Below are 72,089 nucleotides of genomic sequence, written 5' to 3' on the forward strand. Positions count from 1 at the left end.
TCCAGCTTCTCTTCTCTCGCTTTCCTTTGGTTTTATTGAAAACACTTTGAATCAGACAGTTTCTTTCTATCTATCTATCTATCTATCTATCTATCTATCTATCTATCTATCCATCCATCCATCCATCCATCCATCCATCCATCCATCCATCCATCCATCCATCCATCTATCTATCTATCTATCTATCTATCTATCTAGCCATCCATCCCTCTATCTATCTATCTATCTATCTATCTATCTATCTATCTATCTATCTATCTATCTATCTATCTATCTATCTATCTATCTATCTATCTATCTTTCTTTCTATCTATCTATCTATCTATCTCTATTTTGTGAACTTTGAAACAAATGTAAAAAAAAATATTGTTTCCTTTTATACTTTTTTTTACTGTTTCTTTTCTTCACTGCTCCAGTCTCATTTTAACAAGAGAATAAATCATGTTTGTTTGTTTGTTGACTGTTGGTTTCTTTAGTTTTTGGTTACTTGGTTTGTTCATTTGTCTAATCGTTTGTTTGCTTGTTTGTTCACTGTCTGGTTTGTTCGTCGATTGTTGGTTTCTACAGTGTCTGCTTGTTTGGTGTTTGTTGGTTGGTTTGTCTGTTGGTTCAGTGGTTTGCTGGTTTGTTTGTTTGTGCCGTGTTTGTTGGTTTGGAGTTTGTTAGTTTGTCCTATGTTTGGTTTCTGTCGGCTTGTCAATTTGTTTGGTGTTTGTTTACCATTTGCTTATTGGTTTGTTTGTTCAGAATCAGAAAAAAATTCTAATTCTAAAGAAGTAGAATAAAAAACAAAAAAAGATTAAAAATGAGTTAAAAACATGCAAAAATGCTCTCAGAAAAAAAAGTGAAACCATTAGAATCAGTTTATTTGGTCTCAAGTGCAATTTCTCACTTGTGGGACCAACAATGGTTCATCCAATCCAATCCAATCCAATCCAATCCAATCCAATCCAATCCAATCTAATCTAATCTAATCTAATCTAATCTAATCTAATCTAATCTAATCTAATCTAATCTAATCTAATCTAATCTAATCTAATCTAATCCAATCCAATCCAATCCAATCCAATCCAATCCAATCCAATCCAATCTAATCTAATCTACTCTAATCTAACCTAATCTAATCTAATCTAACCTAACCTAACCTAACCTAATCTAATCTGAGGTTGCAGACCTCTGGGTTCTTGGATTGTGGAGCCTGTGGTGCCGCTCTCGGCCACTAGGGGAGGCACTTTTATGTTAAATGTTAAATGAAGGTTGATTTGTGTCAAGATGTTTTAATCTAAACAGATTAATATTTAGATTAATATTTAGACAACTGAGATTACAATTGGAGAAGCGTAACAAATACATAATAACAAAAACGTTTTAGCAGCAATAAAAGATATTTGTGGTTTTAAAGTGACAGAACTTTTCTGCTATGACGAGTACATGTATTGATACTTTTCACCATCATTGTTACTTTAATGATACATTTGAACTTTAACTGGTTCTTTATTGAGTCTCACTACGACAGGTACTTTAGTTACTCTTTTTAATCATATATAATATTTAGATTTGAATTTACAACCGCACCCGTCACTGTGTGGCTACATGCTAACCGCTACGCCACTGTGCCGAATCAACAAACAACCAATTTCAAAAAAACAATTTCTTTAATTCTGTCTGGCATTGAAACACGACGATCAACAGCAACAAAACACGAGCGGACAAGACAAACAATTTAACTTAAGACAGACAGGATGTAAGATTTCTTTTCTGAAGCCACGCGGCTCCTTCGTTAGCGTTTATTAATCATTTCAGTAGTGAGATTTCCTTCCCCCAGCAGGGGGCGCAGCAGGACTTTGTCTTCTATTCCCAGACGAAGTTGAGGCCAAGATGTCCCAGTTTCTCCTCAATCAGCCGATCGATTCGTCGACTCTGTTCAGGACTGAAGACGTTCTTCCAGTCGCCGATCTGACCTGGTGAAGACAAACGGCTTCGTTTCTCCACGACGGACATTTAACAAAGTTTACATCCTCGTGTGAAGAAAGAGAAAGTTCTCTTTTCTTTCTTTCTTGAGGATGATTTAAATGTGAATGCTAAAATACTAACGAGTCGACGGTGAGTCACTGCATGAAGGACGGGAGGGATGAGTTTGATCCATCCATCTGTCATCCCTCCATCCATCATCTTTCCATCATCCATCTGTCATCCACTTGTTTACTAACCATCCACTCATTTGTCCTTCATCCATCCAACCATCATCATTCCATCAGTCATCAATCCAGCCATCATCTCTTTCTTTCCACTCATCCATCCATCTATCCATTTGTCATCTATCCATCCATCTTTCTTTCTTAACATCCATCCATCCATCATCTTTCCATCTGTCATCCACCTGTTTATTAACCATCCACTCATTTGTCCTCCATCCATCCATCATCATTCCATCCATCAGTTATCCATATATCATCTCTTTCGTTCCACTCATCCATTATCCATCCATCTATCCATTTGTCATCTATCCATCCATCTTTCTTTCTTAACATCCATCCATCCATCCATCATCATTCCATCTGTCCATCCATCATCTCTTTCTTTCCATCCATCCGTCCATCTATCATCTTTCCATTTGTCATCTATCCATCCATCATCCTTCTTTCTAAACATCCATCCATCCATGATTCCATCTGTCATCTCTTTCTTTCCACTCATCCATCCATCTATCCATTTGTCATCTATCATCCATCATCCTTCTTTCTAAACATCCATCCATCCATGATTCTATCTGTCATCTCTTTCTTTCCACTCATCCATCCATCTATCCATTTGTCATCTATCATCCATCTTTTGTTCTTAACATCTATCCATCCATCCATCATCATTCCATCTGTCATCGATCCATCCATCATCTCTTTCTTGCCATCCATCCATCTGTCATCCATCCATCTATCATCTTTCAATCCATCATCTTTCTTTCTTAACATCCATCCATCCATCCATCATTCCATCTGTCATCCATCCATCCATCATCTTTCTTTCTTTCTGACCCCCCCCCCCCCCCCCCCCCCCTCCCTCCCTCACCAGTTCCTCCATGAAGCCCAGTATCGATTCAAAAGTGACCAAACTGGTTAAAACCAGTCCAAAATTAATCTTCAGTTCAAAACGAGCGTCGGTTCAACTCTGGTCCAAAACTGCGTTTAAAAAACAGCCAGAGTCCAAACCTTCGCAGGAGAACAAGGTAAAGCCGGTGTGAGAGTCGACGTGTGACATCACGAAGTCAAATCCTCGTCCTGAAGTTGCTGACCTGCATCAAAGGTGTTTTCCCTCTGCAGGTTGCGTCACGTTACCTTTGCGCATGAAGTTCCCCCGGACCTTCTCCTTCGGCAGGAACTCGTAGTTCGCCTTCGTGTCCTTCTTCATGTTCTTGAACGTCGACTTCTCCACCACCTTGTCCACGTCGGCGTCACTCAGGCTTTTCCCCAAGAAGCCGCAGATCTTCTTCACCCCCTCCCTCAAGTTCTGGAGGGACGGAGCGACGACATGGAGACATCTGAGGACGTCGGGCGGAGCTTTGACAAAAGGAGCAACTTCTCACCAACACCATGTCCTCGTAGGACAGCATGAGGACACTGTACTGGTCCTTGTTCTGGTGCCACTCCCGGATGTGGTCGAACCAAGACCCACCCAAAACTGTGGAGAGACACGTCGCATCCCGTTAGTAGTGTCCACCGTGACCTTTGACCCCCAACCGCTAAGCAGGGTAATGACGTCACTGCGTCATGTGACCTATCAGAGGAGAGGGAATTGGAAACGGAACATTTTAGTGCTGGTTTGACGTCAATCGGATTGAAACTGACCGCGTTATGACGAGAATCCCTTTGTGACCGTTTCGTGCCCTCGACCTTGACCTTTGACCCAACCGCTCTCCAAAGTTAGAGGAACCACAAAGGAGAATCCTCCTGAAAGCTTCATGCCATGCGGGTCGTTTAATGCGAAAAGTTGGTGACGTACACACATACGAAACCAATAAATAAATAAATACACGTGGACAAAAACAACTTTTGCCAGCGAATAAAGGGGCTTTAAGCATCACAGGTACAGTTCAGATATACTGTATTTAGCTTCACCGACGATAGTTGGGCAACAAGGTTGTTTTCGTCTGCGTGTATTTATATACTGGCTTGTATGTATTTGGCCAACTTTTCGCAAAAACTACTCTCCCGAATTGCATGGAATCTTCTGGGATGATCTGTCGTCTTCAACGGACCGATTTAATAGATTGTGGGACGTTGATGACGAACCCTTTCCGAATAAATCCCCTAAAAAAACTGCGAAAAAAATCTCCCATTCATCCCAAGAGCTAACGGCTAACATGCTGGTGATGCTAACTCGGTTCCACAGACAAATGTGGCGTTGGCGACTGTCTGCGGTCTACCGAGCATAGCTCTATGTTGTTATATTTTTAAAGGCTTTTTTTTTGGGGGGGGGGGGGGTTTCCCACTTTAGCCATTTTACACATCTTGATTATTTTAGCCTCTTTAGCTGTTCACAGCTGCTGGACATTTGCCCTCTGACACCAGAACTGATCTAAGCTTTTCCCCAGATCTATAAAACTCAGAGCGTTCCTCTGATGAGACAGGTTAAAGATTAGCTTTAACTAATTAAAGGTTGTCGTCTCAGAGGATGCGGACGTGAAGCGTCGCACCGTTTCCCTTCAGGTATTGCTCAAGAAAGGTCTCGAAGGTCTCGGGAGCGTCCAGGTCAGTGAACTCTCTGCTGAAGTGGTAAAAGGACGTGATGTTGTCCTTCGGGTTCCTCGTCACGTAGATGATCTGAAAATTAAAAATTAAAAAAAGAGAGAGAGAGAGCAGATGAATCCAATCCAACTTATTCATGAAGCACTTTTAAAAGACAAGATGTAAAGTTCACATGTTTACATGAAATAGATAAAAGATGCAGGCAAGGCAATAACACAAACGCAGTTAAAACAAATTATAGCTATAAAGCAGGTCACATGACGTCGAAGGCTGAAGAGAACAGGCGGGTTTGAAACGCGTTTTGAAACAAAGAAACGATTAACAAGAACAAAGGTTTATGCAAACAGAACCACAACAAAAATAGAATATAAACCCAGAACTATAAACACAAGAAAGATTCCGATTCGCAAAGTCACAATTACGACGGCTCACAAAGAGCAATATGGAGAACAAGCTAAGGTTTCATCCAACTAATCTTTTAATTTAAATCAGTGCTGTCAAATTAACTGATTAATCACACTATTTCCTGTAATTGATTACGATTAATCGAATTTGTTTTTTCTACTTACAGTGAGACTGAAGCTTGTAAAGGATTCTTATTCATGGAAAACCAACGAATTGATAGACAGACAGACAGACAGACAGACAGACAGACAGACAGACAGACAGACAGATAGATAGATAGATAGATAGCAGGCTAGCAACCATTTTCAGTGCACACACACACACACACACGCACACGCACACGCACACACACACACACACACACACACACACACACACACACACACACACACACACACACACACACACACACACACACACACACACACACACACACACCTTGGCCTTCTTCTCCTTCAGGCCCAGGGGCATGAGCGCCGGGAAGAGGTGGGAGGAGAAGAGTCGGGGTGACGGCCGGCTGGCGTAGTCCCACTCCTCGTTGTACTCCAGCCAGGGCATCTGCACGAAGTTATTGGGGAATTGGTTGAGGCCGCCGGCCAGCTCGCAGATAGAGATGACGACCTGCTGAACCCAGATGGTTCCTGCAGGAAACCCGAGAGGGGGAAAAATAAACAAAACACACCCTTCAGCCGATCCGTCTGGGAAAAGCGTCAGATTTAGGGAGTTTTCTCACCGACCTGACTTGGGATACGTGACGAGAAAGACGTCGCTGTCTCTCACTTCAAAACCCTGGAGAGAGTCGATGTACTCCGGGGTGGTGTAGCCCACCGGGAAGGTGGAGTTCTTGTACCTGCAGAGACGCTCCGTCACCTGCTCCATGTCTGCGACTCTGCCGAGCCGACGGCGACGGCAGGAGGAGAAAAGCGGCGGGTTGGACTCTGAACCCTCGGGTCCCTTGTGACTACCTGCTATCTCCAGCCAGGCTCTTCATCTGCAACATTAAAAATCGTAGTACTTCACGCTCACCGGCTATGAAATAAAACACTCCGCTGTTTGTTTGTTTTTAAAATCACAGAGTCTAATTTCTGGTCCCAAACAGACCGAGAGGAAAGTTTCCACTGTACGAGACGAGCCACCAACACACCTCTGAAGAGAAGCTCTGCTCACACCTCTTTGTCAGGTCTAAACCCCTGAATTAGGTCAATAAAGAGAAGACACAGGAATCAAGAAACAATCAAGGTACTTGCAGCAAGGGAAGACACCAAGTTCACCTCTCAGGGCTCGCTCAGAAGTCTTCACAGAATGCTCTCTACCAGCCTTCTTTATTGGCAGCTCAGTGGGCCGGAACACAAGTTGTAAACACACACGGGTTCAAACTGGTTCCTGTGGTCTGTCTTACAGGATCATAAAAACACAACTAATTCGAAGGGGGGAGAAACACAAACAATTAGCAGATAAAGATGTCACGTGAGGTGCAGGGGCTGCAGGCCACTGCACTCAAAGGTCGGCACAGCATTTGCACAAGCATGAACAAATGATAATGAACATTTCTCCTCACATTTCCCTCCTGTTTATCATTTGTGAATGCCAAAGTTTCATTTTCACACATTACAACTTCACAATTTACACACAGAAAGAAAATTGTACTGATATTTTCACAACATCATCATATTCTTCTCTCTCGTGTGGGTTACAATCTCCTCGAATGGAGTGAAACAAAGTCATCAGTCATCAGACAACATTACATTCGCGATTGAACCTGTGATCATTTTCAAAATCATAGAACAAATACACAACAATACGCATAAGGTGAATAGATAGAATAACAATGATATCATAAGAATCTGGATACATATTTTTTTAACAGCATTGTTTTCCATCTGCCTTGCCTAAACCAAGACGCAAGGTCTCAATATACCCAAGTATCCTTTCATTCTTTTATTTTCTTCTTCAAGTCACTCTATTTGTGATGAGGAAATAATTTGACTCAGAGTCTGGAATGTACGTACAGCAATGTTCTCCAATTATTTCACAAACTCCTCCTTTATCTGCCAATAGAAGGTCCAGAACCACTCTGTGTTGTAAAATCATCACGCGCATGGCTCGCTCCTCTGGATCATCTCTCAACTGTTGTGCTAACTGCAACACAAGTTCCATGAGATCCTCCAAGTCCCAGTAGATCTCATTCATTCCGTTTCCCAGAAAAGCCACACCATACTGAGGAAATAATGTCATAAATACTCCCCATACATCAGAAATTACTCACTTGTGATTTCATTTATGGACCTCTTTTTCGGCGAGAAGGTTTCAGGTGGGGAGTGTGTGTAACATTAAAGGTATAGTAGAGGATTTTCTTCTTCCGGGTGGATCATCAAAATAACTGGTCCTCCCAATTGTCAATCATTCTGGTGATATATGACGTAAGCCCGTCGTACGTGCTCGTCCCTGCGCGCAGCTCACTCCACACGGCTCTCATCATGCCGGTGGCCGACCCGACGCATTATTCTCGGACATTTTTACACAGTTTCACCCCCTCTGGTGCAAATCTTCTTGTAAAGTGAGCTTATGTGAGCGATGCCGACTTGTAAACAGAGCGTGCACGAGGAGAACTGGGCTCGTGCATGTCTCTCGCACGCGTTTTAGTAGGCGTTCCGTCTCGGGAGCAGGTACAGCGTTGCGCATGCGCATTTTTTTCAAACGGTGGAGAGGGCGGTTCTTTCCTAAAATTCCTGAAAATCCTCCTGTATACCTTTAACTCTTGGATAACAATTGCTGCTGGAGATTATTTAGCCAAATAACAAGTTTCCACACCAAAGCAAAGAAAACATCACAACAATTGCTACAAGAATACCAAATGTAACACAGTTTGTAGTTGCATCCTGGAGTGACTCCCAGGGGGAGTCGACCTCTCTTCTTTGTCGATGTCATCTCTGGCGGAGTCATAACCTATCTCGGAGGGATAGGTTACAAGCACATCACCTCCAAACCCCAACGTTTGTGTGTCATTGGGGTTCTCTAGCTAACAGTGTACTTGTCCTGCTGGGTTCCTCAGGTGTCAAGTTCTCAAATGACTTAGAGGTTCTCCCTGCTTCACTGACGGCTCTAAATTGCCCCGCACCCCTTTGTAGTCAGCCTTCCCCTCTTAGTCATCAGAACCTTCCCTGAGAAACCTTAATTTCTTGCAGTGAGACAAGTGGATCCAAGTGGATCGCTCAGCAACCTTCACAGCAGTGGGTGTGGTCGGAAGTACTTGGAACGAGCCTTCACATCGAGGGCTGGACCATGTCTTCCGTTTCCCACCTTCACCGGTTCTGCTTCCTGTTGGGAAAGTTGAGAATCTCGCATTTCGTTAGTTTATTTCACTTCCTTGGATTTCAACATCTCTCTCATCCAATCAGCAAGTGTCATTTCAGTTTCATCTTGTAGTCTCATAATCTGTAGTTGTGGTAAGTGACATGGTCTACCATGGATGATTTCAAATGGTGTGAATCCTGTTTCAGTGCTAGGCACTATTCTCATGTTTAGTTGCACTAAATCTAAACATTTAGTCACTTTGTTGCACACTGGTTTTCCATACACTTTTCTAGTCTGCTTCTAACTGTCCCATTTGTTCTATCTACTCGTCCTGCACTTTGTAGATGATAAGCAAACTGTTTTTCTAGTTTTATTCACAAATTTCCTACAACTTTTTGTCCAATCTAATTTACAAAATGGCTTCCATTGTCACTGTAAATTAATTTTGTGATACCATGTGTTGGTATGATGGTTTTAACATAGTTTTCTCCACTGTTATTGCTTCAGGGTGTTTTCTAGGATACAATTCTCTCCACTTTGAACATGCATCAAACTTTTTAGAATAGGAATTTAATCCATATGTGTTAGTGTACTAGTGCCACCATCCCTCCTGTTGAGACATGTCTTTGCCCATGACTCATAATTGCTGCCCATTTGTGTAGGGACTTCAAGAGGATGGGTTTATCTCTCACTTTGTTTCCTACATTAGCCAAATAATGCAAAAGTGCGATTGTGTCATTCATACACTGTTCTTTTGTTTTAGACGCTACAAGAAGATCATCCACATAAATTACAATTTGGTTTTCTTCTGGAGGAACAAATTTAGCTAAGCAACTTGAAATAGCTTGTGAGAATATTGTGGGACTTCCACAATATCCTTGAAGTCATCTTGTAAATGTGTACCTTTTCCCTTCAAATGTAAATTCAACCCAATATTGGCTGTCTGGATGTACAAGAATTGAGAAAAAATTCATTACTTAGATCAATTGCTGACAATATTTTTGCTCCTGGATCCAGACTATTTAACAGTGTGAAGATCTAGCACCACGATTGTACGCTGTATAACTGCAAAGTTTCCAGCTTGTAGATCTTTGCACCATTCACCATCCCATTGATGGGTCTGCCTTTTTTTACAGGAAATATTGGAATGTTGCAGGTTAAATCATAACATTCTCTGAGTACTCCCACTTGCAACAATTCTTTGATCACCAGCCTAATTCCTTCTTTAACATCTAGTTTGAGAAGATATTGTTTCACACAGGATCTACGTTCAGTTTTACGTCTCATTTTTATTGGTTCGCAATCCTTCAGCAGTCCCATATGTGTGTGCTCTTTTCTCCACAGAGATAGGGGAGACTCTTTAAGTGCTCTTCCTCTCCTGCTGTGAGCAGAATGTTTCACCATTCACTTGTGCTCTCGTCTGTCTTTTGGATAGCGGGTGTTGTGCTCGCAACCCAGCCGAGACTTTATTGCCACAATCTGATGTACTGGCCATAAAAACTCCAAATCCTCATGTGGATGTGGTTGCCCATCAGTCCTTTGAAGGTAGAGGATGTGAGGTTGATAACATTTGTGTCTGTTCATCTGCTGATCTTATCTAAACCTTGTGGTTTGATGGTTTCAGTTCTCTGGGTTTACGTCGCAAAACTATTCTGCCGGCTCCTAAGTCACTTAGGAAAACAACTGGTTGTCTGTCCACTAACAGTGTTATTTCTAGTTTCCAGCTAAATCCCTCATATGCTGCTAGAACGTCCCCCAAATCCATGTCAAATTCTTCACTTGGGTACATTGTTATGGGTCTGTCACCTATTTGCTCCATTTGTCTGTCTATTTCATCATATCTCTGAGAATAGCTTTATCTCTTTCTGATTCACTATTCTGTCCTCTGTCTCGTCATGCCTGTTACTGACCCTTTCTTTCCTTATTCCTACAGTCTCGTGCAAAATGTCCAATCTTTCCACAGTTCCAACACTCATCTCTCTCATTTGCTGACCTAACTTTTCTACCTTACCTTGTTCCTGTCACAACTTCTTCCTTGTCCTCTCCCTTGTCTTCTGCCTCTTCTTTGGCCGCCATGGCCATCAAAGTAACATACTTCTCCTTCAAAACACACTTCCTCTTCAAAATAAATCACCTTTCTGTTTCTTGTCCTTCTTCTTATCTCTGGTAATCTTCTCTGCATGTATTGACCATCTCATCAAGTGTGCTGTTTGCAGTTGGAAGGTCAACACAGTGCTCTCTCATCCAACTTTGCACTTCTGGTCTAAGTCCATTCAACAGAGCATTTTTGATACAGTTGGTTCCTCTGGGCTAAGTAATCCACCTGTTTTACTCCAATTTTGTTTAAGAGGTTTTGTAAATCTAGTGTTTGGTCTCAAACTCTCTGATTGTTCATGTAGGCAATAATAGACAGTGAATCCAGAAAGGGGTAAATTCTTGCACCACTGTTTACCGAAGGACTACTCCCCCAGCCTGTCCTTCATCCTCCTCTCCCTGTTCATTATCTCTATGTCCCTGTCTGTTTCTGCCCTGTGATGTTGTTTTATTGTCCTCTCCCTTTGCTACTAAGCCATGAACTGTTTCTGTTTTTCCTTTTATTACACCTAATTTTCTGTGGTGGGCTTCACTAAGCCATTTTTGTGTGCGTTGTCGCTCTTTGGTTTTTTTTTCCTTTTCTCTTCCTGTTTGTTGCATCTCTTCTACTTTAAGTTTGTTAACTAATTGAGTGCATGTTTCAACATGCAGTTTCCCATTGAATTCGTATTTTTTTCCCCACGATTTCAAATATTTAACTGAATCTGGGTGTTTTAGTTTCATGTTTAGTTTTGCATCTCCTTCCACTTCAGTAGTTTTACCGCAACAATTATTTCCCATTTAGTTTTTTTTTTTTTTTTCCATAAATGCCACTGTTGCAGACTCAAAGAGGAGAAATGTCTCACGGACCAGTCCCTTCCTCCTTGAAAGACAAGCTTCTAGGGCAAACCTGTTGTTCGCTCCGGTCTTTCACTGGGTGTTCTATCACAGGAGTAAGGACCGTTTTAGATCTCACTTCAAAACTGCTTAAAGATCCTCAATAAAAGGCTAAATTTACTCCACTGGAATGACCTCACTTGACACCGTAAGGTTTACCAGTCATCCAGTGTTTCGATTCAGTCACTTTTCATTCACACAGTCATTCACTGAATTTCAGAGTCTTGCTTCCCTGTTCTTAAATCAGCTCACTAAATTCATCAGTGGGTTCAACTAGTTTTTTCTTCTTATTTATTTAGCGCTGCCTGTGGACTTACCTACTGCTCCCTTTCAAGACTTATGCAGGGTTTTTGCCTCCCTGAGGACTTTTCTTGACTTATTCACTGAATTTTAGTTCTTGCCTTCGTCCATCATGTACTTTAAATATGATCACTAAATCGGCTCACCAAATACTAAGTTTAGTCCTTGCCTTCATGATTTTGCCACGCATTTTAAATACTTGCACTAAATCGGCTATACCTAATACTGTTGAGTCCTTGCCTTTATGATTTAGGTCAACAAAATACCTTCATGATCAATTCACCAAATACTCAGTTTAGTTCTTGCCTTCATGATTTAGTCCATCACGTACTTTAAATACCTTCACGATTGGCTCACCAAATATTCATTCACTCACCCGGTTATTCGTGTCTTCCTCGGATCCCGTCAATCCGGTTCTGAGAGGAAATCCCAGACGCTGGCCTTCCAATCAACTCGTGGTTGCAGGGTGTTACAGGGTATCGTGAAGCTACATCCAAGTCGAAGGGTTTTACTTTGAAAAAAACAAAACAAAATAAGAAACATGTGAATGAAAAAATACAATATGAAACTAAACTATCAAGGTTTGATATTTAACTCAAAAAACTTTTTTTAAAAATCCCAAATAGATATGAAAATCTTTGTTTCCGCTCTGGAATTCTTTTGATAAATTATTCCGATTTTTTTCACTTTTAAAAATATATCTATATTTTTTCTTCAATTTAAGGAGTTTTTAAATTTGTTTTTCAGCTGCAATTTATATGTTTTCAGATTAGGATCTTTTTCCTTGTTGTTGTTGTCACATTTAGATCCTGTTTTCAGGTTTTCAATTTTTTTTTTTCTTTTTCAAAACTTTTTTTTCCTTCCCCATGTCGTGCTCGGCCGCTCGGGCAGACAATACGATGTGACTGAGAGCCTCCCGGTGTCAGAACACTCTTTGCTCTTGCTGTCTTTATTAGGAGTTGACATGGCTGCATTCAGTGCTTTAAGCTCCGCCTCTGGCAGCCATTCGGGATTCAGAGAACCGTAGTTACATTCATAACGTTTGTGTTAAAACGCTCACGTTTGGCGGCAGAGTGCCGCCTCGCTGGACAACGGCTTTGCTAACATCTATGTTGCTGCATTGCGTTGCTAACATTGCATGTTACTGTGCTGCTTTGCTAGCATCTATGTTGCTGCGTTGCTTTGCTAACATTGCATGTTACTGTGTTGCTTTGAAGTGTTTTTAAGTGTAAAATACGTCCAAATAGCGACACGACTCACGGACTTGGGATCACTCGAAAATTATTTGCATCCCAAAGTCACCAGCCTTGGTGTCACCATAGACAGTGATTTTAGATTTGATAAACAGATCAATGGCGTTTTAAAATCGGGCTTTTATCATCTTCGACTTTTATCCAAGGTTAAGCCGTTTTTATCTTTTAATCTTTTTGAGCAAGTCGTGCACGCTTTTATTTCTTCTCGTCTGGACTACTGCAACGCACTTTATTCTGGCATTAGCCACAAAGCACTTTCCCGCTTACAGTGAGTCCAGAACGCTGCGGCACGACTTTTAACAGGGACCAAAAAACGAGAACACATTACCGCAATTTGCATCTTTGCACTGGCTCCCTGTTCATTTTAGAATTGATTTTAAAATGTTGTTGTTTGTTTTTAAAGCTTTGAATGGACTGGCCCCTCAGTACATTACTGATTTCATCAAAATTTACCAACCCCCGCGCGCTCTGAGGTCCGAGGGCTCCAGCTCGTGGGTCCAAAGGCCAAGTGTAAAACCAGAGGGGACAGAGCGTTCTCTGTTGTCGGCCCTAAGCTGTGGAACGCTCTGCCCCTTGAAGGAATATACAAGTTAAAAATTTGATTTCTGTGGGACAACTGAAGACATTGTATTGTTATCTTCCTACAAAGCTGGGATTTCTCCCTGCTAAAGTTGGGAAAAACAAAGCTATAAAATTCATGTTTAGGGCCACTCCAAGTTGGCTGGCAGACATCTCTTAAGTGCCCCACTCTGTACATTTTATGGTCAAGGTAAGATTGGAACAGATAAGAGGTCAGAGGTCACTTTGGTCCCACGGAACGTCAAGCTCTGAGAAGAACCAGGTTAAAGCAGTTTTAGAGACAAAGGAATGGCAACTTCACCATAGCAACGCATACATTACAAGGAACTGACCAATGTGAGGTTGAGGTGTCATATGCAAATGTATAAATAGGGACCACGCGTTGCAACGGGGCCCTTCTTCATTGTAAACCTGGCCTATATACTTGGGTCTGCAAGGAAGAACGGTCCGAGCTCGTATAATGTAATCTCTGATACATGGAATTTTGTAGCATTGTGTAATCTGATATGCATTTTTGTAATCTCTTGTTTGTGTGATTATTAAATGCATTATTGAAGAAATTAACGCTCTCTTTCTGCCTCTCCCAGATCAAACGAACACGCAGGAATTCAGGGGAACACAGGTACGAATTCCAACACCCTCCACGTCCGAACAGCCCCCACTTTGCACTGTTTTAAATCACGTCTTAAAACCCACTTTTATTCTCAGGCTTTTAACACCGCGTGAGTCATGTGGTCCCCTGTGTCTTTTATTTATTTTATTGTTCTTATTTATTTTAAGAACAGCAAATCATTAAACACAACAAATTGAAAAACACACCAACAAATTGAAAAACACAACAACAAATTAAAAACCACAACAGCAAATTGAAAAACACAACAGCAAATTATTAGACACAACAACAAATTAAAAAACACAACAGCAAATCATTAAACACAACAACAAATTAAAAACACAACAACAAATTATTAAACACAACAACAAATTGAAAAACCCAACAACAAATCATTAAACACAACAGCAAATCATTAAACACAGCAACAAATTGAAAAACACAACAACAAATTAACAAACAAAACAGAAAATTGAAAAACACAACAGCAAATCATTAAACACAACAACATGATTTGCTGTTGTGTTTTTCAATTTTCTGTTATGTTTGTTAATTTGTTGTTGTGTTTTTTCATTTGTAGTTGTGTCTTTCTATTTGTTGTTGTGTTTTTCAATTTATTGTTGTGTTTAATGATTTGCTGTTGTGTTTTTTAATTTGTTGTTGTGTCTAATAATTTGCTGTTGTGTTTTTCAATTTGCTGTTGTGGTTTTTAATTTGTTGTTGTGTTTTTCAATTTGTTGGTGTGTTTTTCAATTTGTTGTGTTTAATGATTTGCTGTTCTTAAAATAAATAAGAACATGTTGTGTTTAATGTTGTGCAAAAGCTTTCCTTTTGCTGATGTGCTCGATTTGAAATGTCCAACAATTTTACGAGCCCTGGTGCGAATGTCATCCAGTTCCGGTGTCTGCGCCAGCGATTTCTTTACCACCAGATTTTAACATGTGGGCAAAACAGTTCACATGACGCACATTAATTAAATTGGCAGAAGCGATCGTGTTCGGTGCTGCGTCTGTGACTAGACACCTCACCTTGTTTCTAATTCCCCACTCTGCCATTGGAGTAACTTTGGCCTCTGCAATATGTGCTGCAGTGTGGGAGCGTGGGAAGTGCTTGACGCCAAGTAGGACAGTTTGGAGCTGGAGCTCTTCAGTGATGAAGTGTCCAGTCACTGCTAAGTAGGCATCCATGTTAATGGATGTCCACATATCTGCAGTGAAACAGATAGTGGATGCCTTTGAAACTTCTGCCACAGCCTGGTTGTGGGTGGACTTGTATTTAGACTCCAACATCTGTGTCAGGGCCTTCGTCCCTGGGATGGTGTATGTTGGATCCAGGAGGTGAACAAAGGCCCTAAAGCCTTCATTCTCCACCACAGACAAAGGCTGTGTATCCATAACAATGAGGTTCAGCAAGGCCTCATCCAGCTGTTGCTTCCTGGACACCGATGAAAGAAAAATATTTAGGTTACATGTGTGCAACTATTAAGTCTTATTTTGATTCAACGGTAGACTAGGTTGTATTGACCATTTACATACCAGAAGGGTCAGCCGGGTTCGCTTCAGCTGAGGTGCTCGGCTCAGAAGTTGCTGCATGCTCATGCTTGGCACGAAGATGCCGCAACATAGAGGAGGTGTTGTTTCCATACACCAGCTCTCGTGAGCATATGAGGCACTGAACCTAAATACATTTTTAAAAAAAATATTAAGAAATATTGAAACAGTCAAGATAATATGAAGTTGAAAATATTACAATATCATAACATTCATTCATTTTCTCTGAGCATTATATTCTTAGAAGTGTCACGGGCAGATATTATGCAATGCCATATAAAGTAAATTACATGACACTATATTTATTATTATTAATATTATTATAATATAATATAAAACACCTACCTTGGTGGGTGACACCAGGTCAAAGTGTTCCCATACACGGGATCGCTTTCTTCCACTCGGATTCTCCATCACTCAAGTAGGCAAGTCGTCGCTGCCAAAGGTCTCTCAGAACGCAATGAAGCAGGGGGGAACATTGGGAATCTCGCGTCTCGTTATAACGAGTGAAGTCCCGCCAAAGTTTAGAATCAGTCGTATCACTTCCGGTGGTTCGTTGTGACGTATGACGCTTCGAACGTCATCGGTCACGTGATCGCGGAGATTTGATACAAGCCTCGTCGCAGCGTTTCGGAGCGCCCTGCTTCATGAGAGTGAAGCAGGCTTCGGAGCCTCGGTGTCAATCGTCCCATCTCTAGTGTTGGGGTTTGTGTGGGGATATGTTGATACCCACGGAAAGTATCACGTGTGATACTTGCTCGGATTTCTCTGTTGTTGTTGAGTAAGTATTTGATGTGGGAGATTTTTGCCCCCGGGAAGCAGTCCACTTGGACCCTCTTATCCACAATATCCGGTAGTGTCACCATATTTGAATCCCCTATCGGTAAGATTCGTCTCTCCGGTATGAGAGTCCAGTCTCCACGTTTGTTTCCCTCAAGGTCGTGGGTGGTGAATAGGGAGACCGGATCTTCTCCTTCCTGCTCTATTGGTATTGGGGAGTCCTCCGGGGTGAACACCAGTGGTTCCTGGGAAAAGTGTCTTCCAGGTCCCTCGTTTGTGCCCCTTGTTGTTCTTGAGGCGTTGGTGACCTATGTTCTCTCTCCCGGTTGGGGGTCGCTAGGGGTAAGGCCGACTGCTCGGCTGACTCTATTTGATGTTTTCGTTTTTGAGCCTCCTTTCTTTGTCTTCTAGTTTGTGAGGATGTGCTGGTTGGTGCTGGCGTTTTGGATTTTTTGGGGGCCGGGTCCCTGTCTGGTGTTTCGTTCGGTCTCTTTTGGGGACTTTTTGGTGCTGTACCTGACTCCCCTTTAAGTTGGTTGGCAAATTTCCCGCGTTGCCTCTTCAATTGCTGTTTTATTGGGGTGGCTAAGGTCTCGAGTTACCCATCTGGAGGCTACTTCCAGATGGCGGTCCAAACAGGAGATCTCCATGGTTCGGAGTTTGGTGAGGGAGTCTTTTTTGTCCCCCGCCGTGGCTGATAGGCCCCGAAGGGGGATCTTGAAACAGTCTCCGTACGTACGTTTCTACCTATATCTCGGCAACCCCTGGGCCCACAGGGACCAAACTTCACATGTGGATACATCTCAGAGGGGGAAGGGATACTATGGTGACCTTGACCTAATTTGCATATTAAGTAGGTCACAGGGTCACGAAGTGCTTAAAAACACATTTGGGCCTCTGGAGGCCTAGGTTTTTGAGCTAGGGCTCTGAAATTTTATACACACATGATACACACTCCAGGGATAACCTCCAGTACACCAAGTGACTTGACCTTGAAGATTGGTAGGGTCTGAAGTTTGCTCATCATGGTTGCACAATACATGTATTTTCATATAAACATTTCTCCTCATTTCTCAGCAGTTCCTGGGCCCACAGTCACCAAACTTCACACATGGACACTCCACCTGGGGAGAAGGGGCACCATGGTGACCATGACCTAATTTGCATATCAGGTCACAGGGTCACTAAGTGCATAAAAACACCTTTTGGGCTCTGGAGACGTATTTTGACATAGCTTATGAAGAAGACCTTTCAGATTCTACATAATTATCTACTAGGACCCATGGAACACCCTCTAGTGTACCAAGTGTGCTGCCTTAGAGCTGGCTTTGTGAGAAAATATAAAGCCCTCCGGCGGGGGATTAGCCGAGCAACGGCCTTGCTTCATCTACTGATAATGCTCCTCCAGGTATTGGATAGTTGTGAATGCCCAATTTTCCGCATTACTGTTTCTCATTAGGTCGGTGTATGTAGTCGGAATCGCCGGTCCACAAAAAAGCATTGCTGTCAGTTTCACAAGAAACGGGGGTACCCAGAGCAGCAGGACATGCAAGTGAATTGATCATGTCACTTTAGGATTTTTCTTAGATTTGGCCTTATCAACCATCATGTTGTAGAACAACACAAGAAAAAACCTTTCATACGCTTATTTTTTTTATTTTGTATGGTGTTTTTTTTCATTTCTTATTAAATTCAAAATCAAACCTTGAACATTCAGTTTCAAATATTTTTTTATTTCTCAAATTAACATACTTTCTGTAAACAGATCTAGAGATGGTACAGCAGATCTGAGGAACTTTATTTCTCTGTGAAACTGATGATAAACGTCATAAAGCTGCAGTTTACTCCCAGATGAACTCCAGAGACAAATCTCCCAGTTTCTCCTGAAGGAGTCCATCCACTCGTCGACTCTGTTCAGCAGAGAAATGGTTCCTCCAGTCGCCGATCTGACCTGAAATCAAAGCCAAAGGATTTTTCTCAGAAAGAAAATTCAGTGAAAACTCTGTGAGACACGACGTCCTGAAACCTGACGTCAGGCCTCGTTTACCTGAGGCCCACGTTTTTGACTTTACATTACAGAAAAGCTTTACTTTTAAATGGAAACATTTTGAAAACAAAAGAATTGGGAAAAAATATGTAGTTTTCATGTCTCGCCACTAGTCGGTGCTGCTGTTCTCTTTTTCTTTTTAATTAATAAAACCACATCCACTGTTTTTAAGTTATGCTTTCAAGTTTTGAATTTTACCTTTGCGCATGAAGTTTGATCGAATCTTCTCTTGTGGTAGAAACTCATAGTTTGCCTTCGGGTCTTTCTTCATGTTCTTGAACGTAGACTTCTCTACGACTTGCTCGACGGCGGCATCGCTCAGATTCTTCCCCAAGAAGCTGCAGATCTTTTGCACGGCTCCTTTTAGGTCCTGCAGAGGAAAACATGTCATCGTCTGGAAGAAAGGTGGTGAAATGAAGAATGGAGGAAGGAAACAATCTCTCACCAGGATCATCTCCTCGTAGGTCAGGATGAGGATGTTGTACTGGTCTCTGTTTAGGTGCCAGGCTCTGACGTGGTCAAACCAGGACGATCCCCCGACTGTCAAACAGAGAGAGAATCCATACTTTACCTTCTTTATTTCAACTGAAGAGATTCATATATTCACACCCAATGAGACCAAAAGAACCACAAGAACTCGTCCTGCAACAGACGATCTTAACCCAATCTCATCAAGTCCTTTGGGATTTTCAGATTAATTCGATAATCCTGTCCTACTCAAGCTTGGATTACCTTCTGGTGAGTAACTCAGGAATGCCGCCATACCTGGAACGACGCACAAGATGTGAAGAAAGTGTGTCCTCTCTCTCCCCGGCTTGTTCCAGGTTTTAAAACGTGTGTTACTCCAACCAGCCAATCAGAAATCAAATCCTATATAGTGTCATCAGGCGTTTAGCCAATCACAATCAAGGTAGGCTCCTCCCCTTTGACCCCTCCCACAATTAGGCAGTCAAAACTAAGGAAGAGAAACTACCAACAAAAGTTTACAATAAACTCCAGTGTCCTGAAGTATGTTCCTTCTGTCTTTGGGGCTCGTTAAACTAAAGATTCAGCAGGTACAAGCTTCTGGCGATGACTGCGTCTGTGACTACAGGCAAGTCAATGGAGTGACGCGGTCGGACTATTATCCGCTGCCGAGGATGGGGGGGGTTGTGTGGATCATGTGGGGGCCGCCAAGTATGTCACTAAGCTTGACTTGCTTGAAGGTGACTGGAAGGTCCTATTCCAAAGAAATATCCGCTTTCGTTACTCCCAACGACTTCCTTCCGTATGAGGGTATGGCTTTCGGCACGTTCAATGTGCCGGCTAGTTTTCAGAGGCTGATGAATGTGGTGCTGTCTGGTTTGCCTTGCTGTCAAGCCTCCCAGGATGACGAACGTATAACTAAGTGATCCGGAGCATTGGGACCATTTGGATAGGGTCTTTGCTCGTTTGTCGGAGGGAGCTCTTACAGAGAAATTGTCTAAACGTGAGTTTGGCAAGGCCATGGTGCTCTACTTGAGGAAACGGGTGGTGTTGTCCTGCCTCCTTCTACCCATACTGAGCTTCGTCGTTATTTCACCATAGTTGGATATTACAGGTGTTTCTGTAAGAATTTTTCAGCGGTGGCAGCGCCTTTGACTGATCTCCTCAGTCCAAAAGTTCTTTTCTGTTGGACTGATTCGTGCCAGACTGCTTTTGAAAACACAAAGTGGCTTCTGGTCAGGGCTGTCGTGCACGCTACGCCCGGTTTTGAGAGGCCCTTTCAGGTGGCCATGGATGCGTGTGATTCCAGAGTGACTCTGTTGATGGCCTTGTAGCACTTGTAGGCTTATGACTTGGTCTCCACGCTTGCAGTAAAGTTTATTCCAACTTCTTCAGTGACTCTGGGTGGGGGTGTCAGTACTGATGTACCTTTACATTGTACTTTTCCCATTTCCCTGTTTGTTTGTTTTCAGGACAGGTGGACAAGGCCGTTGTGGGTACCCTGCCTGTGGACCCCTTCTTCGTAAAAACTGAGGAAGAGAATCTACCAACCAAAGTTGAAGATAAACTGTAAAAATTATTGCTTTGTCTCCAGTGTCCTGAAATACGTTCCCTCCCTCTTTGGGGTCGTAACACATGTGTGGGCGGAGCCAGTCCAGCTCACACAGACACAGCAGATTCTGAATGCAGCTCCTATGGTCCAATATTCAAATGGCCATCAAGGAATAGCTATAAACTTTGAACACAAGGTTTTTTGGACCAATGAGACCAAGTGGAAGAGTTGACAATCTGGATAATAGGACTCCTGTAATCGTCGCCATGGCGACGGTGCAGAAGAGGTTTCTCACCGTTTCCCGTCAGGTACTGGTCCAGAAACTGCTGGAAGCTCTCAGGAGTGTCCATCACAATGCATTCCCTGCTGAAGTGAAAATACGAGACGATGTTGTCTTTGGGATTCCGCATCACGTAGATGATCTGAAACACAGAAAGACAAAAAAAACATAATTACATGGTTTTACAAACTCGGTGTGTCCAGTGAATCAGATTGATTATTTCAAGCCTTTTTAACAACACAAGATCTACTAATGGAGTCGTATTTCGGCAATATTCTCTTTGTAGAAAACTTCTGACGCTCTAATTAATAAAAGTGACCGATAGGATTGGAATGTTGTTTGCAAATATTTGAATGTGTGTTTAATAAGGAGATCATGCAAAATACAGCAGCGTCGCTACAGTTTAAGGCTTTTTGTTTGACAGAACGTGACCTTTGCTTTCTTCTCCTTCAGTCCCGGAGGCATGAGAGCCGGGACGAGGTGGGAGGAGAAGAGTCGAGGCGACGGCCTGTTGGTGTAATCCCGACCAAACGGGTGCTCCAGCCAGGGCATCTGCTCATAGTTGTTTGGATATTTATTCAGACCTCCGTCCAGCTCACAGATGGAGATGATGATCTGCTGGGTCCAGATGGTTCCTGTCCAGGACAGAAACGTAACTTAACGAGCACGGCATTACCCATAAAACACTGATATTAGAGTTTCCCACCAACCTGACTTTAAATAGGTGACGAGGAAGATGTCACTGTCTCTGATTTCAAAACTCTGGAGCGAGTCGATGTATTCTGCGCTGGTCAGACCGGTGAGGAAGTTGAAGTTTTTGTATCGGACGATGTGTTCAGTGAGCTTCTCCATGTTCCCTCTTCGTCTCTCAGATTAAGAGACACACCGAGGCAACGCTCGAAGCTCCCAGTCGGAATCTGAACTTTGTTTTCTCTTCATGACACATTAACTTCATTTTTTAAAAAACAGGTGGATTGAAAACATGAACATGTGTTCTATTCTGCAGCGGTTCACACATTGATTGTTCTACACGTGCAGGGCCTTGACCATCCTATGGGGCGCGCTGCAGCATCCATAGGTCCAACAGCCTGAAACATTCCCCCAATGTTTACTAAACATGTCTCCCCTGAAAAGTTGATTTTAAATATTTTCTTATCTTTATTATTTTCTTATTTATTATATTTCTTTCTGAAAACACTTTGACTCAGTTTCAAAGGATGGAGGAAATTATCTGGTTCCCTCCTATTATTAACTTCAGGGAACGACTGATTACATTGTTCCAATGCTTTATTTACATTTTTTTTCTCTACAACCAGTCCGGGGCTCCGTGTTTGTTTTAGTTCTCAGAAAGTCGGTTCAGCGTCTCTTCGACCTTGCAAGTAGTGAGAACACCAGAGGTACCTCCAGAGATAACTCCGCCCCCAGCTGATGACACGTCTGACCCCGGCCTGGTTCCTCTCTGGACCAGCAAAGAAGTGGAACCAGTGTAGCACCAGTTCAGCTCCTGTTCAGAACCAGCTTTGGCAGTGGAAAGACAAAGAACTGGTACTACTCTGGACCTGGACCAGAACTAGAACCTGGTTCTTTCTGGTGGAAAATCCTCCACAGTGGTCATGTTTAGAGCTGTCTGTCTGTCTGTCTGTCTGTCTGTCTGTCTGTCTGTCTGTCTGTGTGTGTGTGTCTGTCTGTCTGTCTGTCTGTCTGTGTGTGTGTGTGTGTGTCTGTCTGTCTGTCTGTCTGTCTGTCTGTCTGTCTGTGTGTCTGTGTGTCTGTGTGTCTGTGTGTCTGTGTGTCTGTGTGTGTGTGTGTGTGTGTGTGTGTGTCTGTCTGTCTGTCTGTCTGTCTGTCTGTCTGTCTGTCTGTCTGTCTGTCTGTCTGTGTGTGTGTGTGTGTGTGTGTGTGTGTGTGTGTGGTGCTCTTTCAGTACTAAAACAAAAACAACAACAACATCACCATTACCTGAATTATGATGAAACAGTAAGTCCGTGATCTCCGTTTGCACAATCCCATAAAATCTGGATTTACATTGAGTTTTTTGGTCATCAATGTAAAGTTCTTTTATTACAAGTCCTGTTTTAAGTTAAATTAAACATACACAAAAGAGACAATGACAGACATGAGCAGAAACGACATTGCCTTGTCCTTGGATGCTGGGAACCCCGCTGTGTTGGTGCTGCTGGACCTCACAGCAACCTTTGATACAGTCGACCATGCAGTCCTTCTATCTCGCCTCGAGCAGTATGCTGGCATCCGTGGCACCACCCTCCAATGGTTTAGGTCATACTTGGCAAACAGGAGCTTCTCTGTAATGATTGGTGACCTCTGCTCTTCACGTGCATCTCTCCCTTGTGGGGTGCCACAGGGATCTGTTCTCGGCCCCTTTCTATTTTCCTTGTATCTGCTACCTCTGGGATCAATTATAAGAAAACACAATCTGTCCTTCCACCTCTATGCTGATCACCTGCAGATATATTTACCCATAAGACCCAACGAAAGCACTGCTCTTACAAGGCTAATGGATTGTTTTACTGATGTAAAGCAGTGGTTGGCACAGAACTTTCTGCATTTAAATGACACAAAAACAGAATGCATCTTGTTTGGCACGTCACCTATGGCGAATGTTTTTAAAACACACTCTGGTGTTCTGGCCCCCTATTTTAAACCAGTTGTTACAAATCTTGGGGTAACGTTCGACAACGGTCTGAAATTTGATAAACAAATTAGTTCTGTGGTCAAAGCCAGTTTTTATCAGCTCCGTCTCCTGGCCAAAGTGAAGCCGTTCCTGAATCAACAGGATCTTGAGAAGGCGATACATGCTTTTATTATCTCAAGACTGGACTACTGTAATGCCCTCTATGTCGGCCTCAGCCAGTCTTCCATCTCACGTCTTCAACTAGTGCAGAACGCCGCTGCCAGATCTTTAACAAATTCATCCAGACGTGAACACATTCCCCCTGTGCTGTCGTCTCTCCACTGGCTTCCAGTTCATTTTAGAATCGATTTTAAACTTCTGTTGTTTGTTTTTAATGCCATCAATGGCCAGGGTCCCTCTTACCTGTCTGACATTTTAACCCTACGTGACCCTGGCAGGGTCCTGGTTCTTCAGGTCAGCGTCTTTTAGACATCCCAAGGTGGAGATACAAACAGTGGGGCGATCGCTCCTTTGCAGTTGCTGCTCCCAGACTGTGGAACAAACTGCCCCCCGACATTCGCGCCATCACTGATCTCCGCCTTTTTAAATCAAAGCTGAAGACTCACCTTTTTAAGTCGGCTTTTAACTCTGCCTAGGGCAGTGTATTTTATTTTACTCTGTATGCTCTGTTTTATGATTTTCTGGATGGCTTCAACAAACTGCAGCACCGCCACACCTCCCACAGACAGCACCTGTGTTCTATTTAATTTTTTGTTTTTATTATCCCCCGCCGTGGCTAATAGGCCCCGAAGGGGGATCTTGAAACAGTCTCCGTACGTCCGTCTGTTCGAACGTTTCTACCTATATCTCGGCAACCCCTGGGCCCACAGTAACCAAACTTCACATGTGGATACATCTCAGAGGGGGAAGGGATACTATGGTGACCTTGACCTAATTTGCATATTAAGTAGGTCACAGGGACACATTTTGGGCTCTGGAGGCCTAGGTTTTTGAGCTAGGGCTCTGAAATTTTATACACACATGATACACACTCCAGGGATAACCTCAGTACACCAACTTACCATTTTTTAGCAAAATTTTAGAAAAAATATTTTTTAATCAATTAAATACATTTTTACTTACAAATAACATTTTAGAGAAGCATCAATCTGGTTTTAGGAAGAACCACAGCACAGAGACGGCCCTTTTAAAGATTTTAAATGACCTCAGGTACAATCAAGACTCCCAACAACTCACAGTCTTGATTTTATTGGATCTTAGCGCTGCTTTCGACACTATTGATCATTGTGTTTTACTTGACAGACTTGGAAATCTGGTCGGCATCTCTGGTAATGTTTTTAATTGGTTCAGTTCTTATCTCACAGATCGACGCTTCTTTGTAAGTTTGGATACACGTTCCTCAGGTACCCATGAAATCCACTATGGGGTTCCCCAGGGGTCGGTCTTAGGCCCGATCCTTTTTAATTTATACATGCTGCCACTAGGGGATGTCATCAGGAGACACAATGTCAGCTTCCACAGCTATGCTGACGACACACAGCTGTATGTGGCCGTGTCTCCTGATGACACAAGGCCGATTGATGACCTTCTTAACTGTATTTTAGATATCAAGTCATGGATGGCAGCAAATTTCTTCCAGCTCAACCAGGACAAAACAGAGATTTTAGTTATAGGTCCTGAACACCAGAGAGAGAAACTTTTACCAAAACTGCTAGATTTCAACTCATCTTCATCTGTAAAGAACCTGGGCGTAACTTTTGACTCTGAGCTTAATTTTATCTCACACATCAAAAATGTCACAAAGACTGGTTTTTATCATCTGAAGAATATAGCCAGAGTCCGCCCATTTCTCTCTCAGGCAAACGCGGAGGTGCTAATGCGTGCTTTTATCTCTTGTCGAATTGACTATTGTAACGCTCTGCTCTCTGGTCTCCCCAAGAAAACTTTAGCACCATCACAACTCTTACAAAACTCTGCCGCACGAGTGCTGACGAGGACCAGAGGGCGGGCCCACATCACGCCTATTTTAAAATCGCTGCATTGGCTCCCCGTTCGCTTCAGGATCGATTTTAAGGTTCTTTTACTAGTTTTTAAGTGTCTTAATGGTTTTGCACCCTCTTATTTATCCGAACTACTTTTATCATATCAACCCTCGCGGGCCCTGAGGTCCTCCGGCACCGGCCTTTTAATTGTCCTTCAAGCGAGGACCAAGACTCACGGGGAGGCTGCGTTCAGCTCCTACGGCCCCCGTTTGTGGAACAGCCTGCCGGGGAACCTCAGGGCTGCAGAGTCCATTGAGGTTTTTAAAAAAGGGTTAAAAACTCACCTTTTTAATCAGGCTTTTAACTGATTTTATATATGTATGTGTGTATATAGTTATGTATTTTATCAATGTATTTAGCTACTTCTATTTATTTCTTTATTTATTTTAGATAATAATCAAATTTTTTACCTTTTTTTTAATCTCCAGTGGTTCCTCTAGGGGGCGCTACACTGGTGGTGGCCAGTTTTGCCGCTGGTGGAGCCGTCCCATGGGTTTCCCTGCCCGGGCACCTGGCAGGTCCCCCGCGTATGCGGTGGGATTGGCTTGTCTGCCCGGTTGGGGGGGATCTGTGGGGCGGCGCCCCCTGTGGTCGGAAGTTGTGCCGCCCCCAGTGTGGACGGCCCAAATGTGTCCCTTTCCTCACCTTAGTCCTCGGTGTCCTGCCATGTCTCCATATCACTAGGCATGTCTTCACTTATGGTGTGTGTCTGCATGTGTGCGTGTGTGTTCACCTGCTTTTTATTCATCTATTTTATCTTTGCACTGTTTTTATCCCCCGCCGTAGCCGATAGGCCCCGAAGGGGGATCTTGAAACAGTCTCCGTCCGTCCGTACGTCCATCCGTTCGAACGTTTCTACCTATATCTCGGCAACCCCTGGGCCCACAGTGACCAAACTTCACATGTGGATACATCTCAGAGGGGGAAGGGATACTATGGTGACCTTGACCTAATTTGCATATTAAGTAGGTCACAGGGTCACGAAGTGCTTAAAAACACATTTTGGGCTCTGGAGGCCTAGGTTTTTGAGCTAGGGCTCTGAAATTTTATACACACCTACTAGTACTCTGGGGACACCCTCCAGCATACCAAGTGACCTGACCTTGACCTTGAAGATTGGTAGGGTCTGAAGTTTGCTCGTCATGGTTGCAAAATTACGGAGCCCCTCTGGTGACATTGGTGGAAAAAAAATTATTAAGGCGTGGGAACGAGATAAATAAGTCGTGGCCACGCGTTATTAAACTGCCGTCAAGTGAGCCGGCACTCAATTTTAACTGCGCCAAAACAGAATCCTTCATAGGTTTACACCCAATTTCACTTCAGTGCAATACTAGGCATACTCCTTTGCTACTACAAGAAATATGAAAGAATATTACTGTAGGAATTTGGAGAAAAGTACTCTTAAACTTGAATCTGTTGGTTGAAAATAATGATCTCTCGCCTGTTTTCAAAATGCAATAAAAAGGAATCCTTCATAGGTTTATGCCTGATTCCACTTCAAGGCAATGCTAGACATACTCCTTTGTTACTGCAAGCAATATCGAAGAATATTACTGTAGGGATTTGGAGTAGAGTACTCTTAAACTTGGAGCAAATTAACGAAAATAATGATTTCTCACACCTGTTTTCAAATTCCAATTAAAAAAGATTCTTCATAGGTTTATGCCTGATTTCACTTCAGTGCAATACTAGATATAGTCCTTTACCAGTACCAGTCATATCAAAGAATATTACTGTAGAAATTTGGAGAAAAGTAAAAAAACTTGGATCTGTTGGTCGAAAATAATGGTCTTGTCTTCATTAATTTGCTCCAAGTTTAAAAGTACTTTTCTCCAAATTCCTACAGTGATTTTCTTTGATGCTGCTTGTAGTAGTAAAGGAGTATGTCTAGTACTGCCTGAAGTGGAATCAGGCATAAACCTATTAAGGATTCCATTTTATTGCAGTTTGAAATTAGATGAGACCATCATTTTCGATCAACACATCCAAGTTTAAGAGTACTTTTCTCCAAATTTCTACAGTAATGTTCTTTCATATTTCTTGTAGTAACAAAGGAGTATGCCTAGTATTGCGCTGAAGTGAAATTGGGTGTAAACCTATGAAGGATTCCGTTTTATTGCATTTTGAAATCAGACCACCTGTCTTTCTGTCAGCATTGCGGCCGTACGTTGACCTGTGTTTTACCGTAAAGGTGTTAATAAAAGCGCAGTTAAAATTCACTTGACGGCAGTTTAATAACGCGTGGCCACGACTTATTTATCTCGTTCCCACGCCTTAATAACGCGTGGCCACGCGATTAAGCAATCATTTTTTTTTCACCAATGTCACCAGAGGGGCTCCGTAAAAAATACATGTATTTTCATATAAACATTTCTCCTCATTTCTCAGCAGTTCCTGGGCCCACAGTCACCAAACTTCACACATGGACACTCCACCTGGGGAGAAGGGGCACCATGGTGACCATGACCTAATTTGCATATCAGGTCACAGGTGTGCATAAAAACACCTTTTGGGCTCTGGAGACGTATTTTGACATAGCTTATGAAGAAGACCTTTCAGATTCTACATAATTATCTACTAGGACCCATGGAACACCCTCTAGTGTACCAAGTGTGCTGCCTTAGAGCTGGCTTTGTGAGAAAATATAAAGCCCTCCGGCGGGGGATTAGCCGAGCAACGGCCTTCTTGTTATGTATTTATTCTCGTATTTACTTCTTAATGTATTGTTTTAGCTTGTAAAGCACTTTGGATGTCACCGGGTGATTATAAAAGGGCTATAGAAATAAAGTTGATTTGATTTGATTTGTGGCGAAAACTTCGATATGACACATGAAACACAATGCGAACTGATAATTGCAGAGTAAACTTATGCTCTTTAAAACAGACAAATTTACAGATGTATGTTTTAATGTCCCATTAATGGTCCAGTGTTCCTCCCTCCAGACTGTCAATAAAATATACACATCCATCCATCCATTGTCTACCGCTTTATCCGGGGCCGGCTCGCGGAGGCAGCAGTCCGAGCAGAGTGGCCCAGACTTCCCTCACCCCAGACACTTCCTCCAGCTCCTCTGGTGGCACCCCAAGGCGTTCCCAGGCCAGCCGAGAGACATGGTCTCTCCAGCGTGTCCTGGGTCTGCCCCGAGGCCTCCTACCGGAGGGACATGCCCGGAATACCTCCCCAGGGAGGCGTCCGGGGGCATCCGAAATAGATGCCCGAGCCACCTCAGCTGGCTCCTCTCGATGTGGAGGAGCAGCGGCTCTACTCCGAGCTCCTCCCTGGTGACTGAGCTCCTCACCCTATCTCTAAGGGTACGCCCAGCCACCCTACGGAGGAAGCTCATTTCAGCCGCTTGTATCCGGGATCTCGTTCTTTCAGTCATGACCCATAGCTCATGACCATAGGTGAGGGTAGGAACGAAGATCGACCGGTAAATCGAGAGCTTCGCTTTTTGGCTCAGCTCCTTCTTCACCACGACGGACCGATACAACGTCCGCATAACTGCAGACGCTGCACCGATCCGCCTGTCGATCTCACGCTCCATCTTTCCCCCCCTCGTGAACAAGACCCCAAGATACTTGAACTCCTCCACTTGGGACAAGGGCACTCCACCGACCTGGAGGGGGCAAGCCACCTTTTTCCAGTCGAGAACCATGGCCTCGGATTTAGAGGTGCTGATCTTCATCCCAGCTGCTTCACACTCGGCTGCGAACCGTGTCAGTGCACGCTGAAGGTCCAGGCTTGATGGGGCCAACAGAACCACATCATCCGCAAATAGCAGAGATGAGATCCTGTGGTCCCCAAACTGGACCCCCTCCGGCCCCCGGCTGTGCCTAGAAATTCTGTCCATATAAGTGATGAACAGAACCGGTGATAAAGGACACCCCTGCCGGAGGCCAACGTGCACTGGGAACAGGTCCGACTTACTGCCGGCAATGCGAACCAGACTCCTACTCCGGGAATACAAAGACCGAACAGCCCTCAACAAGGGACCCCGGACTCCATACTCCCGGAGCACCCCCCACAGGACATCTCGGGGGACATGGTCGAACGCCTTCTCCAGATCCACAAAACACATGTGGACTGGTTGGGCGAACTCCCACGAACCCTCAAGCACCTGGTGGAGGGTATAGAGCTGGTCCAGTGTTCCACGACCAGGACGAAAACCGCATTGTTCCTCTTGGATCCGAGGTTCAACTAACGGCCGGGACCCTCCTCTCCAGTACCCTGTAGTAGACTTTCCCGGGGAGGCTGAGGAGTGTGATCCCTCTGTAGTTGGAACACACCCTCTGATCCCCCTTCTTGAAGAGAAGGACCACCACCCCGGTCTGCCAGTCCAGAGGTACTGTCCCCGCCCGCCACGCGATGTTGCAGAGACGAGTCAGCCACGACAGTCCCTGCACATCCAGAGACTTAAGGAACTCTGGGCGAATCTCATCCACTCCCGGTGCCTTGCCACCGAGGAGCTTCACAACAACCTCGGTGACTTCAGCTTGGGAAATGGACGAGTCCACCTCCGAGAACCCAGCCTCTGCTTCCTCAATGGAAGACGTGGTGGTGGGATTGAGGAGGTCCTCGAAGTATTCCTTCCACTGCCCAACAATGTCCCCAGTTGAGGTCAACAGCTCCCCACTTCCACTGTAAACGGTGTTGGTGGAGAACTGCTTCCCCCGCCTGAGGCGCCAGACGGTTTGCCAGAATTTCCTCGAGGCCGACCGAAAGTCCTCCTGCATGGCCTCTCCGAACTCCTCCCAGACCTGAGTTTTTGCCTCCACCACAGCCCGGGCTGCAGCTCGCTTGGCCTGCCGGTACCTGTCGATTGCCTCGGGAGTCCTATGAGCTAACAGTGCTCGGTAGGACTCCTTCTTCAGCTTGACGGCATCCCTTACTTCCGGTTGCCACCACCGGGTTCGGGGATTGCCGCCACGACAGGCGCCAGAGACCCTGCGGCCACAGCTCCGAGCAGCAGCTTCAACAATGGAAGTGGAGAACATGGTCCACTCGGACTCAATGTCTCCAACCTCCCTCGGCATCTGTGAGAAGCTCTCCCGGAGGTGGGAGTTGAAAACTGCGCGGACGGAGGGCTCGGCCAGGTGTTCCCAGCAGACCTTCATAACACGTTTGGGCCTGCCGAGTCTATCCAGCCTCCTCCCAGTCCAGCGCATCCAACTCACCACCAGGTGGTGATCAGTTGACAGCTCTGCCCCTCTCTTTACCCGAGTGTCCAAGACACGTGACCGGAGATCAGATGACACGACCACAAAGTCTATCATTGACCTCCGGCCTTCCAAGTCTCGCTGTCATTGCCCTCGTGGGCGTTGAATTCCCCCAGGAGAACAATGGAGTCCCCAGTTGGGGCACTATCCAGCACCCCTCCCAGGGACTCCAAGAAGGTTGGGTACTCTGACTGTTGTCTTGGCCTATGCACCGAACAGCAGTTCAGAGACCTGTCCCCTACTTGAAGGCGTAGGGACGCAACCCTCTCGTTCACCGGGGTGAACTCCAACACATGGCGGCTGAGCTGTGGGGCAATAAGCAAGCCCACTCCAGCCCGCCGCCTTACACCGCGGGCAACTCCAGAGAAGTGGAGTATCCAGCCCCTGTCGAGGAGCTGGGTTCCAGAGTCCAAGCTGTGATTGGAGGTGAGCCCGACTATATCTAGACGGTATCTCTCAGCCTCCCTCACAAGCTCGGGCTCCTTCCCCCCCAGCGAGGTCACATTCCATGTCCCAAAAGCCATGGTCTGTGTCCGGGGCTCGGGTCGTCGAGGCCCCTGCCGTCGACTGCCACCCAATCCACAATGCACCCGACCCCTACGGCAGCCTCTGTAGGTGGTGGGCCAACAGGAGGATGAGGAGGAGGGGCCCGTGTCGTCCCTTCGGGCTGAGCCCGGCCGAGTCCCGCGGGCAAGAACCCGGCCACCAGGCGCTCGCGTGTGAGCCTCCACCCCGGGCCTGGCTCCAGGGTGTGGCCCCGGCTGCGCCAAACCAGGCGATGTCTCCATGCTCCTCGTGTGTGTATCCATGGGGGTCTTGTGAACTGCTTTTAGTCTGACCCGTCGCCTCGGACCTGTTTGCCTTGGGAGACCCTACTGGGGGGTCAAGCCCCCCGGCAACATAGCTCCAAGGGTCATTCGGGTGCTCAAACTCAAACTCAAACTCCCCCACCACGATAAGGTTGCAGTTCAAGGGGGAGAAATATACACAAGGCTGACATTTGTTCTAAAGATATTTAATAATTGGTTTTTTTCCCCCCTTCCTGTACATAAATATAAAAGGGATTAGACGTTTAAAATACATATTTGTATGAAAACCAACAATTTCTATATTTTGAATTCAGAGAAACGGAAACAACAAGCGTGCATTTGTCAATATGATCTCAAATTATTTACTTGAGTAACACTTTTCCGCTGCTTTGGCACCAATATAAACAGAGGGCTGTGGCTCATCTCTCCATCAGAAGACATAAACTGTTTGGGACTCTTCCTTTTAGTGATCCTACTCTCCTTATGGTGAGGCACCGTTTCCACGACAACATTAAGTGAAAACACTGTCTGTTTCCACCGCAATGGCAGAAACACAGAAAATTATGTAGTTCAATTCTTTCCGTTACATCCGTCTATGACTCACGCTTGTGTCGGTCACGTGACACATTAACGCTGATATTAAACCCACAAGCAGCAAAATCAGTGAAAAACATTCTTCTGTCTCCTCACTGGAAAGTTTCTTTGCAAAGGGGAAAAGGTCCAAAGACGACTAACATTCAAGTAAGTAGAAAGACATACAAGTACACAGTGGATACACCTTGATTATTATATTTCCAAATGTCTTATTGTTGTTCGCGTCATTTTATTTTGTTTTTGTCCATCACACCTGAAGTCCGGTCCATGAAAATATTGTCAGACATTAAACCTTCCGTGGCACAAAAAAGGTTGGGGACCGCTGGTCTAGTGGACAGACCATCAAGTTGGATTGTTATTAGTGACTGTCAAAATAAAAGTACCAAGTCCACTATAATAAGGACTGGGAGTCATGACACCACGGAGTTTGTTCCGATTGCCTCTACTGAGCATGTGCAGAATTACTAGCTACTACCAGGAGCAGAAAAGTTGCATTTCCCCCGTTGCCATGGAGACAGAGTTTGGAGCGCATGTGATCACACGACAACGGCCAAAGTGCGGCGACTCGGTTTACTCCCAGATGAACTTCAGTGACAAGTGGCCAAGTTTCTCCTGAAGGAGCCGGTCCACTTCCCGGCTCTGTTCGGCAGTCAGAACGTTCTTCCAGTCACCGATCCGGCCTGCCGTGAAAGAGAACGCCAGACCCAATCATTGGCCACATCCGGCCCACTATGAGAAGTTGCTCTTCAGGATCGGCCATGAAAGATGGACGTCACGTTACCTTTGCGCATGAAGTTCGCTTGAATCTGGTCTTGTGGTATAAACTCGTAGTTTGCCTTCGGGTCTTTCTTCATGTTCTTGAATGTAGACTTCTCTACGACTTGCTCGACGGCGGCGTCGCTCAGGTTCTTCCCCAAGAAGCTGCAGATCTTTTGCACGGCTCCTTTTAGGTCCTAAAAGAAGCAAAGAAAACATTGAAAACATGAGATATTTTACTTTATGGACTCCATTTTGGAGCTGATTGTTCTCCAACACATGCTGGACACCGAAGACAATTGTCCTCCATTTGGAATGTAGTTTCTTGTGATCCACCATCTTGTTTTGTAGTTCCATCACACACCCTCCTCTTTCTCACTCTCTATCTCGCTCTCACTCTCACTCTCTATCTACACATACCAAGCTGTATAGGTAGTTAGAATCTGTGTGTGTATTTGTTTTCATTGTAAATAAATATAATAACTGTCTTTGATCATAATTAATCATTAATAGCCAAATGCAACACAGACGATACCTCGTGATCCTTATGAGGTAAGAAATCCCTGCAAAATTGAGGACAGACGAAAGACTGACCAGGATCATGTCCTCGTAGGTGAGGAAGAGGATGTTGTACTGGTCTCTGGTGGAATGCCAGTCTCTGATGTGGTCAAACCACGACGATCCTCTAACTGGGGAAGAGTTGATGAACAGGTTAACGCTTTGATGAAACCATCGTATCCGTTTTCACACAAAGTCCAAAACCAAACATCAGGAAGTCTGAATGAATGAATGACGACAGGAAGTCAAACTGAACGATACTTCAGGGGTATCGTCTGAATGAAAGTCCAGGATCAATCTAAATGGATATGGAAACCCAAGACGGGCCTCCGTTTTTACTGATCTTAAAGTGATGGTTGTAAAAGTTCAGACCAAGTTATGTCTAAAAACTATCGCAATGCAAAACAATTTGATCTGGTTTTGTTTTGGACGACCGTCGTATTGGGAACAAAATGAAAGACTTTGTCTTGGTCTTAAGATGCTCTGGTCTTGGTCTTGACCTGGTCCAAGCCTCCCAAAGTCCTGGTCTTAGTCTCGGTCTTGATTCTGTTTCAGCCGATCAAAGTCTTGGTCTTGACTTGATCTCAGTCCCTCAATCTTCTGGTCCTGGCCCTTCAAAGTCCTGGTCCTAAGGTTTCTCACCGTCCCCCTTCAGGTACTGCTGGACAAACTGCTGGAAGCTGGCTGGCGTCTCCAGGTCTGAACATTCTTTGTTGAAGTGATAATTGGAGGCAATGTTGTCTTTTGGATTCCGCGTCACGTAGATGATCTGAGGAGAAAGTTTAACACAATACATGGTGTTTAGACCAGGATTACCAAGGACTTCGAAACAGATTAGTAGGAAATACTGTACTCCTGGTCTAAAGTAAGTCCACTTAAAAAACAAAACTAAGTTGCAAATCTTATCAGTACTTGTTTTACTTGCACACAGTTGAGTCACCCAAGATCTGCCATACATGAATTTAAAGCTAAATTTAACGGACCTTGGCCTCCTTGTTCTTCAGTCCTGGAGGCATGAGAGCCGGAGTGAGGTGGGAGGTGAAGAGTCGAGGCGACGGCCTCTTGGAGTAATCGTCCCGACCCTCTATGTACTCCAGCCAGGGCATCTGCTCCAAGTTGTTTGGATATTCGTTCAGGCCTCCGGCCAGCTCACAGATGGAGATGATGATCTGCTGGGTCCAGATGGTTCCTGGTGCCGGCGGGAACAACTGATCAGTCCAGAGAACTGGGAGCAAAAGACCGAGGTGATGAAGGCCTCGCTTTCCTCAACAAACCTGACTTTGGGTAGGTGACCAGGAAGATGTCGCTGTCTCGAACTTCGAAGCTTTGCAGAGAATCGAGGTGCTCCACGGTCGTCATACCGACGGCGAAGTTGTAGTGTTTGTAGCGGTAGATGTAGTCGGTGAGCTTCTCCATGTTGCTTCTCAACAGCAAAAGGCAGAAACGAAATGACTGGGTGGAAGGGGAAGCTGTAAAGGAGTCAGGTGGACCCTGAGCTCTGGCCAGTGCATGCAGCTCAGCTGCCTGAGCTGATGTACCTGACGGCAAAGAACCCGCTTCCAACACCGTCCAATCATTAACCACGGCGTAACCTGCACGATAATCATCATCACCAGGCCTACACGCAGAGCCATCTGGATACAGGATCATATCTGCATTCTCGAACGGGGTCTGTTTCAACCCTGGCCTCGGTGATGTACATGTGTCAATGGCCGCTACAGTCATGGTCGTCATCAACCTCAGTCAGTGGAAGAAGTGTGGCTGGACTCAACGGGGGGGAAACACTTCAATGACATGTGGGAACTTGAGAGAATGATTGCTTCATAACCTGAGCGTCGTGCTGCTGTCATGTGTTGAGTAGCGGAAGTGTTCAAAATATGCAAGACTGCATGAGGCACGTGGACTACACAATCATGTGCAAGTACAATAGGTGATGTTTTATCAATCATGGTGTCCACTGCGGCCACCGATCTTAACCAACCCCATGCCGAGGACAACTGGGGAGAGACGTGAGGAGTAATACGCCACAGGACAGTTATGCGCACCATGCTTCTGCACCAAAATTCCAGTAGCATCACCCTCCTTTTCATGCACATGTAGATGAAACGGCTGATGGTCGTCGGGCAAGCCAAACGCTGGAGCTGAACTCAACGCCTGCTTGAGTCTCTGAAAAGCATCTTGCATCTCGGCGGTCCACTCCACCTCTTTCGGAGCAGCACTCAGAGTAGCAGCTCTCAACACACAATCCATAGCTGCATACTCAAAAATCCAGTGACGACAGTAGTTTGCCATTCCGAGGAACGATAACATGTCCTTCTTGGTTGCCAGTGGTGACACGTTGGCGAGAAGTTTCACTCTCTCGGGGGACGGAAGCCTCTGTCCATCCCTCAACACACGGTCCAAATATGGAACTTGAGGCAAACAAAACGGAAGTTTGGCCAACGACACACGATGACCACACTGCGCCAGTCTTTTCAGAAGCAAGATGGAAGCAGTTCTACAGTCCTCAGGTGTTGGTGAGGCGATGAGAAGGTCGTTGGCATATTGAATGAGCGTGCTTCCTCCCGGGAGGTGCAGGTCCTCCAGGTCACGCTTAACCGCTGCTGCACACACCCCTGGACTCTCCACAAAGCCCTGGACTGACCTAGTCCAAGTATACTGTTTACCTCTGTAGGTAAAAGCAAACAGATACTGACTGAACGCTGAGAAAAGAACCCTAAGAAAAAGTTCATGACTGTGTAGCACGTGCTATTAGAAGGCCAAGAAGCCAAAATGGTGTTGGTATCTGGAACAGCAGGTGTTGCTGGTACAACAATGTTGTTAATTGCTTGCAAATCTTGAACAAATCTCCATTCATTAGGTCTGCCTCGTTTTGGAAGAGGCAGAACAGGTGTATTACAAGGACTGGAAGTTTCAATCAACACCCCTTGGTCAATTAGGGATGAAATCACATCAGCTATTCCATCAATAGCTTTTGGGACAAATTATATTGTGTGATCCTTGGAAATTTAACATTGACTCTGTGTATTTATCTTTTGTTGCCGTCATTGTTTCATAGCTACCATATATTCCTCACCATCTCACCAGCCGCCACTGCTTATCAACAAAACTCTGTTTTCTTTCCTTCATAATTTCTTTTTCTATCTCACTTCCTACAACTTTGTAGTTACTTCCTGTTTCTTTCCTTTCTCTCTCTCTCTCTCTCTCTCTCTCTCTCTCTCTCTCTCTCTCTCTCTCGCTTCAGCCTCAGACCCTGCAACTCACACATTCTCATACATTCAGACATGCAGATGATACCACAAAACAGACAGGCATCAAGCAATGGGGAAAAAACAACGAGCTTCAGTTAGCTCTAACTTGTAATTATTAAATGGACCGTTGTTACAATCGCACAACATGCAAGAAGAATTAAGCACACACTCTGCATTCTCCCAACATCACCAGCAGGAACTAAAACCTAAAATACACTCATGTCTCTCTGTTACAGAACGAGTGGACTGTTGACTACCCATTTTAATCTTCCTCCTTGCATACCAACATAAAATATTACATTAGACACAAAACTTTAAACACACATAAACCACTCCATCTACATAAAAGGAATTATGTTGATGAATACATTAACATGCATGTTCCTTCAGCAGCTCTCTTATCAAACTGCTGAGAAGCCAAGGTCAACTAGAGACACACACAGAACACAGCGGACAGTTTGCTTCAATAAACTCCAAAAGTGTAGTTAATATTTAAAAGATGAAAAATCAATGTTTAATATTAATTTATATTGGCGACCAGAAAGTCGCCAATATCTCCAGAAAAAGTGATTGGATCTGTCACAAGTTGCTTTTCACAAAAAAAGTCCCCAACAGGACCTGAAAAGTAGCCAGATTTAGCGAGAAAGTCAGCAATTTGGCCACAGTGATTAAATGACAACATCACACAGTAACTGAACACCGTCTGACGACTCCTGACGTTTTACAAACCAAGTCTCACTTACATCAACTCATTCTAGAAATGGTCCTTTAGCAGTGACACACAGGAAGCAGACGCTAAAGACTAGCTTCCATGTTCCATTGTTCTCCAGCACATGGAGGTTATCAGAGAGCAGGAAGTCTGTCCTGGGTCTCGACCATGTGAATGTACTTTCTTGTTGTCTGCCATCTTGTTTTGTAGTTCCATCACACATCTCACACACACTCCCTCTCTCTCTCTCTCCACACACACACACACACACACACACACACACACACACACACCAAGCTGTATATAGGTACTTAGAATCTGTGTTTATTTGTTTTCATTGTAAATTAATATAATTTTTGGAATCATACTTGCTGTTTTATTAATGAGCACAAAGGTGAATGAAATGTCGACCTCTTCTGTGTCAAGAACTCCCAAATCCTTCAAGCTTCACTGTTAATTCTGGTCAATGCAATTAATTTAACTATTAATTTCAAATTCCAATTGTTTGATTATTAATTGTTTGATATAAGTGAATTTTCATTTCCTGTTAGTCTCTTAAGATATACTAAATAGGTGGAGCTCCGAGGTTTCTGATACAGATCAGATTAAATTTTCAATAACATAAATAACTATTTTTGATCATTATTAATCATTCTCGACAGCCAAACAACATAAATGGTACCTAGTGATCCTTATGAGGTAAGAAATCCCTACATTATGATTATTATCCTTGGTTCTAAAAAAAAAAACCATTTATATCATAAAAAAGTTCATTTTTTTTAAGTCAAGCTGCCGTTTATTTATTATATCTTTCATTATTATAAAGGATCAAAATTTCAGGGAAGGGCTGTGGGAGATGGCAAACCATAAAAAAATGTCAAACAAACTTTGCCCCGTCACCAAAACAATAACCCCCCCCCCCCAACTAACTAAGTAAAGGTTCTGGAAGGCCACCCAAAATAACAACCAAACAAAGCTGCCCGTCTTCTCTCTTTAATGAGTAAATGTCCAATTCTGGGTGGCGGTTGAAGTCTTGTTTTTGGCAGGTAAGACAAACTCGGAATGAGTTATCAAGCTAAAACCTAATGTTCCCACACTCACGAATATCAGACAACAAGGAAGCAGGTGAAAACCCAGACAAAGCGAAGCGAACTGCTCAGATTAAATCCCAGCCGCCTCGTGCTCCTGACTCTTGGCTGGTCAGCTGGAGACTCCCTCCAGGAGAGCAGACGATGAGACACACACATAACTGATTGACAAGTGCTGGTTGAAAAACTTCTACACTGACACAGCACAGAACATTAAACACAGAAAATGTATGTACTACGGTCCGGAGACCGTAACAATGCCTTAAAGATATCAAAAGCCTAAAATTCAGTGTCTCAGAAAATTAGAACATCACATAAGACCAATTTCAAAAATGACATTTAAAGCACAAATATCAGAAAAAAGTATGTTCATTTCTATGCATTCAACACTTGATTTGGCTCCTTTTTGCATGTATGTGTGGCCTTACAAATACAATACCATGACTATTCTATACTATACTTATATTTATTGAAGGCGTAGAGTTCTTGTGGTACAGAGTACTACTGGTATTACAAAATAATAGCTAGTGAGCTTTGTAAGATTTCTTTTACAACATGCTGAGTATATGTGTAATTGTTAAATGGTTATTAGTACAAACATCACACATTGTTCCATTCATTGATCAAGGGAATTGAAGAACAGACATTGAACATGTCTGGTGTGATCCTGTAAACAGATCTAGAGATGGTCCAGCAGATCTGAGGAACCTTTATTTCTTTGTGAAACTGATGATAAACGTCATAAAGCTGCAGTTTACTCCCAGATGAACTCCAGAGACAAATCTCCCAGTTTCTCCTGAAGGAGTCCATCCACTCGTCGACTCTGGTCAGCAGAGAAATGGTTCCTCCAGTCGCCGATCTGACCTGAAATCAAAGCCAAAGGATTTTTCTCAGAAAGAAAATTCAGTGAAAACTCTGTGAGACACGACGTCCTGAAACCTGACGTCAGGCCTCGTTTACCTGACCTTTACCTGACCTGCCTTTATGCCCACTGCTCGGTACACAGAGACCATTGTGTTTTCCCCGATCTGCCCAGATGATGCCGTCTCCTACTTCCACTCCTCCTGTGCTGATGGTCTGGACAGTACTGCACCATTTAGGTGTAAATCTGCTCAAATCAAACCAGACCTCTGGATCAATGAGGGAACCGAGTCCTGAGGCAGCGATGCAGACAGGTTGAGTGCAGGTCCAGGATGGACAAGCTTCAGGTGTCTGTGGACACCCTGAGAGGCTTAACGCGACCAAAAGGCTGTCAAATATTGTCTCCTCCAGCTCGAGCAATCCCAGGATATTATGTAACCAGATACATCATTTTGTTGACAAAGTGGCGTCAGCAGGGGGCAGTAGAGGAGTATAAGAGTTTGCGCCTGTGACACTGCCTCTCCTCTCTGAGGTGGTCTAGGAGATGAGACCCACAAATTGTTCTTTAGATATCATCCCGTCTGAAGTTCTTAAACAGGTTTTCAACACTGTGGGCTCCTGCCTTCTTGCTCTGTTTAACAGACGCCTCAGTACTGGATCTGTCCCCGCAGGCTTTAAACATAAAAAATACCCTAATCTGAACCCTGATGTTCGAGCCGTCTCCCACTTTTGCCATTTTTGTCAAAGGTTTTAGTGAAACTCGTTTTTATTCAATTGCAGTTATTTTTGGGGGAAATAAATCGATTCTGGAAATTTCAATCAGTCTTCAGATCACTCACAGTACGGAGTCACTTCTTCTGAAAGTGCACAATGACTTCCTGTTGTGTTTGGATGCAAAGAAGCCAGTGCTTCTGATGTCACTTGACCTGCCTGCAGCATTTGACAGCGTGGACCATGGGGTTCTCCTCTCAGCTGGCTGAGCATGTTGATGTTCGGGACACAGTCCTGCGGTGGTTCAGGTGCTACCTGACTGACTGGAGCTTTATCGTGATGGTCGATGACTCCTCCTCCTCTGCCACACTGTCTGCTGGGGTGCCACAAGGATCCCGTCTTGATCCGCTCAATTTTTCAGTTTACCATAATTTGTCGTTTCACCTTTAAGCTGATGACGTCCAGGTCTATATACCGGTGCTCCCAAACACTGACTCTGCCCTTGACTCACTCCAGAGCTGCCTTTCTGACATTAAACAGTGGCTGAATTTATGGTTTTTAGCTCTGAACCCATGACCCTGGATTGAATTGCAGGACAACCACAGTCTGCGAGGCAGTCAGGAACCTGGGAGTTCTCTTGGACCAAGAACTGAATAAATGTGGTTGTCGAAGCCAGCTTATTAATCAGCTGTGGCTTTTGACCAAGACAAAGACCTCGAGAAGGCGACTCATGCTTTCATTAGTTCTAGGTTGGATTATTGTAACGCGCTCTATTCTGGCCTCCCAGAGTCGTCACTCCACCAGTTACAATTAGTGCAGAATGCAGCTGGATTGATTGACTGATTGACTGATTGTTGTGGTGTGAACGGGGCTGCAGTCTGGTTCTGATTCAAGTCTGGTTCTGATTCAAGTTTTTTTTTAGAGGATTTTTCTTTACTGGATTGTTTTATATTATATTTTTATTCTTACATATTCTATTTTTTGTGCTCTTTTTTGCTCTTACATATGTTTACATATTTTAATTCCATAGTTTTATAAGTTCTGCACCTTTTACCTTGAGCTGTTGTAAGTTTGTGTTTCCCCCCGGGGAGGAATAAAGCTCTCTACTCTACTCTACTCTACTCTACTCTAAGTTTTGGATTTTACCTTTGCGCATGAAGTTTGATCGAATCTTCTCTTGTGGTAGAAACTCATAATTTGCCTTCGGGTCTTTCTTCATGTTCTTGAACGTAGACTTCTCTACGACTTGCTCGACGGCGGCATTGCTCAGATTCTTCCCCAAGAAGCTGCAGATCTTTTGCACGGCTCCTTTTAGGTCCTGCAGAGGAAAACATGTCATCGTCTGGAAGAAAGGTGGTGAAATGAAGAATGGAGGAAGGAAACAATCTCGCACCAGGATCATCTCCTCGTAGGTCAGGATGAGGATGTTGTACTGGTCTCTGTTTAGGTGCCAGGCTCTGACGGGGTCAAACCAGGACGATCCCCCGACTGTCAAACAGAGAGAGAATCCATACTTTACCTTCTTTATTTGAACTGAAGAGATTCATATATTCACACCCAATGAGACCAAAAGAACCACAAGAACTCGTCCTGCAACAGACGATCTTAACCCAATCTCATCAAGTCCTTTGGGATGTACAGATTTCGTCCATCATTTTTGTTGGCTTTGTTGATGGCCTTGTAGCACTTGTAGGTGTACGTCAGAGGTTCTGGGGGGCTGGTGGTGGTCTACACTGATCATGGTACTCTGGTTTTTCTGGACTGCATGCACAATACAAACCACAGGCTTATGAGTTGGTCTCCACGATTGCAGGAATTAAATGTTATCGTGGACATCGGGGCCAAAGACAATGTGGTTGAAGACGCACCGTCTCGCTGTCAGTGGAGTGTGACATGCCTTGTGTGGGTTAGTCTATTCCAACTTCTTCAGTGACTCAGGGTGGGGGTGTCGGTACTGGTGTACCTTTACGTTGTACTTTTCCCTGTTTGTTTGTTTCCAGGACAGGTGGACAAGGCCGTTGTGGACCCCGTCTTCGTAAAAACTGAGGAAGAGAATCTACCAACGAAAGTTGAAGATAAACTGTAAAAATGATTCCTTTGTCTCCAGTGTCCTGAAGTACGTTCCGCTTTATTCCAGAAGCTTTATTGTCATTGTACAGGTACAACGAAATTGCATAGAAAGTTTTGGGGAAAGAAGGACAACATGAGGTGAGGAGGGAAAAAGAGGAGAGGAGACTTCATTCCACACTCACATCCAGGAGAGTTGAAGACAAAACACCAGCCTTGGTGACCGGGTGTCTGGGAGTCCGAATTGTAGATTAGGTTTGTTTTCGTTCAGGCGCTTATGCTCTATCTGTCGACCTTGAGTGTCTCTGGTCTCCAATGCTGCTCCAATTGTGGCAAGATTTTAGCTTCCCAACCGAGTACGAATATCCTCAAGATCGATCCAATTTCGCGTAAACGTTCAAGAGTCGTACTCTTGAGTTCGTTTATCACATGAGTCTGAGCGTTCAAAGCTTGGCACAGTCCTTCAGTGACGATAGGCAGCCTTCCCAATGCGGCTGCCCGTGTCTTCTCAACTTTGCGATAGATCAGAAAGCCGCCAGCTCCAATCAGCAGCATACCTGCTATCATTAATCCCAATATGTAGAGGTCCTCCACATCCTCGATGGAAAGAATGGCCAAACACAGTGACCTCCAGAACCCCAGGAATCCAACATGTATCCGGCTGCAAACATCCCATCGGGACATGCGGGCTCTCCTTTGCCCGATCTTTGTGTTGTAAAAATTTGGTCAATCGCATTGAGAGACCAGCTGATCAATTCCATGGTTCTGGTTAAATTCGGAGGCGGGTCTGAAGAGAGTCTCTTGATAGATCAGACACGAGACAGTACAGGACGGGAGCAGCAAGTGGGGAGGGCGAGGGGGAGAGAAGAGAGAAGCGTCCGCCTTCGCTGAGAGCCGGAAGAAGAGAGAATAGCTATAAACTTTGAATACAAGGTTTTTTGGACCAATGAGAACAAGTGGAAGAGTTGAAAATCTGGATCATGACTCCTGTAATCGTCGCCATGGCGACGGTGCAGAAGAGGTTTCTCACCGTTTCCCGTCAGGTACTGGTCCAGAAACTGCTGGAAGCTCTCAGGAGTGTCCATCACAATGCATTCCCTGCTGAAGTGAAAATACGAGACGATGTTGTCTTTGGGATTCCGCATCACGTAGATAATCTGAAACACAGAAAAACAAAAAAAACATAATTACATGGTTTTACAAACTCGGTGTGTCCAGTGAATCAGATTGATTATTTCAAGCCTTTTTAACAACACAAGATCTACTAATGGAGTCGTATTTCAGCAATATTCTCTTTTCAGAAAATGTTTGAAGCTCTAATTAATAAAAGTGACCTATAGGATTGGAATGTTGTTTGCAAATATTTGAATGTGTGTTTTATAAGGAGATCATGCAAAATGCAGCAGCGTCGTTATAGTTTAAGGCTTTTTGTTTGACAGAACGTGACCTTTGCTTTCTTCTCCTTCAGTCCCGGAGGCATGAGAGCCGGGACGAGGTGGGAGGAGAAGAGTCGAGGCGACGGCCTGTTGGTGTAATCCCGACCAAACGGGTGCTCCAGCCAGGGCATCTGCTCATAGTTGTTTGGATATTTATTCAGACCTCCGTCCAGCTCACAGATGGAGATGATGATCTGCTGGGTCCAGATGGTTCCTGTCCAGGGCAGAAACGTAACTTAACGAGCACGACATTACCCATAAAACACTGATATTAGAGTTTCCCACCAAGTCGATGTATTCTGCACTGGTCAGACCGGTGAGGAAATTTAAGTTTTTGTATTGTAAGTTATCGTTGATTCATGCATGTCTATTATAACCACTGTTCACTGTTTCACACCTGCAAGGGCACGAGTCTTTGTATTATTGACACTGTACCACTCTGAGACTCTTCAAGGTCTCTGGCCTCTGGGCCGGGGGACGTCTTATCTGAGACTCCTGCTTCAACTGTGTGAACCATATAGAAGTGTAACCACACACACACACACACACACACACACACACACACACACACACACACACACACACACACACACACACACACACACACACACACACACACACACACACACACACACACACACACACACACACACACACACACACAGGCCTGGAAACCAGTGTTAACCTGCTTTGTCTGTGTATGAAAATGTAACCGCCTACTCTAGCTTTGAATAAAACGGGGCAGAGAAATGAAGTTCTGGGCAGATCGGTGAACTTCAGCTCCTGAGGTGAATTCATTTCTCTGTCCTTGTACAAGCTGACTTATTGTTTTGACTCTTTATTGCTCTCGATACTGGGGTTGTCTCTCTTTTCTCATTCTTGCAGGTTTTTTACCAAACAGATGATATGTTCAGTGAGCTTCTCCATGTTCCCTCTTCGTCTCTCAAATAAGAGACACACCGAGGCAACGCTCGAAGCTCCCAGTCGGAATCTGAACTTTGCTTTGAGCAGAAGTTAATGTGTCATGAAGAGAAAACAAAGAGGGGCTGAGAGATTAACCTGAGGGGATTTGTTCACAAAAGGTGGCTTGAAAACATGAACATGTGTTTTATTCTGCAGCCGTTCACACATTGATTGTTCTACACATGCAGAGCCTCAACCATCCTATGGGGGGCGCTGCAGCATCCATAGGTCCAACAGCCTGAAACATTCCCCCAATGTTTACTAATTTGTCTCCCCTGAAAAGTTGATTTTAAATATTTTATCTGAGTTTATGCTGTTTAAGCTCGCGTTTTTTGTGTCCGTCTATGACGGCGGCGCTCGGAGTCACTGAGAAACACAACTTTCTGAAAACAGTTCGCAAAGTTTAACTGTTGAAAAACACTCCGTCTCCATGGAAACAGGGGAAAACACAACTTTCTGAAAACACTTTGACTCAGTTTCCGTGGAGATGGAACTTTTTGAAAATGCACCGTCTCCGTGGAAACAGAGACAGCGTAACAGACTTCCAGTCCATCATCTCATGGGACTTGGTAGTATTATTTTGACAGTCACCATAATAACAATCCATCTTTTTGGTCTGTCCATGTTCTCTCATAAAGCTTTAGCACCAGAAAGAACCAGGTTCTAATTCACGATCAGTTCTTCAATGAGCGCCACCAAAGAACTGGTTCTTTTTCCACCGTTAACAGAGTCAAATGAGAGCCACGTCATTGAGTCACTCTAAAACGTGATACGTCACTGATCTCACTGATCAGCGCTCATAGAAGAACCAGGAGGACTGAATTCATGGTTTGGTCCTGGTCGCTGCATCTAGTCTGTCCTGAACCTCGGATTCAGACCAAAGAGACAGAAAACATCGAGTCTCCTCGTCACTCTATTGATGTTTTTTTCACGTCCGTCTTGTTTCAGTCTGGAGTCCCTAGTGGCCAGAGAGAACATGATAATAATAACAATAATAATAGTAATAATAAGTCTGATGGACAGACAGAGTGTCTCAACCAGGTCCTGGAGACTGGCCTTCGTCTCCGTGTCCCACCAAAAACCCTCCTCCTGGTCCAAAAAACATCATCTGGGTGGAGTATGCATACATCTCTCTTCCCTCTGCATCTATTAGGCTCTAATCTTTTCATTGTGTTTATGGTTTTCAGCCCCCACTCTTCCCAGCCCCGGAGAAGGAGGTTCATGTTCCCTCGGCGGCTGCCCCAGGTTCGGAGGTGCCGCAGGGTCTGGATCCAGGCCCGCCAGCATCTTCTCCGAGTGGTGGCGTCTCATAAGATCTACACTGACAGGTTGTCGCTCACAGTTCCCTCCTATTATTAACTCCAGAGTTAACTCCGCCCCCACCTGATGACACATCTGACCCCGACCTGGTTCCTCTCTGGACCAGCAAAGAAGTGGAGCCAGTGTAGCATCAGTTCCGTTCCTGCTAAGAACCGACTTTGGCAGTGGAAAGACAAAGAACTGGTACTAACTCTGGTCCTGGACCAGAACTAGAACCTGGTTCTTTCTGGTGGAAAATCCTCCACAGTGGTCATGTTTAGAGCTCATTGTTCTCTACTGTGTGTGTGTGTGTGTGTGTGTGTGTGTGTGTGTGTGTGTGTGTGTGTGTGTGTGTGTGTGTGTGTGTGTGTGTGTGTGTGTGTGTATTAAACTAATACAAGGACGACTCCCAAAGGGCTGAAAAAAAGAAAGTGACGGAGTTATTTTTCAGGCTATTGAAGAACACAAATACTGGAAATAGGAAAAGATACGATCTTTTGAGGATCTTTAAATAAGGTTTATTGTTTGGTTAATTATTTGCAAGTCATCTTGCCCACAGGCCCTTCATTCTGCAGATAGCTGCTGTTTGCATTGTTCCACCTCCTGCCCTCTGAGAGATCAAATGTTCTCCTTTTGTTTGAAGGACACACAATTAACTAGAATTCCCACCATCCCGGCCCTTGGAGACAATTCCAGTGACTTTTCACAGTGTTGTTCTTTGCATTCTGGCTCGGGCTGTGATCCAAATCCACTGAGAGTCTCCAACAGATCACATGATCACCATTACCTGAATTATGATGAAACAGTAAGTCCGTGATCTCCGTTTACACAATCCCATTAAAATCTGGATATACATGGAGTTTTATGGTCATCAATGTAAAGTTCTTTTATTACAAGTCCTGTTTTAAGTTAATGACCCACTCAAACCAAGTAAGTGAATAAATGTCGACTCCATTCAAAGAAAAGCAGGGACCTGTGTGCTCATCATCGCCCCCTACAGCATGGCAGCGGTACTGACACTCAGACCTGGGGCCTCATTTATAAACGTTGCGTATGCACAAAAGAATGCGTACGCCACTCTACGCAAACCGTGGGATTTATAAAAAGAGAACTTGACGGGAAAATGTGCGGTCCTCCACGCCAACTCTGACCCAGGCGTACGCACATAACTGGGGCAAGGAGAAACTGCGCCACCGATGGCGGAAGAAAGAAATGGGAGAAACTGTGTGAAACCGATCGGGTAAAATAAATAGTTATATGACCTCTCATATATGGACAGTTTATTTGCAAGAAGTGGATAGTAAAAAATAAAATTTCTACAATGAATAAACAAACATACTCCCCGGAGTGCACACGGGAAACATATGATTAAGACAATAGTAAGACAACAGTAGGGCAAATTATGTTTACACTGATATGAATGCAGTGTAATATCCTATATCATATAGCCCATATAGCAGTGTTGGGCGCAGACTGGAGCCGGCGCTGTACGTGATGGGTGGCTTCTAGGTACGGATAATTAATGTGGAAATCCTGAGACTTGCAATTTTGTAGGAGTGTTCAACCCGTTCAGCGACCTTGCAGGCGACAGTGGAGACCCCCTCAAGCGGTGGCTGCTCACCCCTTTTCCTCACCCACAAGGCGCAGAGGAGAGGACCTAGAATCTGCGCCACAGCCAGGCGCGCAGTATTGTGGAGCGCACCATCGGGCTCCTGAAGGGCAGGCGGCGGTGTCCCCAGGGCCGCCCCTGGCCAAGTGGGGGCCCTAAGCAGGATTTTATTTTGGGGCCCCCCTTCCAATAACATAATAATACTAATACTACTACTACTACTACTACTACTATTAATAATAATAATGATAATAATAATAAGAAAATGTAATTACTAACGAATCAAATGAACAGCCTCTATCAACAGTGGAACAAGAACTTTATAGATCAAAAGTGGAACAATCTTTTTTATTTCAACAACATCCCACCTTCAAGTGAAGCACGAGCCTCTTCTTGTTTGGACTTTTTCTTTCTTTTGCTAGCTCCTGAATCGTATTGACGTTTGGAAGCTCTCTCTCTCTCTCTCTCTCTCTCTCTCTCTCTCTCTCTCTCTCTCTCTCTCTCTCTCTCTCCCTCTCCCTCTCCCTCTCCCTCTCCCTCTCCCTCTCCCTCTCCCTCTCCCCCTCCCCCTCCCCCTCTCCTGCCTCGGGCTGACTCGGTGGCGGTGTTCTACGCGCCTCTCGGCAAAATGCAGCGCATCCTTTGCGCATTTGCAGAGAATGATGATACTTTATTGATCCCGAGGGAAATTCAATTCACTTGCGCAAAATGGGGCCCCCATGGATCGCGGGGCCCTACGCACAGCACGTGTTCTGCGTGTAGGGAGGGGCGGGCCTGGGTGTCCCCCTCCACCTCCGTCACCACTCCACTCAGGAGGGATTCCCCGATGATCCCCGCCAGTGTTTCCTCCAGCGGGGTGAGCTCCGGATGGCCTGTTCCCCCGCCGTGGCACAGACGCTCTGCCTGTGTGACGCCAGGCGCTTTTTTGTGTCTACTTTGATGTCTGACCACTTTTTTTCACCTCAGCCACACTCCGACCTTCTGAGGCAACAGCATTGACACCATCCGCCACATGCTGCCACTCTAGAGCCTTTTTGGCATTGGTGACCCCAACACTGTGCCCACCAAATAATATCGCCTTCCTCTTCTCCACCTCCCCGACGAGAACTTCCACCTCACACTGGGTGAAATTGCGCTTCTTGGCTTTCCTTGCTGCTTTCGGCATGCTTTCAGTCATGAATCAATATTCATGAGAGGCGTTTCTCTGAATATTTATAGGCCAATATGGCCGTGGTATGACCCGCACACAGGTGCGCCACATTTAGAGTGGATTGTGATTTATAAAAGGAAATCGGCGTAGGACGTGCGTGCGCACTGTTTTATAAATCAGGATGTTTTTGTGCGTACGCCAATTTTGACGTCAATCCTACGCACAGTTTTATAAATGAGGCCCCTGAGCAGAAAGTGAGGGAATGTTTTAATTTGTCTCTTTTATGTAGAATCAGTCTGTCATCTATTCACTTGAAAAAACTGGGTGGACTCCATTTTCACATTTTTACTTGTGTTTGTGGAGAAAACTTCGATATGTCACATGAAACACAATGCAAACTGATAATTGCAGAGTTCATTTGTGCTCTTTGACTGAGACAAATTTACAAATGTATGTTTTAATGTCCCATTAACACTGCAAAGTCCAGCCTTTTGGTACACCTACTATGCTGTCCAGAGTTTGCCAAATGGCTTAGCTGGGCTAATTTGCAATTTACTGGGGACATTTCTTATGTAAATGCCACCATTAGCACTCGCAAGTCCAGCCTTGTGTTACACCTACAATGCTGAACAAATGGCTTAGCTAGGCTAATTTGCACACGAGGTGCACAAGGAAATCGTCCAGCAACAACCACCTACACCTGAAACAGGGAAAAGGGCAATGTGCCAGGTGAAGTGTTGCTGCAAGCTCAACCATGCCACTAAGCGTTGTGTTTACTGTAACAAGTTCACATATGGCAAATGCAGAAAGGAGATGTTGTGGCTGTGCCAAGTATGTTCAGACGATTCCTAAGCAATAAAGATCACCAAGAATGCAAACATAAACTGTGTTGACTTCTTACCACTACCACTTTCTGGTGTGATCACAAAAGTGGAAATATCATAAAACACATAACAAACCTTTTATCGTCAGCTGTAACATAGTCGAGCACACACTAGAACTGTTTCCACCTTTATTTTTGATTGTAGCTTTGAAGCAGCAGCTCAGCAACAACACAAGTTGCTCCGCGGAGATCAGATAAATAAGATGTGAATCATCTTACAATATATTACAGTACAGAACAAATCCAGTAAATGTGAACATATATCAAATGGGCTGGAGTCAAATGATTTATACCTTGTCATATTTAAACTTTTAATAAGATATACTCCAGTACAAGTACTATCTAAATGTAAACTTTAGTCTAAGTATACATATTAGTATAACAGTATAGCCTATTTTTAAATATACTTGAAATTGACTTGGTGAAGTATACTTCTGAGAAGTACAGTAAACGTATAGTCTAAATGTAAGTGAACTTTAGTATAAGTATATATATAAATATTGAATGATATTTAGACACATTTGGTCAAATTCCTTAGGACTTTGAACTAATGCCTCTAATGATACAGCAACTCTGAGACTTGACATCACATGAAAAACCCGTAACTTTGTGTTTTGTGTGGCTGGGGAGAGGGGGGGGGGACTGATTTGCATAATAGAGAAGAAGAGACTGTTGCCTGCCAGTGTCTGGCTCATGTTCTGCTTCACTTAAATAACAATTGGTGACAAGCTGAGCTGTTCACGCCTGCCATTTAGCTGCACCTTGGACCTGGAAGAAATACCTGCCAAAAGGCAAGGCGCTGGACTTGCTAGTGGTCCAGTGTTCCTCTCTCCAGACTGTCAATAAAATATACACAAGGCTGACATTTGTTCTAAAGATATTTATTAATAAGGCCGGTCCATGAAAATATTGTCTGACATTAAACCTTCCGTGGCACAAAAAAGATTGGCGACCGCTGAGTGGACAGACAAATCAAGTTGGATTGTTATTCTCCTGGACTTGGTACTTTTATTTTGACAGCCACTATAAAAAGGACTGGGAGTCATGACACCACGGAGTTTGTTCCGATTGCCTCTACTGAGCATGTGCAGAACTACTAGCTACTACCAGGAACAGAAAAGTTGCATTTCCCACATTGCCATGGAGACAGAGTTTGGAGCGCATCTGATCACACGACAACGGCCAAAGTGCGGCGACTCGGTTTACTCCCAGATGAACTTCAGTGACAAGTGGCCAAGTTTCTCCTGAAGGAGCCGGTCCACTTCCCGGCTCTGTTCGGCAGTCAGAACGTTCTTCCAGTCACCGATCCGGCCTGCCGTGAAAGAGAACGCCAGACCCAATCATTGGCCACATCCGGCCCACTATGAGAAGTTGCTCTTCAGGATCGGCCATGAAAGATGGACGTCACGTTACCTTTGCGCATGAAGTTCGCTTGAATCTTGTCTTGTGGTACAAACTCGTAGTTTGCCTTCTGGTCTTTCTTCATGTTCTTGAACGTAGACTTCTCTACGACTTGCTCGACGGCGGCGTCGCTCAGGTTCTTCCCCAAGAAGCTGCAGATCTTTTGCACGGCTCCTTTTAGGTCCTAAAAGAAGTAAAGAAAACATTGAAAACATGAGATATTTTACTTTATGGACTCCATTTTGGAGCTGATTGTTCTCCAACACATGGTGGAGACCGAAGACAATCGTCCTCTCTGATGACCTCCATTTGGAATGTAGTTTCTTGTGGTCCGCCATCTTGTTTTGTAGTTTCATCTCACTCTCACACACACACGCACACGCACACACACACACACACACACACACACACAAAGCTATATATCGGTAGTTATTTATTAATTATATTTACAATGGAAAAAAATACATACACAGATTCTGTCTTTGATCATTATTAATCATTATCGGTGCCTCATAAGGATCACCAGGTCCCATCAATGTTGCATTTGGTTAAGAAATCCCTGCAAAAGTGAGAAGAACAGACGAAAGACTGACCAGGATCATGTCCTCGTAGGTGAGGAAGAGGATGTTGTACTGGTCTCTGGTGGAATGCCAGTTCCTGATGTGGTCAAACCATGACGATCCTCCAACTGGGGAAGAGTTGATAAACTGGTTTTGGACTTTGTCAGGTTAAAGCTTTGATTAGACCATCAGTTCCGTTTTCACACAAACATCAGGAAGTCTGAATGAATGAATGACGACAGGAAGTCAAACTGAACGATACTTCAGAGGTATCGTCTGAATGAAAGTCCAGGATCAATCCAAAAGGATATGGAAACCAAAGACTGGCCTCCGTTTTACAACCATCACTTTTACTGATCTTAAACTATCGCAATGCAAAACAATTTGATCTGGTTTTGTTTTGGATGACCGTCGTATTGGGAACAAATTGAAAGACGTTGTCTTGGTCTTAAGATGCTCTGGGGGCTCAGACCAAGTCAAGACCAAGACCAAAGTCCTGGTCTTAATCTCGGTCTCAGTCCATCAAAGTCCTGATCCTGCTCTTGGCCCTCAAAAGTCCTGGTCCTGGTCTCAGCCCCTCAAAGTCCTGGTCATAAGGTTTCTCACCGTCCCCCTTCAGGTACTTCTGGACAAACTGCTGGAAGCTGGTTGGCGTTTCCAGGTCTGAACATTCTTTGCTGAAGTGATAATAGGAGGCAATGTTGTCTTTTGGATTCCGCATCACGTAGACAATCTGAGGAGAAAGTTTAAGTCAATACATGGTGTTTAGACCAGGATTACCAGGGACTTCGAAACAGATAGGTAGTAAATAGTAGGAGGAATACTGTAAAGTAAGTCCAGTTAAAAAGCAAAACAAAGTTGCAAATCGTATCAGTAATTGTTTTACTTGCACACAGTTGAGTCACCCAAGATCTGCCATACATTAATTTAAAGCTCAATTTAACAGACCTTGGCCTCCTTGTTCTTTAGTCCTGGAGGCATGAGAGCCGGAGTGAGGTGGGAGGTGAAGAGTCGAGGCGACGGCCTCTTGGAGTAATCGTCCCGACCCCCTATGTACTCCAGCCAGGGCATCTGCTCCAAGTTGTTTGGATATTCGTTCAGGCCTCCGGCCAGCTCACAGATGGAGATGATGATCTGCTGGGTCCAGATGGTTCCTGGTGCCGGCGGGAACAACTGATCAGTCCAGAGAACTGGGAGCAAAAGACCGAGGTAATGAAGGCCTCGCTTTCCTCAACAAACCTGACTTTGGGTAGGTGACCAGGAAGATGTCGCTGTCTCGAACTTCGAAGCTTTGCAGAGAATCGAGGTGGTCAGCGGTCGTCATACCGACGGCGAAGTTGTAGTTTTTGTAGCGGTTGATGTAGTCGGTGAGCTTCTCCATGTTGCTTCTTAACAGCAAAAGGCAGAAACCAAATGACTGGGTGGAAGGGGAAGCTGTAAAGGGGTCAAATAGACCCTGGACTTTGTGGGTCGGAGCAGTGTTTACTACCACTGTCGCTCCGACCCACAGTCATCCACGTTGCGTTCAAGATCCCTGAAATTCAGCAAATCTCCTGTTGGTACTTTAAAAAATGATTGTTTAATCTAATCTAACTGTTGAAGGCTCCTGCTTTAGTTTGTCTGCCACGAGGCTCCATTAAGATGTTGAGAATTGTGTAGTTTAAAACATGAATATTGGTGTTGGACCTCAGTTAAAACCTGGAGTTTGTCAGTGGCCCAATTTTTTTTTCATTCGGGCTCTTTGATCAAACCAGAACCGCCCACAAAGGGGCGCATTGTTGTGAAAACAGAAGGCTAATATCATAAACCACCTCTAAAATGTAGCCGCCAACTGTGACGGGAATCGTATAAACTTTGAACCATGTGATTTACAGGTGAACCTGCTTTTCATTTTTATTCTCCGGGGTATTTTGCTCTGCGGTGTGGATGTTTGCTTATACAAAAAATGTTAATAAAAAAACGACGGTGGAGCGACAAAATGACTGCTACGCTATCGCTAAGCAATCCATGATTAACAGTTCCTGCGGCCAATCAAAGTGTGCCGAACATCCGAACCAGTCAAAATGTCATGTTCTCTCCAGAGGAAGTTGCAGTATGAAGGTGTCGGAACGATCTTCATGTTTGATTTCAGAACATTTAAGAGAAACTGAATACGTTAGAAAACTTAATAGGAATGACGGGATATATCTACCAACAGCACCAGCAGGAGTTAAACCCTAAAACACACTCATATCTCTCTGTTGCAGAACGAGTGGACTGTTGACTACCCATTTTAAGTTTCCTCCTTACATACTAACATAAAATATGACATTAGACACAAAAACTTAAACGCGCATAAACCGCTCCATCTACACAAAAGGAATTGTTACTTAAATGAGAATATTAACATACATGAGAAACAGAGTTCTTTCAGCAGCTCTCTTATCAAACTGCTGAGGAGCCGAGGTCACTAGAGACACCCTAAACACAAACACTGCAGAACACAGCGGACAGTTTGCTGTTTAAAGTGTCTTTAAACATACATTTTTCATCTTTTAAATATACATTTTCCTTTCCTTTGGTGAGTTTGTTTTTTATTTTATGTTTTATTTTATCTTTTACCTTTAGTTTTATCTACTTCTGTTGTGGACTGATTTGACTGTATGTCACCCTTATTTATGATTATTTGTATAATGTTAGTAGAACAATTTAGTGACACACAAAAACACACATAGCAACACAGAACAAGACGCGCTTCACATTTCAATAATTCCCAGAGCATCTTTTTAAACAATACATTTTAAACAATAATGAAATTTAGTGCTTTGGTGATGAATTATTGTCAGTTTTAATGGAGAATGGTCTGCAGCCCTATTTCTCCTCCTGTGGAGTCCTCGCATAAATCCTCCACAGTCCTGGTCCCGGCTTGGGCTGTTCTCATAACAGACTTTGTTACTGCACGCCGGCAGTGAAATGACCCCAAGACTTTCTGATCACCCGTAACTTGCCACTTGAAAAAATGACAAGACCAACAGGCTCACAGAAAGTGGTCTCCTATCAGAGATCAGGTATAAAAGTCATCGATCCTGCACCAGCCCACCACAGTGTTGAGTGACGTGCTGAGCAGATCGGACATAAAATTCACACAAACAAGACAGACAATTGAACACGAGGCTTCCACAAGCCCTCCAGCTAGCCGCACGCTCACAACTGTTGTTCACACAAAACCTCCCAGCTAGCAACGCTCACAACTGTTGTTCACACAAAACCTCCCAGCTAGCAACACTCACAACTGTTGTTCACACAAAACCTCCCAGCTAGCAACGCTCACAACTGGGGCATCTCTCAGGAGTCCTTGCCCGAACTGCGCGAGGAGACTTCAGTCCGTGTCCTGAGAGGAACTTTCAATAATCAATCACCAACAAAATCCCAACAGAGTGCGACTGTTGTTCATTAACCAATTATTCAACTTCCATGCTCACGGCCTCACTTAATTTTAACACTTTAAATCAATGTACAATTATCCATAACATTTATTCAATCTGTTCTTTTGATTTCGTCAAACAACAACATGGCAAGGCAGAATAAAACATTTTGCTCTTACCATGCTTGTTGTTCTCTTGAAATCCTGCCGACAACGCCAATTAGTAGTGGATAATTTCTGCTCCTCAGTGACGGCCGGAGGTTTGGAAAGATGAAGTGAGACACTGTTAGGTAAAAAACCTGCAAGAATGAGAAAAGAGAGACAACCCCAGTATCGAGAGCAATAAAGAGTCAAAACAATAAGTCAGCTTGTACAAGGACAGAGAAATGAATTCCCCTCAGGAGCTGAAGTTCACTGATCTGCCCAGAACTTCATTTCTCTGCCCCATTTAATTCATTCAAAGCTAGAGTAGGCGGTTACATTTTCATACACAGACAAAGCAGGTTAACACTGGTTTCCAGGCCTGTGTGTGTGTGTGTGTGTGTGTGTGTGTGTGTGTGTGTGTGTGTGTGTGTGTGTGTGTGTGTGTGTGTGTGTGTGTGTGTGTGTGTGTGTGTGTGTGTGTGTGTGTGTGTGTGGTTCACACAGTTGAAGCAGGAGTCTCAGATAAGACGTCCCCCGGCCCAGAGGCCAGAGACCTTGAAGAGTCTCAGACTGGTACAGTTTCAATAATACAAAGACTCGTGCCCTTGCAGGTGTGAAACAGTGAACAGTGGTTATAATAGACATGCATGAATCAACGATAACTTACAAAATGTTAATTCCCATTATATCAAGTACTTATAATAAACATAAAGTACAAATTTACCTAACAGACACAGGGTGAGATGCTTAGAGTGGAATTTATTCAGACATAAAGCCGGAGCGCTCCCACACCTGACAGACAAAGACACATTCCACAAAACGTCTTCACACACACACAGACATGCACATTCTGACCAACCCCTCGACAAACTCTTCCCCGTTGTATATAAAGTTGTTTCCCTGTAATCTCATCCTCCGAGGCCAGTTGCTGGCGCCACCAGTAAAAACAACATTGATTAATGGGCTCAAATCTAACAACAACGTAACCGGCCTGGGGTGGCAGTGACCTGGCAGATGGCGCAATCATCAGTGAATACGTAGGCCCAAGAATCAAAGAGATCCTAGATATTCTACAACAGGAGTCATGACACCACGGAGTTTATTCCGATTGCCTCTACTGAGCATGTGCAGAACCACTAGTTACTACCAGGAGCAGAAAAGTTGCATTTCCTCCGTTGCCATGGAGACAGAGTTTGGAGCGCATGTGATCACACGACAACGACCAAAGTGCGGCGACTCGGTTTACTCCCAGATGAACTTCAGTGACAAGTGGCCAAGTTTCTCCTGAAGGAGCCGGTCCACTTCCCGGCTCTGTTCGGCAGTCAGAACGTTCTTCCAGTCACCGATCCGGCCTGCCGTGAAAGAGAATGCCAGACCCAATCATTGGCCACATCCGGCCCACTATGAGAAGTTGCTCTTCAGGATCGGCCATGAAAGATGGACGTCACGTTACCTTTGTACCACAAGACAAGATTCAAGCGAACTTCATGCGCAAACTCACAATTTGCCTTCGGGTCTTTCTTCATGTTCTTGAACGTAGACTTCTCTACGACTTGCTCGACGGCGGCGTCGCTCAGGTTCTTCCCCAAGAAGCTGCAGATCTTTTGCACAGCTCCTTTTAGGTCCTAAAAGAAGTAAAGAAAACATTGAAAACATGAGATATTTTACTTTATGGACTCCATTTTGGAGCTGATTGTTCTCCAACACATGGTGGAGACCGAAGACAATCGTCCTCTCTGATGACCTCTGTTGGGATCTCACGGGACCACAGAAAGTTGGTTCATTTCTAGGAAAAGACAATTGTCATATGTCATGATACACAGTCATGACATTTGAATTCTGACCCAGGAATGTGATTGTCTTTCACACGGAGTGAGGGGGGGACCTTCTGCAGGACCTTCCTCCCCCCCTTGCTGCTCAAGACTCTCCCCCATGCATTTAGCCAGTCACTGATTGGTTGAAGCTCTCAGGCTTTGACACCTCTGAATTCACACGTGGCACAAAAGGCTTTCAGCCAGCCTCCATCTCCTTCTTGCAAGACTGGACCCTGAGTTGGTGGGTTGCTGAAGAGCTGCTCCCAGCAGCTCAACTCACCCAGCGTTAGCACACAGCTAACACCAGACGCTCTTGCAACCAGAGGCCTTCACTCCTCAACTCTTCTGCTGACCCGACCACGAGGGTCAGACCTTCCCCTGATCCAGAGACCAGCACCCAGAGTCTGCTCTCCAGGGAAACCAACCGGTTCCTCCAGGACGGGACCAGGGAAACAACACCTCACAGAACTTCTTTGTGTTTTCCTCAACCAGCAGGAAAACCATCACAGACCTGAGCGACCAGCTCCTCAGTCTGAACAAAGGGACAACCAGGAGCTGTAAAGAAGGACAGCTCCTGAAACATCAACTCCATCTTCTTCTCTTCAGCCTGCAGAACCAGCAACCACAGTTAGCTAACTAGGTGCTAGCTACAGGAGAAGACACCAGCTTCCCTCCAGCCCCGTGTAGCAAACAGTTATTGAATCAACATTGAAATTTCGTCAGGCTGAAGAGTGAGATCAACGTTGATATCAGAACATTGAAGTAACATTGAGTTTGCTCGCTGTGATCAACATTGAAAGAATGTTGAATTTTCAATGAATTTCAACACTTTTAACATTCCTCTATTTTTTAAAGTGTCAAATAAAGCCAAAATAATCACTTTAATCTCTATTTAGCGAAGTTCCACAGGGATCATGCCAAAGTCATCCAGTAGTGACATCACTGCACTGATTGGAAGCGATGTCACTGCTGGAAAACCAAGTTTGGAGCAACTGCAGAACTTTAAAACCAAATAGAATCACGTGATTATTTCTTACAATCATAAAATACAGGGGAAGGGTGAAACATTCTGAAGTGGTTCATTAAGTATGCATACAGCAGTGGTTCTCAAACCGTTTATACAGACTTCCATTTATATACTCCAAAATTGATTAGAATTATGGCATTAAAAGGTAAATATTCGAAAATAAGTAGAGCGCTTGCAGATGGCATTTTTTTTTTTTTTAAGGAAACCAGGTTGAGAACAGTTGCTTTACCTGCTGCCAGGCTGGGACTGGAAGCAGGACTCAGGTGCAGTGGATATCAGTAAAATTAGAGTTTTATTAAAACCAAAAATCCACAGAGTTATGAAAAAAAGGACAACTCAACATGGGGTAGGGGTGGGGTGACAAGGGGGCGAACATCAGCTTTTAGTCCACATGGAACGCGTCAGCTCTGTGGCCTCTCATTCCTTGGCACGCCACCACTCCTCTCAGGTGCAGAGCGCAGCCACTTCTGCATTGCATCCTCGTACCGCTGTTCAGTGAGCCTCCGGTCAAACTGACGAGCAGCCGCTGTGAAAAAGAAAGAAGGAAACACGGTACTTGTTATAAAAGCAGCAGTGGTCACGCTCCATTCAAAAGGGACAAATGTCCAGTGACCTTTTATGTGTGCTACTGATTTTCAGGCAACCTTAAAGGACCACCTCACCAATTTTGGACCTCATCTTCATATAATATATCCACACTAATGCTCGTACAAAAAATGCCACCATTTCTGTCTAATCTGTCTCAAGAGCATTGGACAGTTCAGAAACCTGGCTACCGATTAAATCACATCAAATACAGAACGACTAGACTTACTGAGCATGACAGAGGAACACTTGACATATTTAGACCGAACTTATCTGTGTCACCATCATTTTAACCATGTCGAACACTTTGCATTGCTCAAGATGGAGGATCGCATGCGCAGCCGGCAGCTCAGGCCATGCGGTCAAACATTTGGCTGCACGTGCACGAACAAAGTAGGGCCGCACTTTAGGCCGTGCAAAGTGTGGCCCTACACCCTTCCTCCCACGTGCTCCAACAAAGTGGGGCCGCACTTTAGGCCATGCAAAGTGCGCTCCCTACTTTGGTAGCGCACGTGCAGCCAACAATGTTTTCCGGGGGGGGGGGGGGGGCGGAGCTTGGAGAAGGCGCTGTTATCACCTGGTTTCAACCAGGTCTCTGTCAGCAGAAGGAAATCCAGGTCATGTGTTGTAAAAAAGTTGTTTAAGATAAATGACTTATTTGTGAGAGATCTGGAATTAATCAGCGCCATATGAGTTGAGCATCGGTCAGCCTGGAGAGAGAAGCGGGTGAGCGAGCGGAGATTCCCCGGCACAAAGCCCCGCTGGGAGGTCCGTACAGGCCGACAACACGGGAGCAGCTCCCGGCGTCCCCGAGAACCGGCCGGAGCCACCGGCGTCTGTACTCCGCGGAACTCCGCAGATCGTAGCCCCGATAATCCGTGGAGGATCCAGCTCGTAGGCAAAAGGGCTCGGAACGGGAAGAAGCCAGGTAGGATTTCAGCCTGTTGAGAATTCCTCCTCGTTTTCCACGTCTTCTGCGGCGACTGTTGCGGGGTATCCAGCATGAGAGACGCCGTAGATGTGGTGGTATGGACGCCAGGAAAGGCGGGGGCGTTTTTGGATAATCACCAGAGCCGCGGATTGTCAGTTTTTCCAGAGACTCGCGAATATTAAGAAGTGTCAGGCGATCATACACCTGCAGCGATGACACACTCCATAAGGCAGACAGCAGACATAACAGCAACACACTTAGCAGAGGGAGACGGCCAGCCCAACACAGAGGCGCCATCTTGGATCACGTCCAAACAATGCCTTTTAACGACAAATATTGTCATGGTAGTGGAGTATTAGAATTAAACTAATACAAGGACAACTAATTAACACTTTGGGAGTCGAGTTATTTTTCAAACTCAGTAAAGGGCTAAAAAAGGACAGTGACAGGCTATTGAAGAACACAAATACTGGAAATGGGAAAAGATACGATCTTTTATAGATACAGAAACTGCAGCATCACTGATGCGTGAATCAAACTCTCGGTGGGGTGACTGACGTGGCGTAAAGGTTTATTGTTTGGTCGACTCCTTCTATATACGGTATATATTCCTTTGTTGCTCTCCTGCAGACACACGATCATTCAAATAGGAAGTTTGTTTCTCATGAGACGCTGTGGTCACATTGGGCTGGTGATCAAAATATCCATCAGTGAAAAGACCTCATCCAGATTGTTCTCCACAAACAGGTGGAGTCAATTCACTGCACCAACACAAGGTTTGACTTAATTCTTGCTGTAAATGAGACGAAACATTCATACTGGGTTTTTTGCTTTGTCAAGCTATTCTGACCTGAGCGTTCTCCATGTGCTGCTCTGACGTTTCGCTTCAGGTTTTAAACATGGACCCAGTGAGTGACGTCCACCTAAAGGATGAGAACCGAGAGGAAGAGCCAACTGAGCCCACCCTTGAAGAGAGGATGACTGCGGTCAGGAATCCTCCACTGGGATTGGCCCAGAGAAGACAGGAAGTGGGTCACAGGAAGTGCTCTGAAGGAGGGACCGTCTCTTAAGAATGAAATTCACTGCACACGTTTCCATCACCATCAGTGTTGGAGGAGCGCCAGCCAGAGCCCGTACCAATCATCTGGTGACTCTGTTCTTGTCAATGAATACTTGCGTAAACTATAACCAGCTCAGATCGGTCCTCTCAGTCTGCCACAGACTGAGACACACAGAAGACCTGATCATTTCTAACTTTTTTATGAATTCATTTCAGGCAGAAATGTTAAAAATACATTTGCATAAAAATGTCTGGAAAAATACAATTATAGTATATGAAAACATGTATTTACACAAAACAAATAATCTATACATACTTATGTACAAGTCATTTATTAATCTAATCTAAATTCAAATCAAGAGCTGCTCAAAGCTGTCAAAGTGTTCAAAGCAGCTGGTTGGTGGCGACTGGTCTGGAGAGTCCAGCGTCTCTGCTGGAGAGTCTGAACGGTCCGACGTCTCTGCTGACTGGCCGAGTGACGGGACGGTGACGGATGGGGCGACGACTGTCCCTGCTGCCAAGTCTGTGAGGTTATGAATTCATAAATATATTAATTAGCATAATCAATCATTTGGTTTAAAGGCATTTGAGAACCGTAAAGGAGTTCTTCACTCACCACTTTCAAAAGTCAACACCAGCATGTCGACGTCGTCAGAGCTGTAGTTCTGCAGCTCCAGCTCAGTGGACGGTGACCATGGCTGGAGGCTGGGAGGCACAACTTCAGGCTCCACAATGCTGGGCGTCACGATGATGGCGTCTGGGAGGCAGGGAGTCTCCAGAGCAGGGTCTGGGGTCCTGGGCTTCTCGACCGCCGCCGCGATGACTTTAGGAATTAATCAATATAGTAATTAGTACAGTTAATTATCATTTGGTTTCATGTCATTTAAGAACCATAAAGGAGTTCTTCACTCACCACTTTCAAAAGCCGACAACAGTTGGTCGATGTCATCATAGCTGTCGTTCTGCAGCTCCACCTCAGTGGACGGTGACCACGACTGGAGGCAGGGAGTCTCCAGAGCAGAGTCTGGGACGCTGGGCTCTTCGACCGCCACCTCTGTGAATTTAGGAATTAATCAATATAGTAATTAGTACAGCTAATTATCATTTGGTTTCAAGTCATTTGAGAACCATAAAGGAGTTCTTCACTCACCACTTTCAAAAGTCGACAACAGCAGTTCAATGTCATCATAGCTGTCGTTCTGCAGCTCCACCTCAGTGGACAGTGACCACGACTGGAGGCAGGGAGTCTCCAGAGCAGAGTCTGGGACGCTGGGCTCTTCGACCGCCACTTCTGTGAATTTAGGAATTAGTACAGCTAATTATCATTTGGTTTCAAGTCATTTTAGAACCATAAAGGAGTTCTTCACTCACCACTTTCATAAGTCGACAACAGTTGGTCGATGTCAAAGCTGTCGTTCTGCAGCTCCACCTCAGTGGACGGTGACCACGACTGGAGGCTGGGAGGCAGAACTTCAGGCTCCACAATGCCGGGTGTCACCATTACAGGGACTGGGATGCAGTATTCCTTCATAGCCTCCAGAGCAGAGTCTGAGATGATGGGCACGTCGTCCTCTATCTCTATGACTTCAGGAATTAATCAATAGTGTAATTAGTACAGTTAATTATCATTTGGCTTCAAGTCATTTAACAATCATATGGATTCTTAAATTACCATCATTGAAATGAGACTCCTGCTGGTTGACAGTGTAGGTCTGCCTATCAAAATTAGTATATTTTGGCCAATCTGGGAGGCTCGGGGGCTTTGATGGTGGAGGCATCGAATGGTTTTCTTGATCTTGGAGCGTGGCCTCTATTTTTGCCTGCTCATAATATTGAGCCTGCTCTTCATCGGTCATTTGGTTCCACTGTGGAATAACGACAACACACTGTCAAGACACACACTGCTGCACAACTACAAGCCAGCTGAACACAAACATGAAATTAATCCCAAAACAAACCAATTGTGATGAACTTGTGACTTCTCTGAAGCGCAGAGGAGAAAAAAACACTCACCATCTCTGCCAGGGCCTTGGTCAACCTCATGCCCCTCCATGTGATGACTTTCCTCTGCTCCCTCTGGAAGACCATGAAGGCGTTGAGGGGCCTTTTAGCACGCGGCCGGTCATCATCCTGCTGGTTCTGATGCTTTCTCTTCCTACTAACACACATCAGAAAAACACAGTGAGTTCCTATGTTTTCTTGTATTTAAATGCTGTTCACACAAACAGATTCTGATCATCAGCCACTTGAGTAAGAAAGCAGACACCTGATCCACTTCCCTTCAGACCAAGCACAAGTCAACGTGGCGGAAAGAACATTTAGGCCAAAACTTACTTTGGTTTGGAGACGGCGTGAACTTGTGGGACCATCGTGTAGACGGGCTTTCCATTCCTACACACACAAGAAAACCCACACCTTTAGCTCATGGCAGTGTTTGATACAGAAGCTGTGTTCACGTGGGTGTGATGGACTCACGCTATTCTGACAGGTGTCGGGTTTGGCACCATGTTTGGAGCGAAGTGGCTCACTGGTCCGTAGTTCCACGAGCCGGCCTGGCCGTACCGCTGAGCTGGCCGTGAGCTGTTGAGACCAGCCCTCAGGGGCTTCTGCTGCTGCAGCGCAGGAGCCACTGCTGCGTTAGTCCAACCACCGTATCCTCTACCCAACACACCCTCAACACTGCTGAAGGTCTGAGGGAAGATGGCCGCTCCAGGACCAGGTGGAGGGCTGGTACTGGACCCGGTGGAGGTCGAACCAGGAGACAAGGGCCAGGAGCAGATGGAGCTGGAGGTGGAGGGAGGAGGGGAGTCGCTCAGGAGGGCCTCAATCCAATCCATCATCACTTGGTTCAGAAAACTGACGTCTGGGATCCTGTTGATAAAGAACCAACAGTGAGCCTGACTGACACTGAGACACAAACATCTTATATATATATATATATAATTCCTTCACATCAAGAGACCAGAGATCAGATTCTATCAGAAGTTTGAGCTGAAACAGAAATTAGCAACACAAAACAAACAAAAAAGATAATTTATGTGATATGACATAATATCACAGAGATGAGAGCAAAATTAACTATAAATTAAAGGAACATTTTAGTAAACACACTTTGGTGGCTACAATAAATTCTAATTTCTAACAGCTTGATGTTTTAACATAGGGTTTAGGTCTCTGTGAATCATATTGGATGACAATTTGACACGGAAATCACATTATCCTGATACCTTCTCAATACTAACTCCATCAATGGATAATGCAACTTTGTCTTTACCTATTTGAGCAAAAAACAATAAATATATACTCACTTCTCTCGTTCAACGACTGGTTTTAAAGAAGTTAAGAGGCTGGCAGCTCAAAAATAGTTGAAGTTGTTGTGAAAAAGATTTGTGGACTGGTCAGCTCTGAGAACAAGAGACACTGTATGCGAAAAGCCCATCAGTCTTGTCAGCTGTTTGATCATGTCAAAGGCTCAGTGCAACATCAAAGAAATGAAAGGACTTAAGCCCCGCCCAATTGGGCCTTTGATGTCTGCCAGCATCTGTAATGATTAATTTGTAGTTCTACCATCTCTAAGTTTGATTGACACTGATTTAGGAAATTATGTCTAAATTGAACTCTGTAGATGATTCAATTAGCTCTTTTCTGCATTAAGAACAAAGGCAATAAATGCTTCATATATGTTTAACCCCACACAGGGGACATGAGTGAACACTACAGGATTCTACAACATATTTACCTTTGTTCAGACTAAAAATATTCTTTAACAGCTTTTTGTTTTAACATAAGATAATGTGATTTCCATGTCAAATTGTCATCCAATATGATTCTCAGAAACCTAAACTCAGATATTGGTTCTTGAGACAAAGTTGCATTACCCATTGATAGAGTTAATATTAAGAATGTGTCAATCGGTATACTTGCTTCTCCAGTGAAAGAATTCGTGGGACTAAATTAATAGACAAGCAGTTTAATAGTTGAAGTTGTTGTAGAAAAGGTCCCGAGACTGGTCGCTCATCCAATTAAGTGTGAATATATGAAAAGTCACACGGTATTGTAAACTGTGCTTGGTGATGTTACAAAGGCTCAGTGCAACCTCACAGGGATGAAAAGACTTAAGCCCCACCCACTTGGGCCTTTCATATCTGCCATCAACTGCAACAATTGCTTTGCAGGCCTGTGACTGTTTAAGCATAACTTTAACACCCATTTTATCTTCAATGTGGGCAAAAAATTGTAGCAATTCAATGACGAATGAATAACACAGTATTGCACCCAGTCAGTGCAAAAATATCTCCAACAGTTAAATTGTTTAATTTACTCTTGATATAATACATAAAAAAGTATCATTGATATCTCTACGATATTATAGGAAGTTCATTTTAATAGACATTCTTTGAAGGTGGGTATAAAGACACCAGTACAAGTCCTGCTGGAAAACTAATTTCAATTGGCCACATTTTATACTTACAATCAAAAGTCAAGTTATGTTGACTATTTAGCCCATACTTTATTTCCCAACGTTTCTGAGTTTAATCCTGCAGTCCTAAATGGACACGTAAATACAGTGATAATTTGATGAAACGTTTGGTTGAAAAAGTTGAATTTGCTCTGCGGTAATGAAGTTCACCAGACCGCATTGTGCATGTTATTAAAGTTATCTGCACACATGGCCTTAGCTACAGGGGGGATAGGAAGAGTGTGTCTTTTGACAGCAGTGTGACAAAAGCTTGTCAACGTTGTGGATGTCATCGGCCAACTGATAAAGGTGATTGTTGCTGAAGAAGTAAGACAAGCTGGCATGTTTTCAATTCAAATTGACACCACACAAGACGTCAGCAGCAAAGACCAGTGCTCCATCGTCCTAAAATATGTAACTGACATTATTCATGAAAGACTGATTGCGATGGTGGACTGTGAGTTGTTTTTTCATGAGCTCTGCAAAATGCTAACCTGTAGACATCTGCTGGAGCTTGATATTGATATTGGCCCATGTGTGGGCTAAGGATCAGGTACTAAGTAAAGTGTTTGGATGCTTTGGCAATCCTAAGGGAGCCTTGTTCATTGAAGTGCTTCTGACTTTACAGGGGACCGAGGGTCTCGGGGAATGTGCTCAGGACTTTGAAGGAGTCAAGTGTGCAGCTAATGAGTTTGACCTTGAAGTCAGTATCGACTGATGTCAGCTGCTCATCTTCTGCCAGCTCTCCTGGCATTCTTTTCTTTTTTGCAACTTTTCATGAGCCTTCTTCACAAAGTTCATAATGTCATTGTGGATACAGTGACAGACAGTGTCCAGACAAGGTCTTCTGCCAATGCAAAACGTTGCTACGGTTTGACCAAAGTTTTGAGGATCTTGACCGGCAAAACCTGAGCTAAGCAGACATTTGATTATTTCTTCTAGCGCTGAGCTGGTTGAGTCCGTTTTCCCTCACAAGACCAGAGAGCTACAGTGAAAGAGGCAGTAATGTCTGTGAGTGTGTGTTTTGAGTTTTAGTTATGTTTTAATTTAATGCATTATGGTTGACTACAACTCTAACTTCGTGCCTCTGTGGATGAACCCGGTGGTGGCGTACACAACTGGCACAATGGACTCTTTGGACACTTTTTCTTTTTGTCACATTTCTGATTCCCAGCAAGAAAAGACCATTAAGATGCAGTTCATTAAAGAAAAACTACAATGATACTCAGCCTTTGGACGATCTGTGGCGTGAACGGGGTAGGCAGTGGATGCTTCTTCGTGTTTTGGAGAAGAGGATCCTCGTTGACGGCACGCCTGAACCAAACTGCTTCAGCAGAGTGTTCTCCAGCTTGGCCATCTTTCTGAGTTTAATGCTGCAGTCCTAAATGGACACGTAAATACAGTGATAATTTGACTGCCTGACTTTGTTTATTATCAAAAAACACGGCAGAAGCACTTTTGCACTCAGCTTCTTGTCTGCCGTGCAATTGAGTTCCACGAACCCTGACAATTTCTGGATTGTCTGAATCAAAAGCTTCAGCATCAGGAGGAATGGAGGTGGAGAATGATAGTGTGTTTACGTAGGTTTCCATTATAAACGACTGTAGAGCTGCGTTCTGATTAAAGTTCTCTTTGGATGTTTTTAACCATGAAATGAGGCTTTTAATGGCTTCATGTCAGCTTTCATTTACAGTAGTGTGTCGTATTTTTTAGTTGCTAATGAACCAAAAGTGTCGCTTCATTCTAAAGTTCTGTGGTAAAACATATTAATGAAGCGTCTCGTAGCGGAGCTCAGCAGCCACACACAGTCTGCAGGCTGAAAGGCCGAATGCAAAAGGCAAACTTCACTTCCAGGTCTTGTTTCACGTTACGTCAGCTGCAGGAGATCTAGAATTTAGAAGCAGTTTTCCATTGTTTTCACAGTTTTCATGGTAACTTCACTGTAACTGACAGTGGAGGAGCTCTGCACCTGGAGAGCCGCGGCGCCGCCGTCAAGGAGGAAATGATCTGGTTCCCTCATATTAACTTCAGGGAACGACTGATGACATGGTTGCAATGTTTTATTTTTATTTCTCTATAACCACTCTGGTGCTCCGTGTTTGTTGTAGTTCTCAGAAAGTCAGTTCAGTGTTTCTTCCACCTTGTAGGTAGTCATTCCCCAGCTGATGACACATCTGACCCCAGCCTGGTTCCTCTCTGGACCAGCAATGAAGTGGAACCAGTGTAGCACCAGTTCAGCTCCTGTTAACAACCGGCTTTGGCAGTGGAAAGACAAAGAACTGGTACTAACTCTGGTCCTGGACCAGAACTAGAACCTGGTTCTTTCTGGTGGAAAATCCTCCACAGTGGTCATGTTTAGAGCTCATTGTTCTCTACTGTGTGTGTGTGTGTGTGTGTGTGTGTGTGTGTGTGTGTGTGTGTGTGTGTGTGTGTGTGTGTGTGTGTGTGTGTGTGTGTGTGTGTGTGTGTGTGTGTGTGTGTGTGTGTGTGTGTGTGTGTGTGTGTGGTGCTCTTTCAGTACTAAAACAAAAACATTACTACTACATCAATGGTGTAGCTAGCATGGACCAACATGCTAACTTTCCATGTAAATGGACAGTGTTTTCAAAACCTTGTGTAAAAGTAAAACTTTTCTGAAACAATGCCTTTTAACTACAAATATTGTCATGGTAGTGGAGTATTAGAATTAAACTAATACAAGGACTACTAATTAACACTTTGGGAGTCGAGTTATTTTTCAGGCTATTGAAGAACACAAATACTGGAAATAGGAAAAGATACGATCTTTTATAGATACAGAAACTGCAGCATCACTGATGCGTGAATCAAACTCTCGGTGGTGTGTAAGGTTTATTGTTTGGTTAATTATTTGCAGGTCATCTTGCCCACAGGCCCTTCATTCTGCAGATAGCTGCTGTTTGTGTGTCCTGCAATCAATGAGAACATTTTATTTCTCAAACAAAAGGAGAATTCCCACCATCCCGGCCCTTGGAGACAATTCCAGTGACTTTTCACAGTGTTGTTCTTTGCATTCTGGCTCGGGCTGTGATCCAAATCCACTGAGAGTCTCCACCGACTTACTGTTTCAGCATAATTCAGGTAATGGTGATCGTGTGATCTGGTGATCTCAGTTTGCACACTCCCATTAAAATCTGGATTTACATTGAGTTTTATGGTCATCAATGTAAAGTTCTTTTATTACAAGTCCTGTTTTAAGTTAATGACAGACATGAGCAGAAAGTGAGGGAATGTTTAATTTGTCTCTTATGTAGAATCAGTATGAGTGTCAGTACCGCTGCCATGCTGTAGGGGGCGATGCTGAGCACACAGGTCCCTGCTTTTCTTTGAATGGAGTCGACATTTATTCACTTACTTGGTTTGAGTCTGTCATCTGTTCACTTGAAAAAACTGGGTCGACTCCATTTTCACATTTTTACTTTTGTTTTTGGAGAAAACTTCGATATGACACATGAAACACAATGTGAACTGATAATTGCAGAGTTCATTTATGCTCTTTGACTTAGACAAATTTAAAATTGTAAGTTTTAATGTCCCATTAATGGTCCAGTGTTCCTCCCTCCAGACTGTCAATAAAATATACACAAGGCTGACATTTATTCTAAAGATATTTATTAATAAGGCCGGTCCATGGAAATATTGTCTGACATTAAACCATCCCTGGCACAAAAAAGATTGGGGACCGCTGGTCTAGTGGACAGACAAAAAAAGTTGGATTGTTATTCTCCTGGACTTGGTAATTTTATTTTGACAGCCACTATAAAAAGGACTGGGAGTCATGCCACCACGGAGTTTGTTCCGATTGCCTCTACTGAGCATGTGCAGAATTACTAGCTACTACCAGGAGCAGAAAAGTTGCATTTCCCCCGTTGCCATGGAGACAGAGTTTGGAGCGCATCTGATCACACGACAACGGCCAAAGTGCGGCGACTCGGTTTACTCCCAGATGAACTTCAGTGACAAGTGGCCAAGTTTCTCCTGAAGGAGCCGGTCCACTTCCCGGCTCTGTTCGGCAGTCAGAACGTTCTTCCAGTCACCGATCCGGCCTGCCGTGAAAGAGAACGCCAGACCCAATCATTGGCCACATCCGGCCCACTATGAGAAGTTGCTCTTCAGGATCGGCCATGAAAGATGGACGTCACGTTACCTTTGCGCATATAGTTCCATTGAATCTGGTCTTGTGGTATAAACTCGTAGTTTGCCTTCGGGTCTTTCTTCATGTTCTTGAACGTAGACTTCTCTACGACTTGCTCGACGGCGGCGTCGCTCAGGTTCTTCCCCAAGAAGCTGCAGATCCTTTGCACGGCTCCTTTTAGGTCCTAAAAGAAGCAAAGAAAACATTGAAAACATGAGATATTTTAATTTATGGACTCCATTTTAGAGCCGATTGTTCGCTAACACATGGTGGAGACCGAAGACAATCGTCCTCTCTGATGACCTCCATTTGGAATGTAGTTTCTTGTGGTCCGCCATCTTGTTTTTGTAGTTTTATCTCACTCTCTCACACACTCACACACACACACACGCACGCGCACGCACACGCACACACACACACACAGCTATATATACAGCTATGTTCAGAATAATAGCAGTCCAACATGACTAACCAGATAAATCACTGTTTTTGGTATAAAACATAACAATAAATGGAAAATAATTTACCAGCAGGTGTAGTGAAATCAGAGGAACCAACATACCCAACTTTGATGATATGAATACTCCTGGGTCTATGTAATTGACTAATTAAATAAAAGAGGCATGTTCAAAAAAAATAGCAGTGTGGAGTTTAATCTGTGAGATCATTCATTATGTGAAAGAAACAGATGTCAATCAGGTGGCCCTTATTTGAGGATGAAGCCAGCACATGTTGTGCATGCAATTCTCTGTGAAAACTGATGAAAGATGGGTCGTGCCAAACATTGTTCAGAAGAAAAGCGTGCTTTGATTAAAAAGTTGATTGGAGAGGGGAAAACGTATAAAAAAGTGCAGGAAATGATCAGCTGCTCAGCTAAAATGATCGCCAATGCTTTAAAATGGAAAGACAAACCAGAGAGACGTGGAAGAAAACGGAAGACTACCATGCGAATGGAGCAAAGGATAGTCAGAATGGGAAAGACTAAGCCAAGGGTCTGCTCCAGGGAGATCAGAGACGTCTGAAGGTACCTGTGAGTGCTGGGACCATTAGAAGACGCTTATGTGAACCTAATCTACCAGCAAGAAGCCCCCGCAAAGTCCCACTGTTGTAAAAAAGACATTTGCTGAAGAGGATTGCATTTGCCAAACATCATGTCGACTGGCCTCTAGAGAAATGGAGAAACATTTTGTGGACTGATGAAAGTAAGATTGTTCTTTTTGGATCCAAGGGCCGCAGACAGTTTGTCAGACGACCCCCAAACCTTGAATACAAGCCACAGCACACTCTGAAGACCGTGAAGCATGGTGGTGCAAGCATCATGATATGGGGCTGTTTCTCTTACCATGGTGTCGGGCCTTTATATCGCATACCAGGGATCATGGATCAATTTGGATACATCACAATACTTGAGGAGGTCATGCTGCCTTATGCCGAATGTGAAATGCCCCAGAAATGGGTGTTTCAACAGGACAATGACCCCAAACATACCAGTTAGCAAGCCAAATCTTGGTTCCAGACCAACAAAATTGACGTTATGGAGTGGCCAGCCCAATCCCCGGACCTTAATCCAATTGAGCACTTGTGGTGTGACATAAAATTTGCTGTTTCTGAGGCAAAACCCAAAAATGCAGAGGAATTGTGGAAGGTTGTCCAATCTTCCTGGGCTGGCATACCTGTTCAGAGGTGCCAGAGGTTGGTTGACTCCATGCAGTACAGATGTGCAGCAGTTATCAAAAACAGGGGTTATTCAACAAAATATTAGTTAACTAATTGTCAGGATTGCTAAATGTTAATATTTTTTCAGTTTATTTAGTAAATATTTGAGTTTGTAATGAGGAATGCTGACACTGCTATTTTTTTAATCACAGAAATATCACCTTTTCCTTCATATTCTGTAAAGTAATTAAATATTGATACTTTTTTCTTCATGATTTGTTGTGCAAAACCATGTGCAGCGTTCCTAATGAAAGAACATAAAAAATATTATAAGGAGTTTGAGCTTTATTCACTTTTTTAACAACACTGCTATTATTTTGAACATAGCTGTAGGTAGTTAGTTATTAATTATATTTACAATGGAAAAAAAATACATACACAGATTCTGTCTTTGATCATTATTAATCATTATCGGTGCCTCATAAGGATCACCAGGTCCCATCAATGTTGCATTTGGTTAAGAAATCCCTGCAAAAGTGAGAAGAACAGACGAAAGACTGACCAGGATCATGTCCTCGTAGGTGAGGAAGAGGATGTTGTACTGGTCTCTGGTGGAATGCCAGTCTCTGATGTGGTCAAACCACGACGATGCTCCAACTGGGGAAGAGTTGATAAACTGTCAGGTTAAAGATTTGATGAGACCATCATTTCCGTTTTCACACAAAGTCCAAAACCAAACATCAGGAAGTCTGAATGAATGAATGACGACAGGAAGCCAAACTGAACGACACTTCAATCTAAAAGGATATGGAAACCAAAGACTGGCCTCCGTTTTACAACCATCACTTTTACTGATCTTAAACTATCGCAATGCAAAACAATTTGATCTGGTTTTGTTTTGGACGATGTCATACTAGGAACAAAATGAAAGACGTTGTCTTGGTCTGAGCCCCCCAGAGCATCTTAAGACCAAGTCGAGACCAAGACCAAAGTCCTGGTCTTAATCTCGGTCTCAGCCCCTCAAAGTCCTGGTCATAAGGTTTCTCACCGTCCCCCTTCAGGAAGTTCTGGACAAACTGCTGGATGCTGGTTGGCGTCTCCAGAACTGAACTTTTATTGCTGAAGTGATAATAGGAGGCAATGTTGTCTTTTGGATTCCGCATCACGTAGACAATCTGAGGACAAAGTTTAAGTCAATACATGGTGTTTAGACCAAGATTACCAGGGACTTCGAAACAGATAGTAGTAGGAAACAGTAGGAATACTTAAAGTAAGTCCAGTTAAAAAGCAAAACAACTGTGTGCAAGTAAAACAAGTACTGATAAGATTTGCTACTTTGAGTCACCCAAGATCTGCCATACATGAATTAAAAGCTCAATTTAACAGACCTTGGCCTCCTTGTTCTTCAGT

General features: G+C 44.1%; 4 protein-coding genes across 4 annotated transcripts in view; all 4 read right to left on the minus strand.

Moving 5' to 3' along the window:
* Positions 1-1,851: 1,851 nt before the first annotated feature.
* On the minus strand, positions 1,852-6,026 carry LOC308141049 (amine sulfotransferase-like; the record flags this gene model as incomplete). The annotated part of the gene is made up of 6 exons (XM_080511052.1): positions 1,852-1,961; positions 3,333-3,504; positions 3,581-3,675; positions 4,691-4,817; positions 5,586-5,788; positions 5,885-6,026. 6 exons carry the CDS (start codon positions 6,024-6,026, stop codon positions 1,852-1,854), a joined length of 849 nt encoding a protein of 282 aa, XP_080367178.1.
* A 12,301-nt stretch (positions 6,027-18,327) lies between these two features.
* On the minus strand, positions 18,328-21,682 carry LOC308141291 (amine sulfotransferase-like; the record flags this gene model as incomplete). Its single annotated transcript, XM_080511382.1, has 6 exons — positions 18,328-18,437; positions 18,732-18,903; positions 18,979-19,073; positions 20,846-20,972; positions 21,263-21,465; positions 21,541-21,682. 6 exons carry the CDS (start codon positions 21,680-21,682, stop codon positions 18,328-18,330), a joined length of 849 nt encoding a protein of 282 aa, XP_080367508.1.
* An 11,033-nt stretch (positions 21,683-32,715) lies between these two features.
* On the minus strand, positions 32,716-52,828 carry LOC308141050 (sulfotransferase 2B1-like; the record flags this gene model as incomplete). Its single annotated transcript, XM_080511053.1, has 12 exons — positions 32,716-32,825; positions 32,927-33,098; positions 33,496-33,590; positions 34,102-34,228; positions 34,443-34,648; positions 34,734-34,882; positions 39,266-39,371; positions 41,226-41,397; positions 41,473-41,567; positions 43,177-43,303; positions 43,594-43,796; positions 52,687-52,828. The coding sequence occupies 12 exons, from the start codon at positions 52,826-52,828 to the stop codon at positions 32,716-32,718; spliced, it is 1,704 nt and encodes a 567-aa protein (XP_080367179.1).
* A 15,996-nt stretch (positions 52,829-68,824) lies between these two features.
* Positions 68,825-72,089, minus strand: part of LOC308141290 (amine sulfotransferase-like) — a gene marked incomplete at both ends in the record, with an annotated part of 3,676 nt that continues 411 nt past the window's right edge. Inside the window, 5 exons of the mRNA XM_080511381.1 lie at positions 68,825-68,934; positions 69,036-69,207; positions 71,242-71,336; positions 71,728-71,854; positions 72,068-72,089. The exon at positions 72,068-72,089 is cut by the window's right edge and continues 184 nt beyond it. Of these exons, the coding sequence (XP_080367507.1) occupies positions 68,825-68,934; positions 69,036-69,207; positions 71,242-71,336; positions 71,728-71,854; positions 72,068-72,089 (526 nt within the window). The remainder of the gene's footprint in view (positions 68,935-69,035; positions 69,208-71,241; positions 71,337-71,727; positions 71,855-72,067) is intronic.

The sequence above is a fragment of the Blennius ocellaris genome, assembly GCF_963422515.1.
Source record: "Blennius ocellaris genome assembly, chromosome: 16".
Taxonomy (NCBI): Eukaryota; Metazoa; Chordata; class Actinopteri; order Blenniiformes; family Blenniidae; genus Blennius; species Blennius ocellaris.